Source organism: Liolophura sinensis, chromosome 6 (genome assembly GCF_032854445.1).
Source record: "Liolophura sinensis isolate JHLJ2023 chromosome 6, CUHK_Ljap_v2, whole genome shotgun sequence".
NCBI classification, from domain to species: domain Eukaryota; kingdom Metazoa; phylum Mollusca; class Polyplacophora; order Chitonida; family Chitonidae; genus Liolophura; species Liolophura sinensis.
In genome coordinates, this window is record NC_088300.1 from 13,419,648 (window position 1) to 13,491,736 (window position 72,089).

General features: G+C 39.5%; 5 protein-coding genes across 7 annotated transcripts; all 5 read right to left on the reverse strand.

Moving 5' to 3' along the window:
• Nucleotides 1-1,511: 1,511 nt before the first annotated feature.
• Nucleotides 1,512-4,257, reverse strand: LOC135468309 (uncharacterized). Its single transcript, XM_064746491.1, has 2 exons — nt 3,439-4,257; nt 1,512-1,812 (listed from the first exon to the last, which is right to left on the reverse strand). Exons 1-2 carry the CDS (start codon nt 4,134-4,136, stop codon nt 1,743-1,745), a joined length of 768 nt encoding a protein of 255 aa, XP_064602561.1. The 5' UTR covers nt 4,137-4,257; the 3' UTR covers nt 1,512-1,742.
• On the reverse strand, nt 4,252-24,958 carry LOC135468308 (uncharacterized). Of its 2 annotated transcripts, none has more exons than XM_064746489.1 (7): nt 24,844-24,958; nt 11,643-11,778; nt 10,559-10,706; nt 9,568-9,782; nt 7,753-7,923; nt 6,533-6,903; nt 4,252-5,791 (listed from the first exon to the last, which is right to left on the reverse strand). In XM_064746489.1, exons 2-7 carry the CDS (start codon nt 11,697-11,699, stop codon nt 4,252-4,254), a joined length of 2,502 nt encoding a protein of 833 aa, XP_064602559.1. In that variant the 5' UTR covers nt 11,700-11,778; nt 24,844-24,958. The 2 variants fall into 2 exon arrangements, with proteins under 2 accessions (XP_064602559.1, XP_064602560.1); XM_064746490.1 differs by having other exon boundaries at nt 11,643-11,796; nt 24,844-24,948.
• Nucleotides 24,959-26,749: 1,791 nt separating this feature from the next.
• Nucleotides 26,750-35,247, reverse strand: LOC135468009 (DDB1- and CUL4-associated factor 5-like). Its single transcript, XM_064746007.1, has 9 exons — nt 34,950-35,247; nt 33,930-34,073; nt 32,965-33,001; nt 31,987-32,132; nt 31,275-31,404; nt 30,676-30,904; nt 29,742-29,814; nt 29,136-29,263; nt 26,750-28,611 (listed from the first exon to the last, which is right to left on the reverse strand). Exons 1-9 carry the CDS (start codon nt 35,170-35,172, stop codon nt 27,409-27,411), a joined length of 2,313 nt encoding a protein of 770 aa, XP_064602077.1. The 5' UTR covers nt 35,173-35,247; the 3' UTR covers nt 26,750-27,408.
• Nucleotides 35,248-37,750: 2,503 nt separating this feature from the next.
• On the reverse strand, nt 37,751-46,660 carry LOC135468589 (uncharacterized). The gene is made up of 2 exons (XM_064746927.1): nt 44,566-46,660; nt 37,751-38,678 (listed from the first exon to the last, which is right to left on the reverse strand). Exons 1-2 carry the CDS (start codon nt 45,526-45,528, stop codon nt 38,517-38,519), a joined length of 1,125 nt encoding a protein of 374 aa, XP_064602997.1. The 5' UTR covers nt 45,529-46,660; the 3' UTR covers nt 37,751-38,516.
• Nucleotides 46,661-49,819: 3,159 nt separating this feature from the next.
• On the reverse strand, nt 49,820-52,315 carry LOC135469073 (lysoplasmalogenase TMEM86A-like). Of its 2 annotated transcripts, none has more exons than XM_064747596.1 (2): nt 52,083-52,315; nt 49,820-50,830 (listed from the first exon to the last, which is right to left on the reverse strand). In XM_064747596.1, exons 1-2 carry the CDS (start codon nt 52,132-52,134, stop codon nt 50,136-50,138), a joined length of 747 nt encoding a protein of 248 aa, XP_064603666.1. In that variant the 5' UTR covers nt 52,135-52,315; the 3' UTR covers nt 49,820-50,135. The 2 variants fall into 2 exon arrangements, with proteins under 2 accessions (XP_064603666.1, XP_064603667.1); XM_064747597.1 differs by lacking the exon at nt 52,083-52,315 and adding an exon at nt 51,370-51,603.
• Nucleotides 52,316-72,089: the final 19,774 nt, after the last annotated feature.

Genomic DNA, 72,089 nt, shown 5'->3' on the forward strand with positions numbered 1-72,089 from the left:
CACACATGCATACTTATACAATGTACTTGCACACTCATCATTCCATTTGCACACCTTTAAATATGTTACTTGCACTCTTTCACATCACATTCACACAAACAGCTGAAATTCAATAAATCCAGGTACATGTACAATGTACTGTGTGTGAAATAATATACATGTAGACTAAGATCAAGTTGTAATACTACCGAATGCTGACCTCAAACAATAGAAATCTGGACAGATACTAAATACAAAGTATGTTGTTGTTCCTGGTGTGTGTATAGCCTCCAATCAAAGTGGAAGTTAGTACTGTGCTCTAGCTGCAAACAGAAAGTAAACTCGACTGTTGTCATGTGGACCAATGGAGGGAGGTGATCGGCTTGAGCTTTGTTTCTGCCACAGGCTGACTAATCGGGTGAAGGCTGAGCTGCTTTTACTAAAGCCACTTGGGTTTGGGAAGGCGACTGGACCTGAAGAAAAGTATGAGAGTATTTAGCACAAAGGAATTTAAAATCCATCAATGTATGCCCTAACTTTAAAAAAATGTTAAAAGATTCAGGCAGAACAAATTAGAATCATCTCGCCCTACACACCTGCTCTTATTGAGCAACATGAATTTGTTCATCATTTGATCTTATACCATGTACATTGTTCAGAGAAAGCCTCATTGAAGAAGTAGATGTGCGCAGACAAATACATCAATGGCAGACCCCAAAAATAGCTTTAAGCAAGCATGTCAATAAATATCTACATAAATGAATGCCGATGTAGCTGCATGTAAGAAAAGTTTTGGAACCAAAACGCAGCACCCCTAGCATACATACATATATATATATATATACCAAAACATTTGATCTTAAAATGTATACTGGAGTATGCATACTACTGTAACTACTAAAAATCTAATATAGGACATGTACATTTAATAAAATCTAAATCAGAACTATACATGTATATGTGTAGATGGAGAAAAATGTGGTCAAAACTCAGTGTCATACAGGGGAGATTACTGAGAGGACATTGACCTGAGTTTCAGTAATGTTTATCTCCCCTTCTAATGCAAGGCATGGCATCACTGAAAGCTACTTGTGCATGATAAACTGGACAGAAAGGCATATGTAAATGTAAGTTGAATCCGGCAATAATAGTCGATCGATTTCAGGGCTGCAAAGTATACATTTATCAGTGATGACAGAATATTGACTTCATAGGTTTAACTGAAACAATATGCCCAAGTGCAAAGGGTTAATGCATCAAAACCTTTTCTGTACCTAAAATTCCAATTCCAGGTAAAAGTTCTTGATTTCCCTAACCACTTCATCAAAATAGCAGATGGAATAGAAAAATACATGGCAAAAACTACTGAAACACTGATACATGTGCAATAAGCTTATAAAATAACAATGCAAAGTTCATGCAGAAATTCATCTATAAGCTACTGAAAAGTATATAAAAAAAGCTCAAAGAAAACCCTTGGGAGTTTTAAACTATTTGGTGCTGTCACATGACTGATGTCGACTCATTGAATAATCTACTTTCCACACTGAACATCTGAGAAGCAGGTCAACGACAGACACAGGCACCACCCAATACCTTACAACTCCCAAAGAATGTTTCTAAAAGAATGCCATTATTTACCTTTCCCCGAGTAGGCAGCGAAGGTGCACAGTACAAGAAGGAGAGTAGGAGAGTGCCACCAAGAGGGAAAACAGAAACAAAACAGTATCACAGCACTGAATAAAAGGCAGGACAAGCTGGCCTCACTGAGCTCTAGGGGATGAAGGGTCACGGGGGCTGGAAGTACCAGAGGCCACTTTATAGCGGCGACGCCTGAAATGACAAGAAGCCTCTGTGTTAAAACTCTGGCCAAAACTGGCAGCGTCTGGTTTGCTTTACATGTAGAGGTAATGCGTAGGCCATTTCCTGGCCCAGAACCAAATAACTGAATTAACATCCGCAGTTAAAAAAAAAAAAAAAAATAGATAAGAGCAAATGTACATTTTAATAGTGATTACATGTACATGCATTAATAGTATGCCTGGAATTAAGTGGTGCACCTTGGCTTGGACAAACTACACTTCTGAAATTTGGATATTGGGTACTGATGGGTACATCTACTAGGAATTAGGGATAAAATTTTATAACATAGGCTAGTGCTGAGAAAATGCACAGAATTAAACAAGATACTGTGAGTGTCTCATCATTAAGAAGGCCAATGGAGCAAATGAAAACAGAACGTGCATATCAATGTTAAGTATACATGTTCATGTACACTCTAGAATTCAAGGGTTCTCAGAAGTTTCCAGAATTATGGAACAGGTAAAATGTATGAATTTTTGCCTTTTGTAGTCCCTGCTTGGTATTAATCCACAATTCGGATTATTTCTACACTAGTACATATGAACACATATGTACATAAGCCACCATTATGAGCACAGCAGTAAAAGTGCAAATATTTCCATAACAACATCATGCAGCACGACAAAGCCAATAAAACATTACCAACAAAATGGAAACTAAAAAGGGCTACATGTATACCAAAGATAAATAAAATGTAGAAAGCTGGGCAAAGAAAAACAACAAATGTCTAACAACACAAAATCCTTGTATTTCATTTATGGCTGCCAAAGTAAAATCTTAATATATATGCACATAAAGCATATCTTTTGCCATGATCCTTACAGTGCATGCATCAATCTAAACATCTGCTTTGTATCACTGCCACAAACAGCAAAATTTGCACAGAAACCTTGAACATTGCTGCGGTTACTGAGGTCACGTTGTTGAGGCAGGAAGTGATGTCAGAAAACAAAAAAGCTCTGACCCAACCTTTGTTTCCAATAATACTGTACTTTATACACATGCGTTCTCTTCATTTAACGGGTGTGCAAAGGATGAGACAAAGTCAAAAAAAGTCTACGGGTGTCGCACAGGTTCCTAAGGTCAAGTTTGTCTAGTGGTGGCAGTGGTGTGGAGAGAGTGGCACATGCACTGTCAGGAGTATGCTCTCTTCCACCCACGTCTATTACACCTGTACATACCAGTCCACTAACATCTACACAGTCTCCGAGAAGCCTTTGAAAGTCTACCTTGGTGTGGCAGATTAGGAAACGATTACATACTTAAATTTGGGTAAATTTCAATGAAATGGATTATAATATGTAAAAACAAATTTAAAAAGTTGAACAGAATGTGAAAAGATAATCTATAAACATGAATTAATAGCATGGGATGGGGTGGGGATGGGGTGTGGACTGATAGAAGAGGCAGCTTAAAACATGCATACAGATAACTGTACATGAACATGAGAGAGTGAACTAAAGGCTTTTAATACTTGTAAATGTTTCCCTTACTTTCAACCTCTCATAATACATGTAATTAAATATATATATATATATATATATATATATATATATATATATATATATATGAACACACACAGTGCATCAGACTTACCTGGCAGACACAGTGGCATTTTTGGGGGCCTGTCCTGGGGGTGGTTTTGGTATCCTACCCAGGTCACTGTCAGGGTGAACAGGTGTGCTTCTGCCAGACATATCCTCTAGCTCATTCACACTCATCAGTTCGCCACGCCCAACAGAGCCCGATCTCCTCTTTGCCACAGTGTTCCGCACGGGAGACTGCGAGGCACGGTTTGTGTCCCGTGTCAGTTTCCTCCCCTTTTCTCTCTCGTTACGATTCACCGGAAGTTTAACAGGAGAAATGTGATCTTGGCCAATGCCTTTTTCAAGCGGTCCCTGATTATGCCATTTTTTCTCATCTGTCTTAATTAACAGATCAGATTTTCTAACTTGCTCTAGTTTAACTATATTGTCATGTTCCTTCACCTTATCACTGAATTGTTGGATTTTCACGTATGCCTTTTCACTGTTGTTTATTTTTTCCTCCTTCTTTAACTTACCATCATTGTCTTCCAACAGTTTCTTTTCTGCCTCTAGATTATCTTGAGCAGTTCTTGACCTAGAAACATTGTTCTCTATATGGTTATGTTTTGAAGGGCTTTCATTAGTCTCTAGGGCTGGTTTCCCTCTGCCCTTTTCCTCCCCTGACAATACAGTCTTCTGGGAATCTGTGCTAGGAGAAGGGAAGGATTTACTCTTGTTCGCCTCGGATTGAGATCGTCTCTTTTGCATTGCTGTTTTTAATATCAATGTCTCTTTTCTGAAGAGTACTGCTAATCTGGTATTTGGGCACCCACTGGTTCTATCAGGCCGATCTATACTCCGATCCCGCTTCAGCACTGGGGGTTTACCTGTGGGGGCCTAAGGCCAATTGAAATATAGCACTCACTTTACGCGAGTCTCTCAAGTCTGACCCAGAGTCTTTGCCCTTTGTAGAGCTTAACTTTGACATGATCACAGGGATTTTAGAAGGAGCAGGAGGACTGGAAGCAATTTGTTTGATATCCTTGGCAACTGTTTCCATGGTTTTGGAAAGACTAGAAGACTTAACAGGAGAGTTATGCGTCTCTCTAGCCGGGCACATAATGACCGGCGTGGAATACCGCCTGGAGGAGGGCGTCTTGTCCATCTGTAGAGAAGCTTCGCGGGAATTTTCTCGCGTAAGGATGCCAGATGTCACGTGAGTATCAAACGAATCATTGTCGCGATCCTCATCCATGAAAATCACCGAGTTCCTTAACCCCATTCTTGAGTCAAGCTCTCTCTCCTGATCTGGAGGCGGTACTGAAGTCTTCAGCACACTCTCTATCTGAGCATTGTCTTCATCCCAGCCACCTAGCACACCAGATCTTAGCCTGTCCTTAGCCTTTGTCGGTGTGCGCCCTGACTTACCCTCTGTCAGATTACCATCTAAATGGTCACTATGACTACTATCGCTTTCACCAAATGCAGACACACCCCCTAACTGACTTACATTTGTGTACGGAAATGCCTTAGTTGCATACTCGTCCCCATAAAAGTTTGTAACATTTTCATCTGCATTGGTGTGCGTTTTCTCATCCGCCTGGAGATGAGCCATGCTAAAGTTCAGCGCTCTAGCAGCACCTTTAACTATACTATGCTTTTCATCTACTATATTGCACTCAGAGTTTTCATGAGCTCGCTCCCCAGTGTCTTCGTGCCCAGGAGCTTGTCGCACTTCTCTCCCTTGCTCTACTAAGGGCGAATCGATTTTCCCTGCAACATCCTTGTCCAAGGCCTTGGGTGCCGGATTTTGGCAAGTAGTTTCCCTATTTAACAAATGGGTAGCACCATCAGTTCGGAAGTCAAAACGCTCTCCACGCTCTTTGTTTGTCTGAGAGCTGTTTTTCTTGGGTGAAAGACTGGGAGACTGTAGGTATCCCTTGCTCAGTTGTTCATCAGGGGCCTGGTCTTCCTCCTGTTCAACTCTGGAGGTGCCCACCTTGTTATGGGACTCCTCTTCAGCCGACCGAGGCCTAGGGCTGGTCTCCGGGGTGAGGATGTGACGAAGCTGGTTCTCTAACACCACCAGTTGGGGTACCTGGCTCTTACCAGTCTTCCTTTCCTCCTTCTTCCCAGCCTCCTCCTCCTCCTCCTCCTCCATCTCTCCTCCGTCCACCTCCTTCTGTCCCTTGACCTGCTCCTCTGCTGCGTACTTCCAGCCATCCTTTTCAGCCGGTCCATTCTGCTCCTTCAGTGGTGCTATGTAGTCCTTGTCGCTCTCCTTGAGACGGTTGTCCAGGTCCTTCAGCAGCTTATTGTCTATGATGAGGTCGGGTTTCTTGTCCTCTTCCTCATGGCTCAGGTTTTCATCCATCACCTCTGTGGCCCCATGACCAGGGGTATTCTGCCCACCCACCAGTAACCTGAAGCAACAACAGAAACAGTGTTGTATGCATTTGATATTAAGTCCTGAATTCATAATCAATTCTCACACATGACTTCTTCAATTTTTCACAAATAAATCACTACAATTCTTGCTCTACATGCTAAAAAACAAATTCGCAGCCAAATATTTTAGGCCTGTGTCAGTTATAATAACAACAGGAATGATACAACAGCCAGTAATTACTGTCCTATATCAAAGACTGGTTACTGGTTATTAAAGACTGACCATGGCTATATGACGAACTATAATGACTTTTAATAAGCTTTAAAATACAAGAACCAAGCTACATGTGGAACATGATACTGTTAAAGTCTCAAATACATGTTCATTCATTCATTCATTTAAATACAATGTGCACATAACCAGTCTGAAATTCACCTGACTGAACCAAACTTTTAATAATGTAATTTTAGTACTATGACCAAATGACTGAAATAGTTGAGTATTAAAAGTATTCCAATGCTCCAAAATAGAGTCTTCGTGCCATGTACTTGAGGATGGGAGGATAAAAATACAACCAGAATGACAGGGTCAACTGTTAGCTAGCTAGGTCACTGAGCATACCATATATACTTTTATTTTAAACATTTGTTGCATTTAAATCCAGATAATAAAAATTAAATAATAATCTAAAATTAAATAATAATCTTCAAAATATTACAATACTTCTTGATCTGCATAGTTTTCAGCCCACATGTACATGTATCTGACGACATACCCTGGAATTCCAGACTGCCTTATGCCCACTGGTGGCGTGGTTGTTGTTGTAGTTGTCAAAGACAAATCTCCTCCAGATTTCTCCCAATCAAATGCATCAAAGTCTTTAATACCCTTCCTTCTCATGCACTGTTCAAATAAGTTATGCAGCAGGGCATAGTCTGGTTTGTCAAAGTAGTCCAGTGTCTGGATATGTTCGAGAAATGCCTTGAACTCGGTAGGCATGTGTTTGAGGAGCTGTGTGTGCTCATACTTCTCCTTCATCACTCCCACCTGCTCCTTGTCTTTGATCTTCCTCCAGGGTAACTGACCCACCACAAACTCCACCAGCATGTAGAAAAGCGACCACAAGTCATCGTGACGACCCATTTCCTACAAACACAAACTGTACATGTAACAACACATAATTGTGACAGAAAGATAGACATTCTCTTCTCAACAGAACAGCTCCTCTGCCTATTTTATTGTTAATGGGAATATACATTGGCAGAGCCGTTGAGAGCGTGTGCTACATCAGGATATGCAATGGTTTACAGATTGATAATTCATTGACCAATCAGGTGAAAAGAGGGTGTGCCTTTGTGTAAAAGAGCCAATCAATCCCATAAACTGGTCAGTTTATCATGAGAAGCATTTTACATTACAGGGTATTCCCATAATGAGCTCCATCCCACACTTTATTGATGTTTTGCCATGCTAAAAATATTTCACTCATTGGAAACAATGTGCATTACAGGCATATTGTCTTCCAAGAGGACCTATTCTCTTCAAAACATTAATAATGAAGAAGTCAGCAGGATTTTCCAAATCCACTACTGTAATAAAGTATCTCTTAGCACAGCACTCCTAATGGCATGAACTTTACAGTGCTGCCTCAGTGAAATGCCATGTTTGATTTATTTGATTTGATTGGTGTTTTACGATATACTCAAGAATATTTCACTTATAGGAAAGCGGCCGAAATGCCATGTTGATCACAATGGATCAGTACTTCATGTATCCACTTGTGATGGCCAAGACTATGTCATGATAGCCAATAATGGAATATGCTAGTTTCTTTGAATGTACATGTATATGGACACCTGCTAAATAGGGACAATCTAATCACTAAGCTATTGCAGTGGGGTCTTCAATGACTTGATAAAATGAATGGCACTACCCTTAGGTAGGTAAGGTAATTTTTGTAGTGTGTGGAGACAATTTTATCTATGGGTGGTTTACCTTGTTTTTGTGAGCATTGACTGAGGCATATCTCACAGTCCCTCTGAATCCAGCTGCAGCACGAGGTGGACGAACTTCCCCCGTCGTTGTCGTATACTGTCTGGCCAAGCCAAAGTCCAGCATGTACACCTTCTTGCTGTTACTGGAGAGACGGCCCATAGAGAAATTTGACTGAAAATATAACGTACACTCAATGAGAAATGATACAATACATACATGTACAAATTATACGATTCCACTCATATAATTTAGACACTAATGTATGCCAAAACTTATAGCTTCAATACGGATGTGATACATGAGCAGCGTATAGAAATACACAAAATTTCACTTTATAATGCACACAGAATGTGTGTGTGTGTATGTGAGAAGAGTCCAAGTACAAGTAAACATTCCAGGACTGTACAGTTTTGTTACTTTTTTATGTCCTTTCACATTGGTTGTCTCCACAGGGATGCATAGAAGTCCAATCAGAGATCAGAGATATACATTGTATAATAAAACAGATATAAACCAGCGTGATGCATGTTCAGTTGTTGGTTGTTATATTAAAGGAAAGAAAGGAACTAACAAACATTGTATCAAAAGTAAACATGTACAAAATACAGAGATTAGGCTTATCCTACTCAGAGGTATATCATGACACAGTTATAAACCGTGCATGTTGAGTTGTTATTATAAATATTAGAAGAAAGAAAGGAACTAACAAATATTACATAAAAAATAAACATATACAGGCCTACAGACACATGAGACAAGGCTTATTCTGGTCAGAGGTATATACTGTCAAATGTTTATTAACACTGGAATTTATTTTCATGGATTTACTTCAAAGATGGATTCGCGAAAATTAATCATCGCATAATGAATCAAGGAAATACTGAAATCTTTTTAATTTTACGAGTTACAATATGGCCGAAATTACTCCAGCATGTCAAACAGGTATTGTCAAGAGTTGTCGTAATCATCTTTTGTTTCCTGCAGTGTCGCCAATGCTCGTAATCTGGATCAGAGATTAAAAACGGGGATGGATTATCAATATGAAAGAAGATGACATTTGACTGGCGAACGAGCACATGTAGGCTTACTTTTAATCAACTGGCAAAGTGACCGGTCACCTTTTCAGCAGTTCAATGTAAAACATACAAATTCATCATTATCGGAGCCAGGCATTCATGTAGTCAAGCAACATGATTAGTTTGGGATTGGTTTTGGATTCTTGTTGGTCTTAATCGTCCTCTGCAGCTGGTCAGAAACCGCTAACATTGTGTAGTCCTCAAACAGCTATTGAGTTGTATACAGTTCATCATTTCTGAGAAGCTTACTCATTGGTCAACAGGAGACACACAGCCAATAGGATAGCATGTATCAAAGCAACATTCATTGGAAGCCAGCAGGTGTTGTATCTACTTTCCTTTTTTCGTCCCTGGCATACCTCAGATTGATAAAACTAAATACGAATTGACTCCCACTTTGTTTTACACCCACTAAATTTTATCTTATACCCACTAAACCTTATCACCATCTTTAAAGCCTAATTTTAATTTAATTACAGCTAATATGTGCATGACCATTTCGGTTTGTCACAGATACAGCCGTTGGAGACTGAAGTCGACCACTCATCGCTACATATTCAAGTATATTTTTGCATGTAATTCAGTTTTTATCCAAAATTTGAGAATTTGTAATAGAAAAACACAGAACTAAGTGTTTTTCACCTTAATTTTCAGTTTTTAACTGCAGTTTATCACAGAATACCAGGGTCTTAAATCAACCTGTATGAATCCCTGCTTCATATAACAGATCAGGCCTTACCGGTTTGATATCTCTATGCAGGAAGCCCACTTCATGTATGCTCTCAATGGCCCGGAGGATCTGGGCTCCAAGTCTGAGGGTAGTGCTGATACTAAAACACCCCCGCGACTGACTCCTCCTTAACTCTGCCAGATTTTTCCCCTGCAGGGACATCACCACATAGTTGTACTTATCATTCCTGCCACAGCCAATGAAACGGCAGACATGATCCCGACCTGAAGGCACAATGAAACAGATATAAATGCACATCTCCAGAGACACATGTACATGTGCCATGGTGAACCATGGCTACAGGCCTGCTCAGAAATTAATAGCTTGCTCCACTTGCACACAACAGTATTTCCATACAAAACATTTATCACGAGATCTTTTGTCAGTAGACAACATGAAACCTTTCCCAATCACCATGAGAAGAGAAACCTTTCCAAACCCTCTCTCAAATGTTTAGGTTTCACCCAGTGCCAGATATATACAAGATTATACTAGACCTACCATGATTTCATTTACTTATAGCACAAAAACATAGATCTGTTAAGAGCTAATTCAGTGTTTTTAAACTCTACATTTACTTTCCTAGATTGAAAAAAAATTATTTTGCATTTCAAATTGTATGGTAAATTTCGGAGGATATTACGGAAAGAAAAGTTTTCTGTAGCTTCAACTTTTGGTCTTGTTTGATGCCATGATAGGGCATATCCCTGACGTACAGCCAAAAATAGGTTGTGATGCCATACACTCAAGCGCTCTTGTCATTCCAACGTAACTGCCTTACTCTGCATTACATCAGGCTAATTCATCATGACATACTACAGGCATATTATCACCTTAGGTGACATATGTCATCTGTCACAGTCTACATAAAGTACTTGAAATGCCATCCAAACATAAAGAGATGATGTTTTACACATGAATTCAACAAATCTACAAATAAGTATCAAAGTACCATGTGAGCTGCCTGTGTACAGATGATGAGGCATACACTGCAACTCACCTTGTAGCTTTTTCAGCACAGCTACCTCCATTTTGAGCACCTGTTTTGGTTGTTTAGCAGACTCCAACTTTAAAGCGACATTTTCTTTCGTCACCAGGTCAAAGCCTTCGTAGATTTCTCCAAAACCACCTCCTCCTATCTTCTTGACCTGCAAAACAAGACAGGGCAAGAAAGACTTCCAGCAAATTGTTGATTTTCAATGAGCATTTAATAACTCTTGTCAATCTGCTTAAAAATGAACACTATTTGTTATTTATTTTAATGCCATATTCAAGAATATTTCATTTTGATGTAGATGTATGACTGTTGATGGTGGTCAGGTGTAGGGGTGAAGACGAGACAAAGCCACCAGGAGACGGCCAGGAGACAAGACACAGCCAGGAGATGGCCAGGAGACAAGACACAGCCAGGAGACGAGACACAGCCAGGAGACGAGACACAGCTAGGAAACGAGACACAACCATGAGAAAACCACCATCCTTTGGCAGGTACATGCGACCCAAAGTCTAACATAAGTAAAAACCAAAAAAAAACAATGACCGCTTGTGTTCAATTCCTCCTTTAAATATGGATTTGCAAAAGCAATGTCTTACAAAAACAACTCTCTGAATCATCATTTCAAGAGCTCGCCTCCTCATTAAGCAGACTATTGCACCAGCTATGGTCCAGGGGCACAGGACTCAACAACGACACTAAGTTGTACATAAGTACAGAATACTGTAGACATTCATCCAGTAAGCATATTAAACTGTTCCATGATGTTGGCAGGAAGAACCCTGCAGTGCCTGATATCATAGGAATGACACTGCATCTGGTAACACACTAACTGACTGTCTCGCAGCGTCACAGTGCAAAACCCTGCATACACTCATGTAATTTGTCCTTGCACCAGGTAGCACTCTAATCTGCCTGTCCCACATAGCTGAATCACCATTTCACACATCCAAGTTTTACATCACTTTATATGCACATGTCACATAACATCAAACAATGTGTACTTTTAACATGAAGCACACTCCAGCTGACAGACTATTTCATACTTCTGACCCAGGCATATTGAGCAAAGTTTCATAATAGTACTCACCACCTTCCAGCGATCCTTTACCACCTGGCCCGGCTGTAACAAGTCCTCAGTTGTCATGGTTACGTCACGTGGCCACACCCAAGACACCCAGACAGGCAATCTAGCCCATCGTTAACACACGTATCACCTGTTGCACCTGCACATAGTAAAATGACTAACCGTGAAATTAGATATACAAGTGAATTGAGAAGTCTTGCTATAAACTAAAAATTAATTACATGTAAAACTGTCAACAGGGATGCCACTGTTCTGTTCTGCAGCGGAATCCCACATGATGTATATGTACCTGTGGGACAAAATAAAAAAGGGCATTTTACCCATAATGGATGATCAACGTCTTATCACTGGCTACTGTAAATCTTCAATCTTTTTAACAACTAAACCACTGTTTTAAGTGGGATTTATGCATGTACAATTCTTATGAAAATTACACTAAAAATGATCTGTTGGTGTCACATGAGATGGAAAGTTCTTCAAACTGTGCGAATTACTTCTCTACAACCCATAGTTCTGCCAGACTATTTCAAAATACTGGCTGCAAAGGTGGGTGAAAAGTTGAAGAATTAGAGTAAACACAGGACAAATATGGAACATATCTGGAAACTTTTCAAAAGGTTACTTCGATGAAATCAAAACATATACGTTTATTCTGATTATGCCGGAAGTACAAAATATTCACAAACTGCATCTGCTTTCACAATTCTGTACAATACATACACGTACAAAACTATAGGAGGAGTCTCTACATGCTAAAGTAGACCAAAAACATAGAGCTGAGCCAAAAATACATGTATAGAACATTTAGGAAACACGGTTTAAATTTACCAAAAAATAATCACCATCCATAAAATACTACAGTACTCTAGCATAATACAAATGTACATGTACCCACACTGTCTATATTTTCTTAACAGCATCAACAACTTCTTTGTTCAAGCATCAAAAAATGTTACAAGAAGCCATTCAAAATCATAAAGCATTATTATCTGGGATGCACTTATTCTTTGGCTATTACAGGAAGATCATATTTCTGCAAGTATAAATAATGTACTTTAATTATATTCCATCTGAAGTCTTTTAAAACCTGATCCAGAACTTGGAACTTAACTTGTAAACTGGGTAGAGTAAAAGATATGTTTGTTTGCCTTGCTTTCCTTGTTTTTTTGTTTCGGGTTTTTTTTTTTTTTTTGCCAAAAATGTTGATTCTAAGTTTACATAAAGGGGACAAGCCGCAGACTAGTACATTATGGTGCTTGTCTAAATTCCTAGCAAATACGAGGTGCAAGTTAAAAACCGTACCTAGGCAGATTCCACAGCAAGGCAGGAGCTCACTACCATCCACAGTTTGTGGTGCTTTGGTGACAATATTACAGCAGACGATAAAGCTTATGAGACCATTGGCGCCATCTATACCATTTGTCACATACCTGTACCTCATGTGCTCCACCAGTATCAGCTATGGGAAAGTTCATCAGTTACTTGCCAAAGGTCTAAAACACTGACTTTCATGTCATATAAGCGACAAAATTCTAGATTATGGCAATAAACAATACGCAACATAACAAAGAATATAAACAGAAAGCACACATAAAAACATTGTCAAATATTATAAATGGTACAGAGGCATGTGCATGTACAAACTAGAGATCTGCTGTTTAAGGTATTGAGAACTTTGCAGGTGGAGGGATAGATGACAGATGTAATGTTTACATGTATATGTACAGTGGTTTCAGAAGTGGACACACTTTAGTGAACTAGTTGGCAACGAAGTATCATGCTGTAGACACCAGACATGACACTCCACCGAGGTCACATTATACTGACACCAGGCCAACCAGTTATGTTTCCTTGCTCTAAACTCCCAGTGCTGTATGTCAAGCGTCTTAGGCAGCAGCAAACACCAAACAAGTCTTTTGTACGACCTGACCTGGGTTTGATCTCGAGGTCTCCCAAATCTCTAACCATTAGGTCACCGAAGCGGCACCCATTGATGTTTGCATGCATGTACATGTACATCACTATCAATCATGTGTATACTACAGGCATCATAAGAATTTATTCTGTAAATCCACTCCAACTTATTGTGTTCAAAATCCCTAAATGTGCAAAGAATAGTAAACCAAAGGCAGATGCCAAAGATTTTAAAGCATACGTATACACTGTCATCAATATTAAAATATTCCTAATGGCCCGTTTGTTTTTGCAATCATTTGCCTAAAATTCCATTGCGGATACCACAAGCAATTTATCAATAACAAAGAACAAGCATGGCACAAGTATGAAAAAAAGTCATATTCCAGGCTTGCTCTCAAAAATCCAATTTCTGATCTGACACGGCTATTAAGCCTTTTCCCAGAGCTGACTATTTCTGAAAAAGCATTTTCTCCCCATACAAGTGTACAATGTACACGCTCACAGCCACCATACATTCATGTATATTGTACATACATGACATACATGTACATGTATTCACATCTCTAATGTGCATGCTCACGGAGTCACCATACGTTCATGTATATTGTACATACATGACATACATGTACATGTATTCACATCTCTAATGTGCACGCTCACGGAGTCACCATACGTTCATGTATATTGTACATACATGACACACATGTACATGTATTCACATCTCTAATGTACATGCTCACGGAGTCAACATAGGTTCATGTATATTGTACATACATGACATACATGTACATGTATTCACATCTCTAATGTGCACGCTCACGGAGTCACCATACGTTCATGTATATTGTACATACATGACATACATGTACATGTATTCACATCTCTAATGTGCACGCTCACGGAGTCACCATACGTTCATGTATATTGTACATACATGACATACATGTACATGTATTCACATCTCTAATGTGCACGCTCACGGAGTCACCATACGTTCATGTATATTGTACATACATGACACACATGTACATGTATTCACATCTCTAATGTACATGCTCACGGAGTCACCATACGTTCATGTATATTGTACATACATGACATACATGTACATGTATTCACATCTCTAATGTGCACGCTCACGGAGTCACCATACGTTCATGTATATTGTACATACATGACATACATGTACATGTATTCACATCTCTAATGTGCACGCTCACGGAGTCACCATACGTTCATGTATATTGTACATACATGACATACATGTACATGTATTCACATCTCTAATGTGCACGCTCACGGAGTCACCATACGTTCATGTATATTGTACATACATGACACACATGTACATGTATTCACATCTCTAATGTGCATGCTCACGGAGTCACCATACGTTCATGTATATTGTACATACATGACACACATGTACATGTATTCACATCTCTAATGTGCATGCTCACGGAGTCACCATACCTTCATGTATATTGTACATACATGACATACATGTACATGTATTCACATCTCTAGCAACAAACTAACTTATATCTTATCACCATCAGCCAGCCTTGTATCTTGTCATGTCGGTACATATATGCATGTCTAGTTTTTCTTATCTAATTATACTTACTGTATGTGCATACATACATACAGAGAGAACAAGTCCCGCCGGACTTTAGTACTGCCTTGCAGTCATTTAAACATTTGTTTTGTTTATATTCATAAATGTTTATACTAATATCATCTTTATATACACCTGTATTCTGACTGTTGATGAACAAACAAACAAATATAGCTGTGCTAAAACCCTACAACAGTCCTAGATAAAAAATACCTACAATCTCAAACTTGTATGGACATGTACACATGGCTGTCTCCACTTGCACAAATAAATATACTGCAAAAGTGTATTTTTGAAAAAACAAAACATGCCCTATACTTAAATGTTATACATGTACACCATTAAAATATTTAACCTTATTAATCTTTTTCCACAACCTCACTAACCAAAAGATTTTCGTAAACAAATGTAAATATGTGTGGAAACGCATCCTGGGAAAATGTCACACCATCCCTTCTTGTGACAGTATGCTCTTCATTCCATTTTTAGTGAAAGCAACTGTTTCATCATGACATCACGGATAGAGTGAACAAATATGAAATTAATGTGAGACATTTGATTATGACTGGTCAGATGTGCGTTCTTAATTGATTCACATCAATTGAGAAGTTTAACTCACATGCTGTTTTGACTTAAGCCTTCTCTGACAATTGATAACCATCCACCAGGTACATACATGTAGAAGAATATTATATGCGAAAAACAATCAAACACAGCTTTATTATGGAATGAAAATTTCCACTTTCAAGAAGGAAAAATAACCTCAACCTCACCTGTGGCTCTGTAGGGATGATTCTTTTTTTTTTTCTCTCAAAAGAGAATTTTCATCCCATAATCAAGAAGACTGGATACATATACATCTAACACCCTTAAGATATATACATGCATATTTCTCAATTATTATACACAAATGTACATATGGTAATGAACTGCATGTAGATGTAAAATGTCAGTGTGTGTGGATACAGTTAGTGATGTCACTGAACTATTGTCAATTATAAAATAATGAAAGATTAAAGTACATATACACATGGACATATGTACCTGTAACCTTTATTCCAAAATAAAAGCAAAAACCAGAGATAGCCAGTGTTTGACACAGGCATGCATTTAACGTTAAACTCCAATGAAGACTTGCAATTAGCATTAAATTCCAACAAAGGCACGTAATCAGCACAGCAGTATTACTCAATTCACAGCTATGATCATGCCAAAAGATCTGCGTAAATATGCAATATAACCACCCCTCATTAACCAGCCGTGGTTCACAATGATAGGCAGGTTTCTTCGCTTCACATAAGTGGAAGCATTCCCTTGTTGCTGAAGACTGGAATTTAAATGTCAATACAATACTGGAGGGAAAACATTGCTTACACCTGATCAGCTACAGTGTAGGGCTCAACCACATATGACAGCTGCCAGTGTGGTTGACAGGTGTACTGGGAGAGCAGTTCTCAGACACCAACCGCAAACACCAGAGCCAAGTCTTGACAGTTCCACAACTCAGATAACACCAGCCCTTAATGCCATCTGTGTAGGCGCTTGGACAGTTACTATGGCGACCAGAAAAAAATGGCTAGAGGGGGGACTAGGCAGACATATACCATGTTGTATCATGAAGCTGTTCTGCTAGTCAGGCGAGAATAATCTCTAGACAAGCCTGATGATGTCGTCTGCACAGGAAGTCACACAAGAAGGAAAGGTGGTTTGAGGTTCAGCTACACAGAACATGTATTGGCATCATCTCCCTTGTGCTGTCATGGCTTGAGGCTATGTAAAGACTATAGCAACATGGTGTCATGTCTATTATTTAATAACTTCATTATAAATGGCCAGTTCTCTCTCGAAGGGCTAATGCAATTCACATGTAGAGTAGGTGCATAATTTAAATACAGCCTTCTCACTGGTCAGTTGCCTACAAACTTGAAGATTTCTGATCATCAGGGGCCGGTTTCATGCAGCTCACTTAGTAAGCCTTTAACCACCATGGCAACGTATGTTGTCGCGGTATAAAGAGCAATTAGCTAAGGGCAACTTAACACCAAGTAAGGCTAAGCTTCGTGAAATCTGTCTCAGGAGTGATTTTTGTTGTTTATCCAAGTGCTGAATCCTTGCTGAAAGAAGAAGTTTCCCAGTAGTGCATAATGAAGCTGTCCAATACATTCACAAGCTGCAGGAACCACTCCAGCATGTGCAAGTCACATAGACTAGAATAGTGTAAAATTAGGGCCTTCACCTATCATCAGGTTTCTTAACTGATAACAACTTCTGATTTATTTTTACAGATGTCTTGATGTACATTCTAACATCGTTGTCAAGCATCGTAATCAAGATGTCAGAATGTACCTTAAAATGTTGTTAAAACTAAATCAGAAGTTGTTATCCAAAAAGAAACATTGTGATGTTACTCTGTCAACTTCTATATCCCTCTACCGGCCCTGACAGCTCAGTTGGTAGAGCACCCGCTTCGGGAGCGGTAGACCTAAGGTCTTCCTCACTTGGCATTCAACATTAAGGGGATAGTGCAACGACTGGTTGACCCATATCAGTATAACACCTCAGGTGGGCGGCTTACTTGCCTTTGGTAAGTCATCTTTGTGAAGCAGCACTAGATATTACAGAGCAGTGGAAATCTATCCTGCAACAACGATGCACATTACATGCACTCTAAGGACTTCTTTGTCCTCATATGACTGAAAAATTGTTTAAGTGAACATAAAGTCTGCCACTATATATTATTATCACAGAAAAAAATGTAAAAAAAATTCTATAAACTTTTGAAAGCCGAAAAGATGAAGTTCAGCATTGGGCATGTGGCACTGACACACAATTCACTCCAAGTAGCCATGCTGTAGAAGCCCTTCTGAATTTGGCCAATCAGTAGCACTGAAAGCGTCACATGATACTTGGCTGTCGCGTCAAAAAGCCTCTCTCGATTGTCATTGTGGTTCCTTATAGTGGATAGACAGATATCAATGCAATAAACTGGACTTTGCGATTAGTTTAATTGTTAAACTGATGCAATTTAAACTACACATTTATGAGCAGGGAACTGAGAAGGGCTGCCCGTCTCACAATGCATGCATGTTGGGCAGGATACTGCAGTAACTTGTCAGGGTGAGCTGGCAAGAAAACCGCCTCGGGAGAGTCATTGCTTGAAGATAAATATTGTGACATTGCATTATTTTTACTAAGCAAAGTCAGATTTACTGGGAAAATATCTTGCCAAATCTGAATGAAAAGGCCTGTTACCAATCCCCTGAATTCTCTGAAGTCGATACAGCCAGCAATGGCAAATGCTGACGCGTATGGTGTGACACCCCAATCAAATAAAATCAAATGCTTACACCCATTCAGGACGAGGACGAGCAGGGCCGCTAAAACACAATGCTTGTTTCCACTAACATTGCACTGACAGAGCAACAAACTAAAAGAAACATCGGCCCTTTGGACAATATGGGTTGGGTATCAAGTATTTTGTTTGTATTTTCTTATTGTCACATTGTTTAATACCAGTGGAATGGGAGAGCTGCTAGGTTTTGTGACGTCACTCCAGTTAGCTATAACATGGCAAAATGGCGTTACCAAATGAGTGGTTAGGTACTGACGATTGATTGCTATTTAATCTGTTGATAAGCAGTGGAGAAGTTTTTAAATATTTTTAAAACATTTCTGGAATATTACTTTATTAATTAATGCAGCTTTAGTGGCTGACTTTTTGTTCACTTTAAGAACAATGTTAAACCCCAATCACTCACTCACTCCATATGCCTCTTAAAGAACTAACATGTAGGCTTACATGTAGTTTGTTACAAATCCCAGGAAAAGCAAATATTGCAAATGTGGTGTACTATGTGTACTTGTACAAGCACAAAACACACGGTACCTAACACATGGTACATGGTACATGGAAGTACCATTATTAAATACAACTATTGGTATAGCATTGTCAAGTACTCAATACACGTAGCTGGCTCTGTTATTTGTAACAGTAAACCATCATAAAATAATATCCTGACCCATTAAAGCTATTAAACCTGAAGGTTCACTTGCTAGTGTTCTACTTTTATACAATTCACGTACCATGAGTTCAAATCCTCCGTATCTACGGGGCTCAAAATTAACACTGGACTACTGGTGCAAGTTCACTGGAATTTTGGTCAGGTCATCAGAGTCAGAGTCATACATTAGTCTGACTGGCTTGTGATTTATTTACATGAACATGTACATATGTGCAATTTAGTTTTCAGTTACCATACCTACAGTTATAAACAAACAATAATGTAAAAATATGTCTCCTAACAGATGCTACATATTTAGATGAAAAAAAAAATCATAAGTGAATAAGCAGCTAACGATGAGAGGCCTACTGAATGGGATGCAGATTTTAAATCATGGACAATGACCATCCCTACTGGTCACTGACATTTTGGAGTTAATTCCACCCCCCCCCCCCCCCCCCGGTACATACATGCACAAATAATAACCTAGAGTCTACACACATTTAATAACATGCATAATATATTTGTTTAACTGAACAGTTCATAGACTCCAAGCTACATGTACAATGTACATATAAGTGCCTCATGCCAGGAGGCCCTAATGCAGTGGATGATGTAAGAGGCCATCAAGACTGACATAATACACAGACACATGTCTACATGTAGGTAATGTGGGAAGCAGCAGAATGTAAATGTAGCTATTCTGACACCTCTATAATTCATACTCCCTCCATCAGCGTTATTACATAACCAAACAGCCCATGCCTGGCAACCCTTTTGTTACATATTCCATACCATGCCATATATACACGATGTGGAGCTTACTGCCAGATGATGCATGGAAATGACTGTATTGATATTCTGGTAATATATAATTAGTTCAGGTTTTCAAATTCTGTCAACAACATACAAATGACCAAGTTTATCCGTCACCACTCTTGTAAATAACTGCCGAAAATGCCTAGGCATTTCTCAAAAACGATCTCTGGCTCTATAGCATGTTTATTTAACTTGAGATCTACCTGAAAGTATCCAATATGTAATTAGCCCCAAGGAAATGAAAAAGAATTGACGAAAAAGTGTCAGATTCCAGGTGGCCAAAACAAAATACATATAAAAATGTTAATAGTTAAAACAATGAATGACCTTACCACAGTCTATACATGTTCATGTACACTTACAGATGTTCATGTAGAAAGCAATAACTCAAACTGTCACAGTTGAAGGAAAGCAATCTGGGCAGAGGTAAATGTACATGTTAACCTGTGAACTGTAAAAAGATACAACCAAATCAAGATTATGAAGGGGGGGTTTGTGGAGATCACTTACCTCAAGGCAATATTTATAATGGTCAAACAGTACATACTGTCACATTTAAAGCTGACTCTCCAACTGCTGATCCTTGTGAGTTGTCTCACATGAAGGAAAGTTTATCAAATACACTGTACTTTTCAAAGGCTGATGGATCACTCTAAAATTGGGTTTCCTCCATTAATGAAAGTGATCAGCATCACCTAGAGGTTATGAAACATTGGTTGGAACGGGAGTGGGTTGCAATGTGTAACCAGAAATATATATGAAGACATTTAGAAGGCTATCATATGATGCCTACATGTAAAGCCAACTTTGCAAGACCTCCGATGGGTTACCATACAAAATCATTCAAACCTCTCAATGTCAGCGAACTAATTTCAAATAATGTTTTACAATGCCACACAGTTTTTTAAATATTCTAAGCCTGTGCCAATGTAAGTGTACATGTACACTATATATCACACATTTAGCATTTACTGCCTATTGGTATGTGTACTTGCATGTGTTTTCTGGTCTAGAATAAAAGCTTCTGGAACAGGAACATACACCGTATGTACACATTTGGACACCTCAATGTACAAATACACTGAACATACTGCAGTATATCCTATCCTTAAACTGCAAGATAAATATCCTTAAATTTTTAAATAATTAACATTTTACTGCCTTAGTATATGTTTATGCTTGTGTTTTCTGGTCTAGAATGAAAGCTTCTTGAACAAGAACACGTGTATACTTCAATTTACACATATGAAAAGGAGATGAATATTCATAAATTACATGCCTTTGTGGGACCAATGTGTATTATACTAAAGCACTGGAAATAGGCCACACATATACATGTACGTGTAGATGTGGGTAGAGCTGTCAAAACTAAGCCCCTGAAGCAATCAAAGAAACCAGAGACACTAATGATTTCCACTCTCCCAGTGGTGGCTGATAGACTGACCTCAAGATATACACAGCAGACTGGCATGGAGAAGACAGGAGAAGAGACCACTACTGCACATCACACTGCTTCACTGGACTGTACAAACCGGGTGATCTCTAACAGATCAATTTGTGATGGAGGAGTGGAGGAAATGCCATTCATCTACTCTCTGGGAATCTGACAGGGCCTGGCAAGGGCTTCCCAACACCATACCACACACACACAGAGCTGGCCAGTTATTACACCCTCCAGCAAGTCAACTATAAATCAACATGCACATCAACAATAGATGCAAAAGCTAACCAATGTATGATTAGTCCCTAAGAAATTGAGCCATTTATGTACATCAATCCAAACAGCATTAAAGACATATTATATTTCAGAGCTAACATTTATACCTTGCTCATGACTGATGCAAAATGTACATGGACGATATAGCATCTAGAATCTAAATTTATACACCAAACAGACAAATGGCATATTATGCATGCATCTTACTTGGAGAAGACATGGGTTGGCTTTGTGACTTACACAAATGCCAATGTCTTCCTTATTTAAACATTTATTAATGGTCCACGCCAGTAGCAGGTCACCTCTTGAAATCGTTTGGATTATTATTATTATTATTCAACTCTTAAAATTGCAATATCTCAACAAGTGGTAATGAATTTTATTGATAAGCTAAAAAATTCTTCTTCTCCAAAACAGCTAAACATATCTAGATAAATTTTTTGTTAACAGTTTTTAAGTGGATCACCCTACCTAGGTTGTAAAAAAGCTTTTAGTTTTGTACGTAAGGCCAAAACTGACCATTGAACTTGGCTCAAAACTAAGTCAGTTTTAAAAACGGCTTAAAATCATGAAACAAACACATTATCTGGTGCCCCTTGATGTCAGGATTACAAATGTAAAAATTACTTTGTACTTTGTGTTGCTTTCATGTCACAACGAAAAAACCAAGAAAAATTTGACAAAACCATCCTATGTAAATAACACAGGAGTTTCGTGCTAGACTGCATGAAACCATTGACTGCAGTATACGTGCAGGGTTCAAATCCAGTACATTTCTTTCCACTTTTTTTTTTCCTGTTTTTTCCCCATACTATATAGATGTCAGGCTACCAGAAATGCTAAAAGGCTAGTAGGGTGTACCAGGACAATGCTGTTGGATAACAGCTTTAATTTATTTCAATGTTGCTTTATAATAACATGTAGGTTACTTAAACCCTTTGTTTTAATATTAAAAGTATATCCAATTTGCTTGGTTCAAGGTTTTTGAGTGTGTTTATAAGACACCATGCTCATAAATTTTCAGGGGTCAAAATTAACTAGAGCTGCCAGCAGATTCATGGTTACCAAGCAGTATGCACGAATGGTTTTCAGCTTCTGCTTCATTACAGATCAATTTGCGACATTATAGTGTTTCTGACAGTTGTTCAGCAACTCTAAGGCACTAGTAAATTAACTTACAGGAACACAGAATCGATTCTGATTGGCTGGTGGGAGAGATAGGCAAGTCTAAGCTATGCCTAGCCTATGCTGAATTTTAGGTGTGGTACATTTATTCAAGTGTGACCAAGGCTGCAAGGTTTAACCCACATAACCCTATGTCAACTGTCAGCCAATCAGCATTGATTCTGTATCACTTTAAACTTGACTAGGCAGTTCAAAAGCATGTAAATGAATTTTTTAAGTTATCCGAAGATGCCTGAATGTCTGTTCAGTGAGTGGGTATAAATTTTAAAACTGTTCAAGTCCTCTATGATTTTAATCTATATGTAAATGTATATGTAGGAGACATATTTTTAGATGACTCTTTGTTTATAAACATACTACACTGTAGGAAATTAGTAACTGAATTACATGTCAATACACACAAATCTCCAGTTTTGGTGGATTTAAATTCATTATTACCTTTCTCAGAAGCCCTTCCAGTAATATACTGTTTAAACAGATTATAATCTTTATTATTAGGACCACTAGCTAAATCTGGACACCAATCCTTTAACTTCCATGTACAATGCTTTTACTCCGCAGGTTTTGATAACTAGTATACTAAACTTGAACTAAATGAACTCAGAGACCAAAATAAAGATAGAGTGCGTATCATGCAAATATTAGCTTCCTATATGGAACACTGTGGATTAGTAAAGCATCCCTACCAAGCCAAAGATGAACATTTTCAAAAACATATACTGGTCATTGAAAATACAAGTATAAACATCATTCAAAATGGTTGCTGAAAAGGAGCAGTCTGGTACCTACAAAGTTACAGCAATCAACATGCCTACAAGACTCCAACATATATAATGTCATCAGTAAGAACAATTATTGAAGATGTTAACAACTATATTCCAGTTAGCATTTAACCATTACATGACATCTCAGAAATGTGAGTGTTCTTTTATAATTTAAGGGAGTAAGAGTGTGTAACTGGGCCTACTTTATTTGAGAGGCACTAAGACGGATTCCATCAGTACAGCAAATAATAAACAGCAAATGGTCTGAAACACAGACACTGAGACATCTTCTCAGGAAATAAGGATAGCCAATAGAACTCACTTCTTAGTACACAAAATTGGCTTGGCTGTCATCTCTTGAGGGGTGGGGGTATTTCACTCTGAATTATACACGCATTTCGTAACAACAATTATTGAATACCTTGATGATTTACCTTCACATACGTGCATGTTCACTGATGTAAGACATCACATAACAGGAATGTTGTGGAAACCAAAAGATGCAGCGTCCAAGATCGCGTGCATCTCGTGACTAAGTAATGGGAATGATCTTACTCAGCGAGCTAAATGATCTCCCTCCTTATTTAACATTCTGACATTTACCTTGTGGGTTGAGAACCAAACGAATATCAAAATAGAAAATATGGAGGTAGTACATTCAATGTTGTTGAATTAGGCATGATCATGACTATGCGGAAAAAGCACGCGATAGGTGGGTGACACTCACTACATGATTCGCGTCCTGGAACAGTTATATAATATTAGCCCTTCAGAATTTGCCTTTCTCAATCTCATAACAAACTTTTCAAATATCAAAACGTAGGCAATCAACGATTAGCCTATTGGTACAACACCACACTAGCTAGAGGCCAGCCCAAGCTTGTAACTTACATGTGCTATCACAGCGCACAAAATGAATGAATCCAAACATATAACAGCAGAAAATACATAACATACCACACCTGAAATCTTTCCACAATAGACGCGATCATGAGGTACCCTTTCTTTACAAAATTGTACGCGCTGGATAAGCAAATATACATGTCAGTGTGTATACTGTTAGACAGTACAGCTAGGCTGTCATTCAGAGAATTGACAGATTAAACATGTTTCCGAATCTTGTCATTTATGTTAGGCTTTCTATAATTGAATGGAAGACAAACTATAACTGATTGTCACTTACAAACAATGAACTGCTACATGATCTCTTAATTCCAATCAGCCGGCGCCAGACAGTCTGTATTTCTGACTCACATATCGTTTACATTAAAAATATGCGGCATCTCGCCATTTCTGTCTGGCCTCGTTCTCGGCGCCAATTATCATGGTCCTTTACGGTTGTCGTAATGGGTGATGCTAAAAGAAGCACTTGTATGCAGTATCGGAAAAAAAGAATTTATCACTCGACAAAATGCTGCATCATCTTTAAAAATGCAATGGATTATTGAGCTGACGTCTTCACAGTCTCATAAGCAGTCTTGTTAATTATAAAAGTGGCCCAATGGATAACTTCAACGGATGAACACACCACTTTTTCCTGATTAGCTTACTTGTATATCTAGGACTAATATTTTAATAGCAGTCTGTTATATTAGTCTTTGGTCCCATTTTACATCATGTAAGTATATATATACCTCTATGCTCACATGTAAATATCATGTCACACTACAGATTAGTCAAATAAAACACTCTTGCATATGTCCATAAACATCAGTTTGCGCAATGGCCACAGACCTTATATCTGGGTCTACATTTATAGGCTGATAGTGAACCACTTCGGGGCCTATAATCAGAGCATTCAGCTCAAAATCCGGAGACCTGCATGGGTTCAATCCCGGGTCGAGTCATAGCGGAGCCTAATAAACATGTACTCTACAAATGGCACTTGCTGTAGCTTCGACCCGCTTAGAGCTAGGAAACAGAGTTAGTTGGCCTAGTGTCAATGCAACAGTGGGTGAGGTGCATGTCATCGATGTCTTGTGTCTTAGGCACGACACTTCAGTGGTAGCATCACTTAGGTGGCATAGCCACAAGAAGACCCAGTATATATACACTCACCAAATGATTCGTTGTCGTCATATGACTGAAAAACTGTTAGGTACAATGTTAAGTACGACATAAAAAACTAAGCACACTTCATTACACACAAGCACATATACATAGGCCTACATAAAGTAACTTCTAATAAATTATCGGGACCGGTAGATCCAGGATCAATCCTTGATTGAGTCACACCTAAGACTTTAAAAGAGGAAGTTGTAACTTCCTCGCCTGGCGTTCAGCATGAAGGGGATAGTACAACGACTGGTTGACCCGTATCAGTATAATGGCTCGGGCGGGGCGGCTTACTTGCCTTCGGTAAGTCGTCTCAGTGAAGCAGCACTAGATAAAAGAGCGGTGGAAATCCGTCCTGCAACAAGGAGGCACATTACACGTACATGCACCCTAAGGATTCCTTCGTCGTCATATGACTGAAAAATTTTTGATTACGACGTTAAACCTCAAGCACTCACTCACTCACTCTAATAAATTATATACACATACATGTAGGCCATTGTGGTCATATTGTTTAGGTGAAGAAAGCCTTTCTGCTGTATGTGACCCTTAGTGTAATTCATTTTTCACACCTCAAGATATGAAAAGACATCAAGCCAAAGTGTTCCAAGGCCAATTAGAAAAATGCCGCACCCTTTTTAGCACCCTTTTGACTTTTCTTCAATTTCGGTAGAATCAAAGCACAAAGTAACCTACTGGTAGGGCCTACCCACTCAGTAGGCTATAGTACAATTTGGTCACTTCAAATTTCACTTTGCTCTGTTGGTACATATAGAAATGCTTGCTAAAACCCCAAAGGTCATTGATTCACACACACACCCCCCACACCCACCCACCCACCCACAATCACAAACCAAACAAAGGATCTGTCCTCTGAAGTATTTATCATTTGGTGGAGAAAAAAGAGAAACAAAACAAATTTTTGTATTCACCAGTAGGCCTACCATTTTTTGTGATATTTTGTATTCCGGATTTAAAAAAAAGATAAAACAAGAGCGCCTAAAGCAAGATTGGAATTGATATTTATTGTACCCTCAGCTCTTCACAGGTTTTTCCCCTCAATGAAGACAAGAAGCTGTAACAAGCAACATTCGCCATGGATGGTCAACATCAGTACATCTAAGGTGGTCTTAAGATACATCAACCATCATAAAGTAGAGCTGTCTATATAAATAAGCTTTTTCTTTGCACGATGATCTCATTTAGAAATTTCAACATTGATTTGCCTCATGGCTACATGCATGTTACAGCAATCAGCACAAGTTTCTCTGCATAAGCATGCACATCAATGAATCCATTTAGCTCTTACATCAGGTAAACAAACGAATTCCACTATAACTTGGCATTACATATATTTATTTTGACAAATATCAACGTTATCTAAAATTAGGGTATTACAATTGTGTTGTGAGACTCATGATTATTTTTCTGTACTTTTTTGGGTGTCAGCTGCTGAATTGAAGTATAAAGTCCCTGGGTAACCTGACAACCAACAGTAAAACAGAGAAAATTTGGTTTTTACTGCCTCACTGACAGCTTACAGTGTATGTTGGCTCACATCCCATTATTTGACCTTAAATTTTCGTCTCAAGAACCTCTCATACATACTGACTTGTAAATATTCACAATTTCTTTTACCCATATGTTCATAAATAATCTTGCTCAAGCCTAAACCCAGATAACATTATCCCCACTACCCATCCTCCCCACTGGATTGATGTTGACTACTGCCACTGCTATGTCTGCGATACTGACGGCGACCACAGGAGACTTTGCGGTTTTTCAGTTTCCTAAAGTTTGGCTTTTCTGGGACCTCATGATTGTCACTAACAGTTTGAGTACATGGGAAGTTATGGTCTGCAGAACTGGTGGAGGTTGATGCAGCACAGTTGTTATTGCCATTGACTGTTTCATCCGCAGTTGTATCCCTTGTCACAGATTCTGATACATTATCTCCCCTTGCACTCTGCCCAGCAAAACATTCCTGCCCATTCACTAAGTCGTGAACTTTTCCATTCACAGGTCTGTTCACTGTATGAGACACACTGTTTGCATTCACGTATTCCAGTTTGCCACTGTTTACTGTTACTGTCACCTGACTGACACAACTACCACAGCTTTCATTTTCGACACTGTTTTTTGTACCCTCAGCATCATCTGTTGCCCCCCTATGGCTCCATGACACATCATAATCACATGTATCCTCACCATCATGCTCATGTGTAGCGCTTGTGTCACAGCTCTTACTGTCCGCACTAGAACTCGCTATGTCCTGTGAGGTTGTGGCTCCGTCTGATGCCTCATCACTGTCACTTGTATCACTGTTCAGCACCCTGGTTCTCATCTGTCGCAAACGCCTCACCGCTTTCTTCGCCCTGGCACGGTATGGTGCGTCACTGTCTGTGGACTCCAAATGCCTGGAGTGATTAGCAACAGAGTTGAATGACAGCTGTAAAGTGGTGCTGTCGGAGCTCATCACAGGAGAGGAGGAGGTGGCGGAAGACGAGGGGTGAAAACCACTCTCCAGGCTAGGGACTGTCAAGTTTCTCGGAGACCCCTGAGGTCTTGTGGGCAGAGGGTCACTGTCACTAAAAGTGCTAAGGCTTGACCGGTCACTATCGTCTGATGCCCGACGATACGGAAGCAGTACAAAGTCATCATTCGAATCATCCTCCGAGCTCCAGGGGTCACCCCCAGCTTGAATCAGGGAGTCAAAGAAGGCCATCATATGGGGGTCCTCTTCTACATTACCATTACTGTAGTCATGCATCATGTCATGACGCAGCACGATACTCATAGACTGCTCCTGGCTAAAACGCACTCGCTCAGGGCGTGTCGAGCTGTTTTCGTCTTTCAGATTACCATCTCCTCCAGGCATTGGGAAAGGGCTCCAGATCTGTGAGAACAAACAGAAATCTGTCAGAACACTGATACTTGGATACATCTACTGCTAACACAGGAGGAATTCTTACCACCAGTGTCACAAAAATACACATTATCATTGTAGAAAGCACCATTTGTGTAGTAAGTGACAATGTGTGAAGTGTTCAATATTACTCGTTTACAGGAAGGGGAATACTTACCATCACAGTCACAAAATTACACATCATCATAGCAGAATGTAATATTTGTGTGAAGTGACACTGAGTGAAGTGTTAAACACGATCCACAGATTTATTGGCCCATCACTAAATTCTAACGAGGGAGAGGTTATATTATTTATTTATTTGATTACTTATATGACAGGGACCATGCAGCATTATGGTGGGAGGAAACCGGACAGAGCCCAGGGAAACCCATGACTATCCGCAAGGTTGCTAGCGGAGGAAGCCAGCATGAGCTTGACTTGCACTTACAGCAACTACATTAATAAGAGGCTTCGCCTATCAGGATTCACATGACCTTAATCCTGACCTTTACCTTGACAACTTTCTCCACCCCTGACGACACCAGGAGATGATTGGCATTGCTGTACCGAACCTGGTTGACAATAGACCTGTGGCCCTTCAGTAGCATGTGAGTGCTGTGGACATGGTAGACTGAGGAGGCTGTGATGGAAATGAACAGAATGAGAACAACGATTACATGTAATGATAGACATCATTTTGATTCAGCACATGTGTACTATGGAATGGGATGCTTTCTGGATACATGTTCCCACATAGCAGTGAAGTGCTACCGAATTTCAGGTTATGTAAACAACTGTGTCAAGTATTTGTTTAATATCATCACTGCCATTGGAAATATCAATTAATTATTGCAATTTTAGTGCAGAGGCTTTTGCAGGGTTTCAAATGATCATCTTAAATGCTGAAAATTTTAATTATTTAATAAATAAGGCGGTTGTTTAAATAATAAACAAGGATTAAAAGATTATTCAGTCTATCAGAATTATTATCCAAAAATTGCTCCTACAAGAAATCGTGATCAGGAAAAAGTTTAAACATTTATTCACATGTACATACTGACAACAGCAGTAACTACACACAACTGTCCCTGGCTGATTCCTAAAGTAGACTGGTTTACCTTGAGTGGGTTTGTCCATGTCTGGTACTTCCCACATAAACACATGGAATAAGTCAGAACCTGACAGTACATACTGAAAACAAGAACAAGGCAAAGAAAACTTAACTGTTGTCGTCTTAAAACAGATATGAGATGTCCGGACATAGATTAAGGTTATCAGATACATGTATACACAACAGCTATCTGGAGCTCATAACCACAAAAACTGAGCAAACCCAGAAAAAATTGAACAGTTACTAGGCAGGTGAACAAGGTCTTACACACTACATGTATATCAAGTCACTGTGCTCAGCCATAACACTCAGATTGTAGACATGTTATCCTTCCTACATCCCAAATACTTGAACCTGATATTAAAATACATCACACACTTGTCACACCTTACAGGGTGATGTATATGCATTTGTCACTCTAATGTGAAAGTAGTACAAGTTTTACAGTAAATCACTTATAATTTCATGAAATTTTCACCAAAACCTGATAATTTCAGAACATTTTGTGCTCGAAATGAACATACTATAGGAACCAATATTAAATTCTTTTGTGTGTCTCCCTAAAAACAAAATGACTTTGATCTTTCTGCCTTGATGAACACTATTAACATTTTTAAATTCAACTAAGGTGTCACTTTCCAGGTAAGGTGCTCGATAATTGTTGTCATCATAAATCATCTTACTTCCAGGCATGTACTCATTGACCTTTGTGGATGGTTTGGGTAGGATTCTTCTGATTTGCCTATTTTTTTTCCAAACTGCCCAATTTTTATCTAGACTTGCGCATCAGATTAACTTCAATCTATATGAAAGTTTCACTAATTTGTTATAAATTAAGACAAGACCGGTTTTAAAATTTAAACAAGCCCACATGTAACATTTAACACACTTGCAAGCAACTATCCCCAGTATAAGTTTTCAGCTCTGTCACATGAACCCACCTGGTCTTTGTCTCCTGCAAAACAGCAGCTCTTCATGGTACAGCAGTTGAGGTACTCTGTGCTTGAGCTGCTGAACTTACAGACAGGGGTGGGGCTGTTGATGTTATACAGCATGAGGGGGCGGCGCCTATAGAGAGCAATCAGCTGTGTGCCTAGGTGGTTCAGTCGCACACTCATACAGTCATGTTGCTGCTTCCGGCCCAGGTCACCACCATACTTCATCAGACATCTGCAGTATAACAATCGTGCCATCTTACACGAAGTTTACATGTGGAATCAATCCGTGCAACAATGAAGATATTAAAGCAAGCTTCTGTTTTGAAAGATATTTTCCTTAACTGCCAATTCCCTCCCCCCCACCCCTCCAAATTTTTGGGCACTACTAATGCACTAATCTTATTGTCACATTGAAATTTTACCACTGAAAACATCAGATATTTATAAGTGCCAAAAAATTACACAATTATACATGTGTATGAATAAACTGAAAGCATGGCGTCACAATATGATTATCTGTAGGACTATCCAATACACCTAATTCAAGAACCACATGTCTTAGATCTACTGGCCCTTCTTACTAGAGATGTTAAACATATTACTTTTTGGGTCTCCTGATATCCCACAATCCCACTCCCTCATCGTTATTGGCTGTGAGCAGCAGACGAGGCTCCGCAGGGTTATACATCACAGCATGCATGGAGGAGCGGCAGGCCGCTAGGCAGAAGATGGCTGGAACAAAACACATAAATCCATATCAAGCATGCTCATATTATCAATGAATCATCATGGACAGCCAGATTTTGTTTGGTTCCTGCTTGCACAGTTTTAGAATCATGTGCATGAAAATTCTAAAGAAAAGAATAAATCAGAAATTATGCCACTCACAGAAGATTTGAAACTGTTGTCTGTTTTTGAACCATGTACAATGTATCAGGAAAGTAACTGGATGGTTGATGATTGTCAATTCAGTTTGATGAATAAAGTGCAAAACTCCAGACCACTGTCCATGTCATTATTACAATTAAAAGTCTGAAATTTGGCATCATACATCTACATGTAATCTCCACCCATTATTCAAAACCCTGTTTGAACTTTAGACAATTAATGTCCAACTAGTTTTGTATCTGGTATTAGGGGTGAATCATTTTTATTACTGTTTTGAACAAGTGGTACATCTCCCATTCAGCCATCCATGCGCTGTTAATGTGTACAATATCAATGAATCCCTTGCCAGCAATTATCCCAATAAATGCAAAATATTCAGGGAAACCCTAATTGATAGATAGCAAATAAGTGACATCCCAGACGCACCATCATCGCTCTTAGCCTCCTCCCTAATATCACATATCCTCACTTTGCCATCATCAGCCGCACTGGCAAACACGTTATCATTGTTAGGGTCCACACTTAAACCATACACCACGTCATCATGTGGAAACACATCCACAGTAGCCCCGCTGAAACAAAAGGGTGGAAGTCAGAGTAATTTTCTTCACATATTTAATCATTACCTATTTTGTGAGAATTCATAACGTTTCCACAGACATGTAATACTAATGATTATATCCCCGACCGAAGCATCGTTTTTAATTAAATTTTGGAAAAAAACATTGGTTGGGTGGGCCAATTCCAGGGCTTCACATAAAGTATAATTTTATCAGTCAACATAGAATAATGTCCTCAGAACACTAGCAAAGTTTTTAGAGATACCTATTGCTGACACTTCTGATTCTGAGTGACTAACAAATCATCATATGCTTTGGGGCTCAAATGCTTTAAGAACTTAAGACAGAGGCTAGAGAAAAGTCATCCGGAGGGGGAGACAAGGAGAGTATTGCTACAGGAAAATGATATGGACTCAGGAGGAGACTACATCAGCAGTGCTACAGGAAAATGAGGTGAACCTCGGCTGTGACTACAGGAGCACAGCTACAAGAAGACAAGCTGGATTTAGGAAGAGACTATAAGAACAATGCTACAAGATACTGAGCTTGGCTTAAGAAGAGGCCATGCAGAAGTACATCCTACATTTCTACAGGAAATGAGCTGGGCTTATCAGAAGAGTACATGGGCACTGATACAAGGTCAAAAGTTTAACTTTTATTGTAATTGTAACCACGAAAATTGCCACAAAGGAAGTACATTTATAATGGGAATGCAGATACAAAGAAAAGTATTAGTGATTTGAAACAGGGTTGAAAAAGAAAGGCCTGACGACTGTCTTCTAGTTTCAGAACCACAAAGTAGATGATGTGTACATCATATTACTTTAAGGAAAAGCTTTCTTACGTTTCAAAATCATGAACCACCACCTGCTCATCATTACCTACAATAAAAGAAGACTTACATTGATTATATTTTCAATTTTCAAAATTTTTCTGAATTCATATATATACTGCCTGCAAATTACTTTCGGTAAGATAAATGTAAATTTATGTAACAGTACATGTAAACAGGTATGTGACTGAGTTGCTTATAACAATTCAAGTAATCCACATTAATATACCACAAATCTGCACTGATTATTTCATACAAACATGCAATTAGTCTGAAGCAGGTGTCCTGAAACAGGCCTTATGTCTGAACATGCGTACATAAACACAAGAGGCCACTTTCATAACTTATCGCTTCCCACAAAAAATGTCTTCATTCTTAAATTAACTAAAATGAGAGTAAACACAGCAGAGACAAAACAGAGAGGAGTTTGTTTCATTAGAGTAAGAGTGTCTTTGTGGAATTATTTTTTGACCACATAGAATATGTAGAGCATCATAGTTGTTGCAAGTTTGTTAGCAGGGTGCTGCACCCTGTCTCTAAAATGTGCACCCTGTCCCTAAAATGTGCACCCTGTCTCTAAAATGTGCACCTGTCCCTAAAATGTGCACCCTCCCTAAAATGTGCACCCTGTCTCCAACCTGTCCCTATAATGTGCACCCTGTCCCTAAAATGTGCACCCTGTCCTTAAAATGTGCACCTGTCCTTAAAATGTGCAGCTGTCCCTAAAATGTGCACCCTGTCTCTAACCTGTCTCTAAATTGTGCAACCTGTCCCTAAAATGTGCACCCTGTCTCTAATCTGTCTCTAAAATGTGCACCGTCCCAAAAATGTGCACCCTGTTTTCAAAATGTGCACCTTGTTCCTTTTTAGAGGAACCTTTGCCCCTTCATTTTTCATTTCTACATGGAGCTAGGGGTCTGCTTTTACAGACATGAGATGTACACCTCAGTGCGAGGTATAGAAGAGGTGTATCTCACCGCCTGAGAATATCTTGGTGTTGTTGTGATCAAAGCTGAGACAGAAGATGTTACTGTTGTGCTGGCCCTTCATGGCTTTGGGATGGTCAATTCCTGACAAAGCCTCCTGTACCTTCCACACCAGAACACGCCTGTCATCACCCCCTGCAGATAAAAATATATTTAACCATATGTAAATTTCAGGAGGTTGGCTGAGATCTAACATTCCCATTATTTATCACTTAACCCCATCATTTCTTTCAACTGATTAGTGACACATATCTAGCTTTGCATGATTTCTTCAGCAAATAGAACCTATACTTGTCAAAGTTACTGCTGAAAGTTCATACATAATGCCTTAATTGATGTTACCTTGAACTTTTTTCCTATCTTATAAGACTTAAGTCAAACATACACAAGCAATTTCTTAATCTCTCCCACCCAATAATTTTCATTCTAAAACTTTAAAAACTTTTGATGAGATTAGACCACAGCAGTTATGAAAGCTTATGGACAGAGAATATGATAAACCTCCACACCTGGCTAGGTATTTATTTGTTTTATTTGATTGTTGTTTAGTGCCACTGAAGTTTTCACTTATATAATATAAGATGGCTGTCAGACATGGCTTGCTTGCCATGTTTGTGAAAAGCAAATGATCATCCAAATAGTTATCTATGCTCATATGTTGACTGTTTATTGTCAACAAGGCCCCTAAAACACTTACAGTGCGAGAACCCACACAGGTTTTATGCAAGGCCACGATTGCACTCTTAGCTAGTCTCCCTCTCCACTCCTTGCTCTGGTTCTAGACAAACCTCCTTATGGAAGACCAAAGCGTTTGAGACCAGCCAATCCGAATTCGAACTTGTGATCTCAGTGGTAAGAGCAAATGGTCTGAAGTACAGCAGTTAATAATATTCTCATCCAATAATGCCTCCCCCCCGCCCTCCCATCCGTCCAACCTCTTTCAATGAAGTATGGTATCATACTACAATAAGTCACCAGTAAGGCATTTGGTTATGTCGTTGTTGTTATTACCAGAGACAATCCACTCAGCATTTCCGTGCGAGAATTCTATAGCATTCACACAGCCAAAGTGCCCGATCAAATCACGACGATACAGACTCTTCGCCTGGGCCAGCCGCCCTTTCACTAAATCTCTCCGCCAGTCTCCACCGATGTTAAACTCTCTCTTCTTTAGATAATTTACAACACTGGTTTGATAACGAAGCCCTGTAGCGGGGTCCCTAAAACTCGCCATTGAGTCAAGGTTTTACATGCTTTCACCGGCTAAAAACATCAAATTTCTTTCGTTCACGTTCACAGAGCTGTCATTACGGTGTCTAGCAATGGCGTCAGACATGTTTCCGGTACAGGTGCACTCGTCACTTGCAACTTGTTCAGAAAGTTGAGTGTCGGTATAGTATTGCCTTGGTGCATGTGAAAACATCTGTGCATTTTCACGTTCCATCTTAATTATGTGACTGAATGATATTTCTACATTACCATAATACGGAAGTGAAAAGAAAAGATCTTCAAGCTGCACGAAGGCCTAAACCTGGCTACATGTTGATCCATTTACCTATCTGCCCCTATCTGTCAACACAATGGATCATACAGTGCATTTCAGTTGTTATCGCCGTTTCATATGACAATTACTCCTTGTATTTATCCGTCATCCGCATAGACCACTATTAATTTATTACTGCATTGAGATAGAGCAAGCTCTGTGGAGCTTTAACACGCGTTATAAAAGCCCTATATTGGTAAAGAAAAAATTAAATCAACCAAAAAATAAATAAATAAATAAATGAATAAATAAATAAAGATACTGTTATAGGTTACATCTATATTTATTTTTTTATTTATTTATTTGATTTTATTTATTTTATTTATTCATTTGATTGTTTTATATCAAATAAAATAATTTTATTATTACTATGGTGGTGGTCAGTCGTATGGGTGGGAAAAACCCAGAGGGCCAAGCGGAAACCATCTACCTTTGTCAAATTACTGACAAATTTTCCCACATATTTGACGTACAGATATGCACAATATGTGTATTCGTAAGACCTCTTCAGTTAGAGCGTCCGCCTCGAAGTTAGGAGATCTGGAACAAATCCGGGTCGTGTCATACCACACACTTTGAAAATGGGAGACCTATTTGTCTCTGTCTCGCTTGCATGGCGTGATCAGCACTCAGGGAAGCTGTTAAGTAGCCTATCGTAGGCCTATGCGTCGTAGGCCTAAAACCCCAAGCTTATCATTGTTTTATGAAACAGAACACATGCATACACGCATGAGAAGCAAAATGAGAATAAACGCGGATATGATGTCATTTGTGAGAGGAATAGAAGTCTTCGAAGTGGTCTCTCCGGCCGTAAATGAGGTCTGCAGCAACCTGCGGATGGTCGTGGGGTTTCCCCCGGGCTCTACCCGATTTCCTCCCACCATAATGCTGGCTGCCGTCGTATAAGTGAAATATTCTTGAGTACGGCATAAAACACCAATCAAATAAATAAATAAATAAATAAATCTTCGAAGTGGTTTTTGTTTTGAGTGTCGCTCTCAGCAATATTTCCGTCACGAGGGTCACCTTGTATAGGTCCGAACCGGATAGTCATATACAACGTTGCCTCACTAAAACGCCATGCCAAAGACACCATGCAGACATCAATCCCCATCCCATGCATGCAGTTATATTATACTGGCACACGGTGGACCTTTACAGGCACCAATACCTCATCTGGTGGGGCGAAAATGAAAGCGTGCACCTGTGACCAATGAAGTGTCTATAGGTTCTGGTGTAAGGTCATGGTATCGTTAAACTTTAGCTGCTTTAATTTGTGATCTTCTCGATAAGATTTTACAAACGATTTTGGTGGTAGGCTACATGTATGTACTCATATAGGACCTGTATTTTATTTATATATTTAGTTATTTATTTATTTCATTGGTGTTTTACGTCATACTCAAGAAGATTTCACGTATATGATGGCGGCCAGAATACTGCATCGTGCTTGGAAGCAAAGCAAACAGAAGACGAGGGAAATCCACTGCATTCCGCATGTTGTTGTCAGACCTGCCCAGGTACGAAGAATTTAACCTGCACCCTGTAAACTAAATTCCTTATGGATGCAGTGCATCCATATTTAAACAGATAACTATGTACGATGTTGAACGTCCGACATCTCAACGAGGAAAGTCGTACATATATATGCACGCTATATTATTGAAAGACAAGTGGTCTGAATTCAACGAACGTCATACCCAACGCAAAGGTCACTCGATCGGTGTCTAGCGGTTATATACGTGTATGGTTATCATGACCACAGAAAATGTGGATGAACGAACAGATTTCCAGTCATCAGGAACTCACTGAAAATATTTGCGTACTCATTGAATTTGATTGTTGTTCAACCACCATCTTCAAAACTGCTACAAGCAACAACACCACACAACGCCCCGAGAACAATTTAGGAACAGAGGAACAAGAAAATTCCGTCCGAGATGGGACTGAACCCAATCAATTCTCGGGTGACCCAGCGATTGAAAGACTATCACATTTACAATTCATCCTACTGCAAAGCCCACTCCATCTTCCCAGTCACGTTAATATGTAGTACATGTTTTCTTTTTGCAATGCTTTGCTTGGCCTTTTATTTGAAAAAAAAGTTTTCAAATAGAGAAAAAAGCAAACTTTATTACATTTGTAACAAACTGTAAATATAAAAATATAGTCTATATACTGATGCCTTAATTCAATCATTAAAAATCCACCTATGCTACATATATATTATTGTTCAATATCGTAAAAGTAATTGAGCCTATGTATGTTATGATAATGACAAATGTAAAAGGTTGAAATAACTAAATCTATGTGTCACACGTAAAATGACTACTGATGCTGGCATGTTGTGCGATAAAATAGTGGCATCATGGCACATATGTATACGTGTGTTCAAGATAGGCTCTATGATATAAGATTGTTCATATAAAGCACAATATTATGCCGTACAAGCTTCTTTACTACACATACACCCTATAAACGCACGGACACATTTATAATCACAATTATACGCAAAGAAATCAATGCAAAACAATGATGACAAGATGCTCCACCTTTTCACTAATCTGGAATTAGTCTTCACCACTAATATGGTGGTATGTTCATATGTGTACATTATGTGACGATATTACGTACCTAACGTCTTGTTGCTATATATGGTTACACACTGAGAATCTATCATAAGCGCATGTGACCTTAGCTTGGGGTTTTAAACAGGTAAATTTACTGGTTACATTGTGAATAAACATTTAGTAGTCTAACACTCGTGCGTTTGTATTAACTTCTCATTTGTGGATCATTTCTCAGGTTTGTAAAAAAAAATACGGTATTCATTTAAATACCGTTCTCTGCACATGTCATGTACAGGGATACCCTTTATTTCCATTATGACACGGAGATGTCTGACTGTGGGACAGACCAATCGTCCGACCACAGGAACATTTAATGCGTATATAGTTACATAAGTACAAATATGGTAATGTATGGTGGTTGTATTTATCGTCTAAAACACACCCATATATGAGAAGGGAATGGTGTTATCTATAGTCGTAGAACTTGGGTCTTCCTTGGTGCCTGGAACCTCCGTACATGGCGACAGTCATGGGGATGCCATGATGATATGATGACGCATAGGCGATAAAACTCCTCTTCAGCCATTTCCAGGAGACCCGCGCTGCCTTCTTTGTCTTCTTCCAAACCTACAACACAGGTAAACACAGGTAATTTGTCTCAGTGAATCAGATTCAGGCACAAATTCGTGAATGGTAGGAGTGCGGATGCGTTCAGAAATCACTCATGTTCCAAAACCGTTTGTAATATGTCAGCTTTTATCAGGAGACGGTAACTTCAGCTTTTCAAACAATCCATACCCAGGTGACCATTTTGTCAGACGAATGTCCACCTTTCTGTTAGAATCCACCCCTCTGTCAGACAAAGGACAACCCAGCCCACCTTTCTGTCAGACACAGGACAACCCAATCCACCTGTCCGTCAAACAGATGGCAACCCATCCCATTTCTGTGACAGACGGAGGACAACCCAATCCACCTGTCCGTCAAACAGAAACCCATCCCATTTCTGTGACAGACAGAGGACAACCCAATCCACCTGTCTGTCAAATAGAAGACAACCCATCCCATTTCTGTGTCAGACAGAGGACAACCCAATCCACCTCTCTGCACACATAGAACAACCCAGCCCACCTCTCTGTCAGGCATAGGACAACCCAATTAAACTTCTCCGTCAAACAGAGGACAACCCATCCCATTTCTGTGATAGACAGAGGACAACCCAATCCACCTCTCTGCAGACATAGAAAAACCCAGCCCACCTCTCTGTCAGGCACAGGACAACCCATTCCATTTCTGTGTTAGGCACAGGACAACCCAATCCACCTCTCTGTCAGGCACAAGACAACCCAATCCACCTCTTCTGTCAGACACAGGGACAACCCAATCCACCTCTCTGTCAGGTACAGGACAACCCAATCCACCTCTCTATCAGACACAGGACAACCCAATCCACCTCTCTGTCAGACACAGGACAACCCATCCCATTTCTTTGTAAGACACAGGATAACCCAATCCATTTCTCTGTCAGACACATTACAACCCAATCCACCTCTCTGTCAGACAGAGGTCAACCCAACCCATTTCTCTGTCAGACACAGGACAACCAAACCTATTTCTCTGTCTGACACATTACAACCCAATCCACCTCTTTGTCAGACAGAGGTCAACCCAACCCATTTCTCTGTCAGACACAGGACAACCCGATCCACCTCTCTGTCAGACATAGGACACCCGATCCACCCTCTCTGTCAGGTGCAGGACAACCCAATCCACCTCTCTATCAGACACAGGACAACCCAATCCACCTCTCTGTCAGACACAGGACAACCCATCCCATTTCTTTGTCAGACACAGGATAACCCAATCCACCTCTCTATCAGACACAGGACAACCCAATCCGCCTCTCTGTCAGACACAGGACAACCCAATCCACCTCTCTGTCAGACACAGGACAAGCCAATCCACCTCTCTGTCAGACACAGGACAACCCAATCCACCGGATTGCACGTGGGAATTAGAATAATATAGGGAGGAAACTCGACAACAACCTTGACTGAATGTGAGAAAAAGAACAAATCCACCACATATAAACTGCATGCGATATCCAGAACAACCACACCACATTAACCAGACTGAATGTGAGAAAAAGAACAAATCCCATCACAACCAGAATGCATGTGAGAATCAGAACAAACCCATCACAACCAGAACGCATGTGAGAATCAGAACAAACCCATCACAACCAGAATGCATGCGAGAATCAGAACAAACCCACCACAACCAGAACGCATGTGAGAATCAGAACAAATCCCATCACAACCAGAACGCATGTGAGAATCAGAACAAACCCATCACAACCAGAACGCATGTGAGAATCAGAACAAACCCATCACAACCAAACTACGCGTGATAATCAGAACATATCCATCACAACCTGAGTGTGAGTGAGAATCAGAACAAACCCACCACAACCGGACTGCGCGTAAGAATCAGAACAAACCCACCACAACCAGAACGCTTATGAGAGATTCAGAACAAATTCACCACAACCAGGCTGCATGTGAGAATCAGAACAAACCCACCACAACCGGGCTGCATGTGAGAATCAGAACAAACCCATCACAACCGGGCTGCATGTGAGAATCAGAACAAACCCATCACAACCGGGCTGCATGTGAGAATCAGAACAAACCCATCACAACCAGAATGCATATAAGAATCAGAATAAACCCACCATAACCAGAATGCTTGTAAAAATCAGAACAAACCCATCACAACCGGACTGAATGTGAGAATAAGAACAAACCCACCACAACCGAACTGAATGTGAGAATCAGAACAAATCCACCATAACCAGAATGCATGTGAGAATCAGAACAAACCCACGACCACATGAGTGCGCGTGAGAATCAGAACTAACCCACCACAACCGGACCGTGAGGCCCAGAACAAACCTACCATAACCGAACTGTGAGGCCCAGAACAAAACCGACCTGCAGGTAATATCCAGAAAAACACATAGCGACCGGAATGGATATGAAAATAACAAACTACATTATTCCCACTAATCTGTGACAAGGCATTGCAAGCCCCTTCGATCAGTGACAGCCTCCACAAATTCCGTGTCAAACGTAGGGATAGAACCCCCACATCGCGTGCCTCTTGATTCGAGGTTGCGCGCCTTACTCACCTCAACCCACATCACACTACCCCGCTTCTACCTCACTCCATGTTCAATGCCAGAACCAAACAAAATAACAACATCCAGACTACAAAGGCCATCATCAATGTGAAAAGCAGAACAAACCTAAAATACCATCTACTTGAAAACCGGATCAAATAAAAGCTACTGCACATCACTATTAAAATGAAAATGAACTTAGCTCATCGTCAGATGTAACAAGCAATGCAAGTCTAGCACACTGCTGTTCGAAATCCTGACCAACTTACAACACTTCCATGTTATTTAGACCATCGATTCCTGTTACATGTATTAATAAACGTAAGAATTATTTCTAAGGCGAGAGGCGCGGATCAACAGAAATGCATGTGTGAAGAAAGTCTTAATCCCATAAGCGGCTGTGTGAATTTGAGCGGAGGGTGTGGGGATACTATCAATACCAGCTTAATAATGACATAAAAACCATTACTGTTGGAACTTCCAGAACGAAATAATATTCTTATATAAAAAAGCAGTGGCCGCCCGAACGGTCATAAATACCACCAAAGACAACTTTCGTTCCACAGTCCCGTAAAACATATATGGGATAAAATTTTACCTAAAACAGGCGACTGTTACAGTATCATAACATAACCATACCCACATCTTCCCCATAATCGCGACCTTTTCCAGCTAAATTATATAACAAATATCTAAGAGATAAAAAAAAAATGACGTACAAGCTTAGCCGCTGACATATTGTTCCTAATCTAAACTTGAATTCAAATACGACGGAAGTGATTACATCATCATGTGCGCAACGCTTTACGACACAGGGAGGTCTAACATGTTTACAATAGTGGGGTCCTTGTCATATCCCTTGAATTATCCAGTGAAAAAACAAAGTGTTTAGGTCAGTGTGTTAATAGATGTAATACTACTTTAAAGTTGCCTGTGCGAGACCTGATATGTTACTGCACGACTACGCTGTTGACGACAGTTTTACTGCACAATAAGGTGCAGTAAACTGTAAGTAGATCAAGATGACCAGTAGCTTAAAATAAAGATAACCCGGGGAATTTCATGTGTAGTGTAGAATCTAAAAAAAACTGTAGATATTCGACAGGGCTTGATTTAAGGTTCGTACAATGGAAAACTTCTCCTTACTCTTAACTTAGGTTTAAATTATACATTATTTTACCTACCACAAGTGAATATACATGTATCTTTTACATGCAACACGGGGTGCCACGTGAAGACCGGTAATTAATAAAAAAAATTAACGAGCTTATAATTAATTAAATTCCCAGGCAGCTTAACCCACAAAAACAGGAAATGTAGTTTCTACATGTCCTGTGACAATTCCATATACATTATATATAATGTTAGGACTTTTCGTTAGTTTAAAACCTGTGAAGTAATAGACACAAATATCATTTACTGCAATCTGTTCTCCAATCATTTCATTCAGGCCTTATTGGATTCTTATGTGCCACATGTGTCTGACATCACCATGAGTGACAGATACACGACACATCACGCCACAGCATATGCCTAGGACTAACAACCTGTTATTTTTCCATTATTCACATGTCAAAGTTTTGTATTTTGGGGCACTCTCTAAATCTGAAGGTAAGAACTCCCAGTTGTGATTGAAAGACTTCATTAGTAGAAATCCTGATTGAAAGACTTCATTATTAGAAATCTTCATTGTATGGTGGAGGAATTTATTACCGCGAGGGGCCAGGGAGTACTAATTTGACAGCAGTTCATGGTGCAAAGTTTTACCGTGTTTTAATGTACCAAAGGTCAATAAGTACCTTCTAAAACACACCTATAATAAACTAGGCCAAAAGAATCCCAAAATTAAAGATAAAAATTGCAAGAAATGCCTTTTTCCCGAACCATTCCAGGGGTGATAATTCTCATGGTGTCGACTTGATCGAATTTGGTGTGTTTGCGTTGTGGAAACATGTCGGACATGAACAGGTACTGTTTTCTCAATAACGCGACATGAAAACTCGGAAAAATCCTCACTGAAGTTACATGTACATGTATTTTGCTGCCACGCACATTCTGAAAGATACACGATTGTCAGCATTGTGCAGTTCTTCCCATTACACGCTACAATTTGATTCCTGTGCTCTTCAGCGTTAATCTACGCTTCAAGCACATGGGGGTGCAAAATGTACTATTCCACTGTTTTAACTCTGCTATATCAGATGATGCGATGCAAGTCCAGCTTGCTTTTCGGCTCGCTGTACAGGTGGAAATTCCATATTTATTTTCTCTATGACAGTGATATTCGCAGTGAATATGTGGACTCGACGATAAAGATCTTTTCTGCTCCCACAGAACTGGAATGGTACCTTTCCAAGAGATTGGCGCAATCAAAAAAGGGCAGGCGCTGAACATTGGTGTCACAGACTCAACAACTTTTCCACGACACACACAAGCCGCGCCAAAAAAAAATAACTATTTAAAACTTATTTGACAATTACCGTAACTCATACCGTGACTGGACGATAAAAATCAGTACAAACGTGTATTTTGCCTCGCAACAGACACCACTCGCAACACAAGACGGATACCCAAATACCATTATAGAACCATGTTTTTCAATAATTTATTCATCCAAGCCGTCCTTGTCGTTCAGCTTTCTCCAGGTGTTTTTACACAATCTACAATTCTTCTCATTAACCCAAATATATCAACAACCAAGAGCATAAGCTCACAAACGTTAAATGAATAACAAATTATACCGTACAAGTTTACCATTTAAACATGCATACAAAAATAGTGATATACAAATGAACACAGAATGAGAGATATTTCTGCAGTTACGTGTTTTGTAAGCGTTTTGTAAGGCCTATTGTTCAGACACTGTAAATGTTTTATAACAGAACTGTGATACACGCAAACTGTATATGACGCATATGACTGTATATTATAGTATAATTCAGTATATGTAACTCCTGAACTACAAATTTAAATACGCCAATACACTTACAAACAATTCAACACAAAGGCCGGAGATTTGTTGTAAAAACTATATGTATAAAAATACTATATGAATAAAAACCTTAAAAATATTGACTGTGTTGAGGTCATCAACTGTTCATCATGATAAGGGTTACCACATGAGGATGTCTTTTGGCAGTTTTATGTTGAAATAAGACATATAAAGAAAATATATGCAATTATAGCATGCCGTGAAATGAGTTGTATTTGGAAAACATGAAAATTTAATACAACTGACTTTGGTACCACTTCCTGAACTGATTATTTTCTGGCATGGCTAGATTTGGATGAAATGCATGTTATTCGTGAGAAAACGTTACTCGCCCTGTGTACCTTTTTCGATCGCTTTCTGTGTTTCTTTTTCTCTTGCACTGGAAAGGAGCTATGCCATTCTGACGGTGTGCTCTCCAGAGTGTCAGTGATATGAACGATTTCATCTGGGTCTTCTCCCAGTTTGGAATAGCTTCTCTGGCGGATCACGCTTATTGCACTCGGTATCTCTTGTTGGATTGTCAAGCTGATTTGTCTATGAAAAGGCTTTCGCGACACACTGTCCTGAACATCACAACTCTGAGACCCGAGTCCGTTTTCAACTCCAGTACTTCGCTTTACCCATACGTCGTGGCTAGTGGAAATCACAGGTGGTTCGTCAACGATGTCCCCAAATACTCGGTCGTATGAATCCCTCATCTCGGCCAATGCTTTATCGTAAGAGTCACGGCGTGACCGCCGAAAAGAAATGGGCTCATCACACGGTTCTGACGAGGGCTGGCAAGATGTGTCTTTCACATGAGAAAGATCGTTAGCCAAGTCACCAGTCCGAGGAAAGTTGTCCAGAGTGTCATTAGAATGTTCTTGGCCGATTTCAACTCGGTCATTGTGGATTTTGTTCAGTTCATTTTGGGTTGGTTGAGTTTGACTCTCATTTAATTCCAGTTGTACTTGACCAGGTTTACTCTCTGTAGGTTGATCATCTTTGGCTTTAGTCTCAATAAGTTCATTGCGGTTGTTTTCTCGCCACAAATCATCACCTTTCCCTTGCCAGTCTATTACAGGCTCATCATTTTCCGATTCTCTTAGAAGGTCGATGTATTTTCTCCGTGCTACAATGCCGGCATCCACCTCATCAAATCCATCCGAGCTTACGCCGTCTTCGTCTTGGTTTTCACTTTTATTTTCTTCAACATTGTCACCCTCTAAGTCCCGGTAGTTATTTCTGTTGAAAATGTTGGTAACAAAACTGAGGTTTGGCAAAGCCCCAGACGAGTTTCGAAACTTCTGCCACAGGGTAGACATGACTCGTTCGTTGCTTGCTTTCAAAGTTGTCAAGTAGACAAACCAACACGATCAGCCTAGTGCGCCTGTGTGCAAGATTGTCAAATGTAATCCACTGTCATCGTTCACCTCAAAACATTTCCACCAGAACAGTTAGTAACTTACTACAAAGATTCACGGTCGGATCTGTAAGCTCAAGTCCTACCTCCTATTGGCCTTCCCACACGTCCGTTCAACAGGTCAGTAGGGCCTACGAACCAGTGTACTACTGAGCATGGGTAAGTCATGTGAAGAAATTCGGTCACGGCATGCCTGCATACGTTGCATCGGTGACAAGTGACGGTGTAGTATAGTTGCTGTAGTTTGACTATAACTCGTAGTTCAAAATCCAGACCGTCACTAGTGTGATGATTCTGCAATAGTATGGAAGGGTTTAGCCTACAGACTGCAGACCGGCTCGCCACCACCCCGCTGCTCTGTTCCTCGTATTAAGCTCTACTGAGACATACGAACTCTCTTACCTGTAGCCAGGGTTGACTTGAGGTGTACATGGTCCGCTACACAACACTACACACCACCCAGCTACCAGGTAAACCGGCTTTTGTCGCCATGTGACCCACTTTACCAAATAAATACTTAGATAAACTGGTCTGCACTCAAAGCGCAGGCGCGCCGGAGTAATGCACCTCCCCACTCCCCGACCCCTCCGGCTTTGTTTGACATCACCCAAGCCGATTATGTCGCCCACAGCAAAATGTTATTACAATCATCCACATTGTACACAGTGTCATTTGTTTCCCGTTTAAGTGAAGTTTAGCTCAGTCTGCCATCAAACTGTACAGCCGAATAATTAAAATTTAATTATACAGGAAATGCAGTGTAAAAATATTTTTGTGATTTAATTTTAGATCAAATTAAAACTTAAAACTGTACCATGCGCGGTCCATACAGAACGGTTTTGAATAAGTTTTTCTGATTAACTGTTTCAGGTTATTTTTATAATCGTAGTGCCTTTTTCTTATTTTTGTCGTTATAATACAAAACTGAATCCATTACACATAAAATAACGCATTATTGTTTAAGGAATAGATTTAAATTCTTAATAAGGAAATGTATAATGGACAGACATAAAGCATTAAGCGGGAAGGAAAATGTAAAAACATACTCCTACAAATGCCACGTTAAACTTTAACCCTATTTTTCAACCTATTTTCAGTGAAATCGCGGCCCGTAATGATACATGTAATGATATCAATGTTAGGCCAATTGAGTCCAATTGAGGGAGGGGTAATTCCCATTGACAGGCCAGTTACCCTCCTGCTCAGTAGGAGATGACAGGTCAGGTGTGGGGTAGCTGTCGGTGTCACCGGTCACACTGGCCAAACACGTGGGGGCCAGCGCGGTATCATCGCCCCAAAACGGCAGGAAGTAACAGTGACAAAGTTAAAATGACAGATGTGCCAGTGGCAGAACAATTCGGATTATCTGTCTCTTGGTTAGTGAAAAGTGGAATATAAATACACATTTATACTGATTCATGTATATTTGTCTTTGTTTGTTGTTCAGTTTTGTAATAATCTTGTTGACAGCAATATTTAGGAATGAACATGTACTGTATTCAAGTGAGTCGAAAACAACGTACACGTACAGAAACATTTATAATGCTTGATCCCAAGCTCAGTGATAAATATACTCACACCCTACACCACACCCACTTTGCCACACTATTTTTAGACACCTTGTGAATGGGTTACGTAAAACCAGTTCCGGACGTTTTCTCTAAGTGATTATAAGTATGATCTCAGGGCATGCTGTGAACTAAATGACCCACAATTCTAACAGCCATTGTGGCCGCCCCGATACATTTTCGGTCATCTTGAATGCGACCAAGAAGAATGCAAGAAAACAAACACGGACAATGGACATTGTTATCACGTGTATTGACAGACCGGACATTCGAGATCAGTGCGAGAGGTTTTGCCTGTAATGGATTGAACACCCAAAATCCTTGAAAACATGTGATTGGAACATGTCATCAATCCTTGATTGGAATTATACGACTTTGCGTAGAAATATGGAAGGAATTAGTTGCTGTTCATGTAGCTTCACTGAAGGGAGGTTATAACATAGAGACGAGGTTCTGTAATTTAAATAAATTTAAGGAAACCTGAGCTTGAATCTGTGTCAAAAGTTATGCACATTTCGCTAATCTATTACCATCATCAGTCGTGTTACCTGAATGATTGAATATTCACCTACAGTTTTAAACATTTAGACGGTAGACTGAAAATTATATTTTTTATTACGGTTTGTCGAGGAAGGAGACTGGGCACTGCTCCGAAGAAACCACATTTCGCTAAATAATTCAATATCCCTAATTATAAAGTTACAACCAATGCAGTGAAAGCTGCATTTGAATACGCACTGGTTGGTTTTCTTGAGTGTATTGCGTAAGGCAACTGTGCAAAAGTAGGTCTCCGTGGTTAATCTTTCGAAGTGTTCCTTACATACAAAATCTCTTCACCGCATACGAATCCCGGTTGGAATATATTTGGGCCTGCATTACTTTGTCCTGAGGAAAGGGCTGGTTGATGCTGATTCCTGTTTATTTGGCTGATGCCTTAAGCCCCGTCCAAACTATCTAACATCACTCAACTTTTGTTGACTCAACAAGAGTCAACCTTAATTTGAGTGTACAAGTTGAGACGTGTTGAGTAGTCTGTTCCCAACTGTAGTCTGTTGTGTAGCGGACCATTGCGGGTTCCCAACTTCGTTCAACAACGCTCAACACTACCCAACACGGTTTAATCGGAAATGTGCATGTGTATTTTTTGTCAACAAGTTGAGTGAAGCTGAGTGAAAGTAGCCAATCAGTGGGCGTGTAGAAATAACGTGGCCATCGTGAAGCACATTACCTGAGCAAAATGGCGACAAAAGAGAGAAACTGGTGTCATGATGAGACGTCTTCTACGCCGAACAGCCATGGCAATAAGCGCAGACGACAAACTCACGACACAATTCTTCCAGCTGCTCGCCATTTAGTCTCATGCATTGGAGAGAAAATATGGAGATTTCCCTCCAATTTATCGAAAAAAACCCCCCAAAACAGCTCAACACCGTTCAATTCACGTCAACAGTGTTGGACAAAGTTGACCTATCCAATTTGTAGTGTGGACGGGACGCTCAGCTTACCTCAACAGCGTTCAACTTGCTGTTGACTCTTGTTGAGTAAGTGATGTTCAGTGATGTTGGATAGTCTGAACGGGGCTTTACGCTAGGATTGTAGTCAGGTAGACCTGTCGTGACAATAAACACGAACAAGTAGAGAAATTTTCAGTAAGATGTTCAACAAAAATAAATGTTTATGGCTGCATTGACGATTGCGCGCTGATCCGCTGATTGTTATTTGACGGAGGGCATGCAGGAAAACTTAGCAGACATCGAATTAAGGCATAAATATAAAACTGGCAGACCATCTGTTTGGGAATGACTGTAAAAGAAAGGAGTTTATCACGTTTATGATATCGACTTGTTGTAATACCAGCCCTATCATAATCCTGTATGCAGCCTTTGTGGTATTGTTTCAAAAGACAAGTGTGCCAGTCTCACATTTGCATTAATGTTCATTTCAATGGTATCTCATATAATTGCATTATTGCACATGTTGTGTGATTATGTCACTTCCAGATATGTCGCGTTGTCCTTGTTACCATGCAGGAAGTGGGACATTTCCCATAATGTATACGCATAATTTGGGACAATTATTGCTACGATAACAATTAGATGTCTACATAATATAACGTTAATGTGAACCTGCGTAATAGCTACACATTTTCTACTCAAGTTTTCAGCGCATGTGTACTAAGCTTGTTATTATCAGCATTACCTCATACAATATTCAAGTATTGAATGTTTAAAGACGTATTGAACTGTAGCGATTTCTCAGCTGGAAACACCAAGTGCGCGCTCATCAGTTGTATAGCACTTGCAAAATGTCTAACCCATGAATTATTATAATTGCTAAGTGTCAGATATTGCTTGTGTATAAAGGTCTGTCGTAATCCATATGTTGAGTTACCACGGGCAACACAGAATCTCGAGCCTTAAATCAGATCCCCTAAAACATCTAGCACGATGTTTGAGGTACGGTCACGTGGTGTTGCAATATCACTGTAGCAGACGATATGCTCTATCTCTAGTTTTCACATGGTGAAAGGAGGAGACAACCCGTGTAAAATCAAAAGTAAATACATGCAATTCTAAAGCTTGGTGCATAATAAAAAATGTTATACAAAACCTTTAAGTAGGTTACACAAGAATTCATTGGGTATGTCCATAATTAATTATTGGCGTTATTCGCTAACACATCTAAAAATGTTGTCAAATAACAGGGCTGCACATAATACGAAATTTGCTTGGGTTATCAAATCTTCCAGGAAGATATACCTCGACAGCAGACTTCCTATCCGAAGCTTTAGAGCAATGAAGAAAATTAAAACAGCTTTAATATGTCATGGCGCATCTCAGACGTTTCCATCGTGTTCGTGGCTTGATTTCAAAGCTTTATGAAAGTGTCATTCCAAGAGGTCTGACAATGATACGTGGACACCATGACTCATATATGTCTCTCACGTGGCGCTCACTGCAATTCCATACTGAGCTAGGTAGTAAGTAGACATAATCAGGCCTTCAGCATAGGGAATTGGCGTAACCCACTTGTCTATGCCGATAATACTGTCTGATATCAGAAATGAGACGGTCCCTAAGCAACCAGCTAGGCTTTTGCCGGATCGGTAGTATTCAAAGCACACAGTTGCTCTCCATGACACAGCAAACAGCAATACGCTGTAGAAGATGACTAGATATGGCATTATAATCCCAGGGACGGTTTGTAATATGTACGCGCTCGTACCCACCGCTGCCACAATGTACATTGGAAGACTGTGGGACTGAGCGCCCTTCACAGGCTGTGAGGCCTGAGACCAGAAGGCACAAAGATAACACACATGGGCCACAGAGAACCACAGCAGCCCAGGAATAAATAAAGTTTCCCGCCAAATTAAGCATAGGTCACCCAAGCTGGATATCAGCAGTCCAAACACAATCCGTTGTTGACCAACAGAAAGGTCTGAGAAGGCCTTGTTTGGAGGAAGTACGTAAACAGCCAATGACCAGATCGGTAACATCTTCAGCAGGCCTGCCTCAAGTGTATGTGGTGGGTACTGGACGAAAGGCTTGCAGACAGCAAAGTACACCATGGTCATTACTACAAAAGTGAGAGTCTTTGAACTGTGTAGTACTCTGTCCATGGCTGAAATGAAGTCTGAAAAAGAAGCAAAATATATGAAGGAGTAAAGAGAGGAGCCATGCATAGAACCGCAAAAAAAAATAACAATTACTTAGGTGGAACAAGAAATTTTCTTCAAAATATTTTTCAACCCTGTTTGACTTTAATGCATTTCGAACGATTTATCGGATGCCGAGATAATTTCCTCCAAATACCCGTGTTACAACTTCATAATTAACAGATGATGAATAGCTTACATTACATACACACAAGGGATCATGATTACAAACCAGTAGTATACGGGTATAGTACACATGTAGCTTAAAGCTACAATACCGTGCTAGAGAATTTTAGTACTAGATCAAACTGCATGGGTTAAGCACTCGTCTAATATACCTGGAGAACTGAAATTACCATTGGATTCTTTCACCATTTTGTGAGCACTTCTTGTGTTATTACGACTCAAGCGCAGTGACATTTTTTCTCCACAACCTACACACACATGTACATGCATGTACGTAGACGCGAAAATGTATGACCTGATATGGATAAAGATAACTGCAATATTTGGTTACCTGAGATTGTACTTGCTGAAACTGCGGATATATGGTAGACGTAATACTACCAAGGCCTGACTTCTATCTCCGTTCAGATCATACTTCTGGGCAATACCCCCAGTATTACGTATACACTAACATGCCCCGCCGGTTATGCCTCAGCGACTCTGATATCTGCACGCGTTCAGTGTGAATCCCATTGTTATCGGAATGCAAAGCCGGGACATCTGTGTGTGACTGAATTAACACACTGGTCTGATTGCCGTAATTGCCTTCTAGCCGTAATATTATCGGGGCTCTGAAGCTTTGTCCAGGACAGCTCCCAGCACTATCGCGCGGATACTTCATCGGGTTTTGATGATGTCATGCATGGTGTCAATACACCGTACAGCCCCTAAGCTATCAAGCTGGCTGTCTTGCTTCTTTCACATTCGATCTATCAACACCATAGTGTGCTTAACATTGCACTGGCTTAAAGATGCAGAAACCTTCACCTTCAAAACAGTTCAGCTTGCGTATTCAAGCTATGTGCAAAATTTGGAAATGCCCGTAGTATTTTAATTGTCAAGTGATCATAATGACATGTTATGTTATGTTATGCTGCCCATAGATTATAAGCTTCGCCGCTACAGTACAGATGATGTAAGGTAATTGCTTATTCGCTTCCGCTTCCGGTACAATGTCTAAATTATTAGTAACATCCTCAAGATACACCGTAGTCAATAACTTACATCGTTCCGGCATTCCATTTCCAAGATTCCGTGTGTCTGTGTTGAGTGCCATGATCCAGTACGTTAAAAGGGTTAGTCCTGGCTGCAAACTCCACTGAATATTGAGTAAATAGTTGACGTCAGCGTGCAATGACCGAGTGTCGTGAGCCTTCCATGTTCGCCTCGGTCCTGTGCCAGACTGTAACCTTCAGCCATTATAGCACGCCTGCGGACATTGTAGAATTATGTTGCTGTGGAAAAATAGTCCCCCCCCCCCCACCCTCCTGAAATAGTTAACCCACTTCGTCGTATTTACCGGCATTAAATGGATATCAATGATTTATGTACTTTGTACGCGTTAGGACGATAAAGCCTACATCTGGTCACATATATACCGGACATGCACGCCTTTGTCGTCAAGTAGAGTCAACGATAGTATGTTCTGATACGTACTTTGTAAAAGCGCGGCGGACAGGGGCTTTCACCAAACCTCTGTTAACACCACCCCATGTTTTTATGCACACAAAATACCCACTGTCAAATATTACTGAACACTATACCAAATCATAAGTACTGTGCATATCTCAAAACCTGAAAAACGAACAGCTTTCCATAATCTCGAATTTACATGATTAGAGGCCTATAGATGATTATTATAGCATATACTTTTCATTTTCACATCCTGCACATCCGGAAACTGAAAGTTTAGCTTCATCTATTATTGATTAGATATTGAATCTATCCTCCTTTTATCTAAATTAATTCTAATGAATTGGGCATGCTGAAATCATTTTATCAGTTGTTTACATATGTGCATATATATTCACAGCTTAAATATGGATTTTCTGATGTCATTCGTTATCTCTGATAGCGCTCATGATATGTTGTCAGTAACAACTACTATCTAGGCTGTGCCCGTGTAACATGTATGATACAGGGATTATTAGTCTGGTTATTATGTCACCAGCAGCCATACTAATATACATATAGCATCAGAGGTCACATATACCCTAGGGATAAGAGGCACAGGCGTATATTCAGCCATGATTTCAGTCTTATTTTGTTTATCATAAGCCTCAAGTGAGTGACTACATTCCTTGCGTTTATTTGATAATGAAGTCATTCAGTTTATCAGCAAAACGTATGTTTGCAGATGTGTCCTCTACCCAGTGTTCACTTGCAGCCGTGTGAACGGATGACCATTGACACACAACGATTTCTCGTTAATCATTTGCCCACTTTGCATGTCAGTGTGAACAACAGCACTTACAGGATGTGTTTGCTCACTGCTGGCCAAACGTTTCTTCACCAAATGGCAATCCCTTTATATAGAATTTGCAAATGTTGCCTCCTGCATCGATAAATATAATAAATCAACAATCAATAAACATTTATTGATTTAATTCGTTAATGTCCAAAGAAAATCGTCCTGATTTAAAACCGCAATTGGACGATACAGTGGATTCGAACACACTATGCCCCATTGAAAGAGAGCCTGTCGGTCGCCCTCAGACCACAATCAATACTGGAGTAAATCAATATATATATATATATATATCGTAATAATCGTAAAAATTAATCTGACAGGAAGAATAAAACGTCCCCGTTTAATTTCTTTTAATTTTTCCGAATCGTGTAAACATAGTGGAAACCACAAACCTGATTGATTAAACTGTTAAGAACAAATGAAGAAGTGTGCCCGTTGGGTTGTTTGGTTGGTTGGTTGGTTAAGGTTATTGGCCCGGTTTCTTTCCACCATAATGCTGGCCGCCGTCGTATAAATGAAACTTCTCGAGTATGGCGTAAAACACCAATAAAATAAAATAAATAAATAAGTAAACAAAAAAGGTTATTGGTGTCTCCACTCAACTGAATGATGTGCGCCACAAACAGTTGAAGGACTTGAATGAAACAGTGTATGCAAAATGAGGTCACGTTTTGGGCAATGAAATATAACGACCACTTGTCTTCCACAGATACAGAATGTATATCTGTAGGTCACATGTGTAAACGTTGGTCAGTAACTTGCCAAAAGGCCATTGTTTTACCACGACCACTACGAATAACCCCACTCTTAAAAATGACCGGGGGCCTCCGTAGCCTTAAACAATGAACCAGGAGCCTCTCACTAATCCGATCGCTGAGAAATCCCATCCAATTTATGATGGTTTCCTCTCCCGTCGTGGTATAAGGAAGGCCTCCCAGCAATCTGTGAATGGTCGTGGTTTTCTCCCGGTCTCTGTACGGTTTCCTCTAAACATAACGTTGGCCACCGTTGTGTAAGTGAAATATTTTTGAGTACGGCGTAAAACACCATGTTTTCCACTCTGCGATGCTTGGAAATGTTTCCAATTTTGATATATCAAGTCCTGTTTCTGAAAATGTGATGCGTGAAAATGTTGCCACATTTTGGTATATTAAGCCATGTTTCTAACAATGCGATGCTTGAAAAGTGGTTGAAACGGGTAATTCTGACTGATATAAAATGCCCAGTAGGAGAGAATATTTCAGGAACAGTTTATTCAGCGTGCATGACGTGACAGTGTTCGTTAATCAGTTCGGCAGCTGGTTATCAGTTCTGTAAAATGTAGAAATACAGTATATCAAAACAGTGATACAGAATTAAATCAAATGCACATCGCACGCGCCTATACTATATAAGTAGTTAAATCAAATAATAGTCAGTTAGACTAAGACAACTGTGTACGTAAATAAACAACGAAATTTCTCCATCATATTACATTAAATAACAGACAAACACACAAATACTGTCATAATCTTGCAGATCTTGTGAAGGTATGTATCATGAAGATCGTCCACTACAACAACCATTCAAACTTTCTAGTATATAATTGAAAGTGGACACAGACCCCCATTACAACTTCTGTTTTCAATAGGGACGATCTGGGTCGAGGTCGCGAAAAGGGAAATAACTCAAACAAAAATGTAGCCAAATTTTGGTATATTAAGCCATGTTACTGACACTGCGATGCTTGAAAATGTTTCCACATTTTGGTATAATATAAACTTAACAAGCGAAATTTATGTTATCTGTAGCAAGCAGCCGTATGATCTCACTACAGTATGGCTTTATGCTTGAAATTTGTATTAACGGCTGTAGGGCAATATCAGGACTGGTGTATAACGTTATAAGCTTATCATTGAAGCCGAGTTGAAGTGCAACTCATAAAATGTTCGTCTCTCTCTTTCTCAAAGCCCCTCATTCCCCACTCCTCTCTCTCCCCCCTCCCTCTCTCCCCCCCCCTCTCTCTCTCCCTCTCTCTGTGTGTCTGTCTGTCTGACCTTTTTTTTCTTCAAATTTTTAACATTATAAATGGTGCATGTATGCGTCTGATACTTACTTATTAGCAATTTGAGATAATCCAGATATACAGAAAATATTATTTGCTTAGCGAAAATGGAAACAATTCTATTTTTCCATCAGGTTGTCTATACTGGTCTACGTTGCCTTAGGTATCAGTGCCAGGTTTAAATTTATTTCAGATTTTCTGATACGTTTCGAAGCACTGTGCAGTTCCTAAATCTGAAAGCCCAAAACCATATTACCCTGTTAAATGCTAATTGTGTATGATCCGCCATATTGTGGTATTTTGATAGATACATACAATATGACGCTGTTTCATAATTCTGAATTGACATTATAGCGTCATATCGTCATACCTTTTATTCCTGGTCGAAAATTATCTACCTCTCAACAATAACAGCATATTTGATATCGCCCCAAGCCATCATAAATTTGGTACCGTAATGGGGTAAAACGAAGTAGGCAAGGCACCGATCCCTATAAGCCTATTCTTCCGATATAGCGATGTTTCGAAACAGCAAAATCTGCAACTTGAGCCTGACCCCCACCCTGTTTCTGCCACCCACAATACGGCAGTAAGTATCAGTTTGCTTTGTGTCCAGAAACCGGCACGACAACGGTAAGTGGAATAACACCTAAGGTACCTAAGGCTATTTCAACAATGCTTAATATCCGAAAATATCTCTGCCCATACCTTTCCTCAGGTGATAAATTTATAATAGCCTTTGGTGTTTGGCATCACCCCAGTGCCGGTACCAAATTCATTGTGTTCTGAACGACAGCCTGGGCACATGATGTCGTTGAGAGGTAGGTGGTTTTTGAACAGGAATAATTAGACATGCTGATATAGGACTACAGTAGCGTTTTTGCACTTTTGCACAGTGCGTTTTTCTGGTAAGCATATTTAATCCCTTAAACATATGGGCATACAGGAAGATCTTGTTTGATTCGTAGGTGACGTCACAAAAGAAAAACTGTTGCACTGTGTAAATCGAGAGAAATCCACTACTTAGCGCAACAAGTATAGCGTGAGACTGTGAGGGTGCTAAATATGTAAATCAGGGGAAATAACCCCCCTTACATTCCGTTCAAAAGACAATTTATCGCCCTTTAACCGTGACTGATTAATTGGTAGTCTTCAGTTTCACAAAGCGGCCTACGACATGTTTTATCGTACATTAGTCGTACGGTATTTTGCACGTCACTGTTTCCATTGTCCTATAGGTGCAATTATCTGTGTGAAACTGAGCCCAGTGCTGAACAGCTTTTTAAGAAATGTTAATGCAATGTATATAGGCCTACACATTGATTCGCATGCCAAAAAAGTTTCACATAATTTCTATTTTGGTTGGATCTGCATTGCACGATGACTGGCAGTTGTTTTCGATAGAAATTATCCCATTTTACAACTTCATTCTAAATGAAAAAATATCTATATGTAAGCATACAAGTAGCTTGGATTTGAAATCATCTTCTGCATACATATGGGTATTTGCAAACAAGTATATGAGAAAATGTGAAGAGTCGGAATTTTGTAAACATGTCTCTTAGGGGTGGTAGAATAACAATGTAATGCTATGTTATATGCTGTTACAATTTAATTTTATGCAAATTAAGATTACTGGTGCCAGGCTGAAATGCATCCATTTGGGATGCCAGCATATCACATAATATGTCTGAGAGAAGTTTGACTTCGGTTGCCAAAGTGGCACCAGAATAGCCCGGTGTTTTGCGGATGTTACTTTATGATGTCATGTTAAGCTGTTAAGTGTCTGTGCATTTAGCGAAATTTGTGAATATACTAAACATTTCATTGAAATACATCGCCAGTCGCAGACACATTTAAAAGTGAGGAAAACCTCTCCACCCATTGCAATCTTAGTCCATAATTTTACTGTTAAGGTAGGAAACGTTGGTGTTACCTTGTGCTATTTTTAAAGCTTAACAAATATTTTCAAAGCTTTGAAACTCGTTTGTAATGCTTCGTAAATGATTATTAAAGCTTTAAGAATGATTTTTAATTTTTTGAACGTTCTTTAAAGGTTTGAAATTATAAATAAAAATGACATACATCTGTGTCTGTAAAATAAGCCTGCTCCCCCAGAAAGCAGGAACCGAGATCACCACTGTTACAGAGGACTAGATCGAGTATAATGTATTTCAAAGCTTGAGAATATTAAAACATTACGGAGGAGCTCCTTATCGTGTTACTAAACCCTAAAACACAGAATGAGTGCCGCAGAAGTCCACTTGTACAGAAGGGGAGGTAACTTTATAAAATCGTTGTGCAATTAAGCCTTTCTAAACACTAGTCTGTATTTTTTGTAATACTCACATCAGAAGTAACGCTTTTTGAAGGCTTTGAAAGTAGATGTCTTTATAAATCTTTGCAAATCATTTTACGGCTTTGAAATTCATTTTAAAGCTATAAAAATAACGACTATTTTAAAAGCTTTAAAAATGATTTTTTTAAGGCTTCAAAATTTATTTTCAAAATTTTAGAAATGATGTTTTATTTATTTATTTATTTATTTATTTGATTGGTGTTTTACGCCGTACTCAAGAATATTTCACTTATACAACGGCGGCCAGCATTATAGTGGGAGGAAACCGGGCAGAGCCCGGGAAAAACCCACGACCATCCGCAGGCTGCTGGCAGATCTTCCCACGTACGGCCGGAGAGGAAGCCAGCATGAGCTGGAAAAAATGATGTTAAAAGATTTGAAAATATCTTAAAGCTTTAAAAGCCTGTAATAAATAACACAGCGGCACACATTGGGAGTCCAAGGGAAAAAAACATACAGAAGACAGCGCCAAGTTACGATGTAAGAGTCATTTCGATCAAAGCTTTTTTTTTTTTTCAAAAATTTTTGCTAGTAGTAATTGTCTTGCAGAGACACATACTAACTGTGTAGGCCTATGATATATAAACAGCACCCTAACAGAGCCCCTGAGCTTTCGGTACGTTCTTCAACACGGTCCTATTTTATTTTATTTTTTAACTTCACCGCGGTCACGTAAATGAAATACAAATAATTTTATAAATGCTTTCGTAGGCGTAAAAACCTTAAAATATTATGTAGCTATTAAGTGTAGAACGCTGCACTTGATTAATGGGAGAGTAGACGTGAAAGAAAACATCAAGCTGAATATACACCTATCTAACTCTGTACCAAGGGCGTGCAGAAAGTAAGTATGTTGCAAACACATTAGATTGTCTAAATCTAGATTCATACACTTAAGATGCCTGGTGGTTTTGCCTTTTCTGAGTTTCCTGTATTTAACTTGTTAATTTGCATTGTGCGTGGAAGCGTGAAATAGGTGAAAAAGGAGATACGTTATTAATGATGTGACTAGGTGCTGATTAAACTGATTTTAAAGTGTATAAGTTTATTTGAATGAATGTTAATTGAAGGAAACGGTCCAAAATATTCCACCCTTCTTTTATTTACCCAAAGTTTAGAATCTTACGTTCAACCCGTTGTGGAAAGTCTAGATGAAAAATACAGGATGCACACAGCTCTGCGGCAAATCGTTGAAAAACGGGGTTTAGCCTTAGGAAGTTGTCTCCCTTGAATGTTTGTGAAGTACATTTTTAGGCAGTGGTAAGATTCCAACCCTTTGTGTAGTTAGTCGTGGCCTATTTATGAATATTGACGAAACACGCCATCACTAGAAATATATTTATAGGGTATGGAGTTAGGTTAAGGGCTAGATGTGTTACCTTGATATTCATGAATAGGTCACGCCTGCCTGGAGAAAGGGTCGGAATCTTACCGTTGCCACATTTTTATTACAGATCTTTCTTCAAACTTGTAAATTCAACAATGTATTATGGCAGAATATATGTTGTGCAACTGTACAGCGTTAATTTATTGTATGGACAGAGTATAATCAGTGTAATTTTTTTTATTATTATTAACTTATTCTTAAAACAATTACAATCTTCATGGAGAAAATCTCCCCAAAATCCCACTTACATCGTCTGGGGTTTAAGTAGAACCATTTCTGACGTGATATGATTTGAATCATACTGTCATATACCCCTCTTGACGTATAAGAGTATATATACTCTTGACCAACAAATGCGCAGGGTCTGACCCAGTTTCCGGTGGCTCGGATGCGACTTTAGGTCAGGAACGAGGAGCAGTGGTTTCCCCGGGCTTTAAAAATGCCCGTCGTAATATAAGTGGAACATTGCTGAATACGATGTGAAATCACCAAACAAGTGTTCAAGTCCAGGTCATGCTGGCTATCGGCCATACTTGGGAAGGTCTCCCAGCAACGTGAGGGTGGTTGTCAGTTACGCGGATAATGAAACGTTTGCCAGTCCGGTGATTAATCATAATTTATCGTAATCGTAATTTCACGCTAGTTCCCAATTGTAGCAGACCTGTTCTGATGAAACCATCATTCAAAAGACCTTCCAATGAGGCAGACCAAATGCATTTTGACAAAATGTAAATCATTTATACACGTACATGTAGATATACATATACTGATGTACTAAGGGAGTATTTCGCATTGTGACTTAGGTACTGAGTTGAGGGCTTGAATCATATTTCATGGGTTTTCCTTTGTTATGCACTAGTTAATTGTTACTAGAGCATAAACTTCACCTGTTAAAGATGCTTCCATTAAACTTTGAACTGTGCCCGGTCTCCAGATTGACCTTTTCACTGACACACATCGAATTCGTGCTTCATTACCTTACCACTGATACTCAGGCAGGTTATCACACTTATTTAAATATGATAGCAGTAAGATCTCAGACCAGTCCCAGTTCGTTGCTCGGTGGCGCTAACTAAATGTTTTCTCCAGGTTTAACTGATGACTGAGTGAACGGTGCTTTGGGAGTGCACGTAACGTTCTTGGCAATACCTAACTCTTGAAAAATGATCAAAGGTCAAGTGCGGCTAATGTCTCGACGTTTTCGGCTGCAGTACCGTAGAGATTTTGGTATATCGGTCAAAACTGACTCCACGCGGAGTTTTTACTTTCCCATTAAAAGAGTCGAAAGACAACATTCATGGCGTTAAGCCCTAATCGTATATTTATTGCATCTGAAAAGAAACAATGATGTGACCGTAGTAAGAACGTAAAGGACATTACATGAGGAAGACACCTGACGTCCAGTTATAGACTATCATAATATATTGCCATCGAGACGACTTGTCCCTCTGATTTCCTGTAAATGTTTAATTCCAAGCGGGAACCCATGGGTACCACTTATTATTCGGCTCCCTGCTTAACCTTGCACTTCCCGTAAAGGAGGCTTAGCCTAAGAATCTACTAATTTATTTAACGCTTTGTTGTTTAATGCTATACCCAAACAATTTTTTAATTATACGATTCCTTTTTATTCAGTTTTACGAATGGAGAAACTGGGGTGCTTATACTAACGAGCTTACCCACGTGCTTGAAGTGATCCTCAACGAACGTAAGACTTGACAAACGTCACCAGACCAGAAACAACAAGAGTCATGGATTGTAAAAGTTGCTTTCTGAGGTTGAACCCACGCCACGCTCATCACCTAAGCACGTCTAAGTGCGAAAGCGGTCTCCCAGGGCAGACGATTAAAGCTCTTGCTGTCTGCGACTACCAGGGTCCGACTCCACTAAACCAAGCATTTCTGAATAAACAAAGCTTAGTCTTCGGTAACTAAAGTAGAAATTTTGACACATTTGTCAAAAGGTAACATTGATGACATGATCAAAATGACCCAAAGTAAGCTCTAAAATCGTATGTCAAATTTTAACTTAAGTCAGAGATGGCAACGTCCCTTGTTGATCGTTTTGGACAGCTTTAAGTGTGATTACTCCGGGCCTTCCGGTTTCCTCTTCCCCTTAATTTGACCGCTAGTGAAAAAAATCTTGATAACAAGGTTGAACACCAATGAAATAAAAAAATAAATAAATAACCCTTGTCTTCGGAGCCGGGGTTTGTTGTTCTATGCAGGGTACCGGTTATCCAAGTAGTATGAATCTCCTCGGTTTAGCCATTAACTTTATTCCGATCGTGAGATCAATTCCCGCTCGCGCTGGTTCAGATGTAACAGAGGATTTGTTTGCCACTTGGATAGGTAGGTAGTTACCTCAAGCACTTTGGAGACTTTCCATGATAAATGTACGAAGGTCTAAGATTATAGAAATAGAATGACCTTAAAACTAAAATTTTAAAAGAAAGCGTCATATAAGATTGCTGAGAAAAGTATGTAGAGAGATTATGTTAAAGCGTTTGTTCAGAAATTATGTTGAAAGTTATTGAGGAAGGTTATTGTGACATGCGACTCAGAACATGTGTTTGTTTGAATGCCCTCGGATACATCTCATAAGTTATTATTACTTTTTATTAATTCAAATCACGGTCCAACAAAACTTAAAATCTGCAGGAACTAAAATAAATTGGTTGTAACTCAATAACTGATTGCTTGGATTCACAAAATACAAGTCGTATAAGTCCTGAAAACGGTATTACTAAGCTACACTTTTAAATGATTCAAAGTAGTTTGGAGACCCTATATCAGATATGTTCCACGAGACAACACTACATCACACCATTGGTGTATTAGTTCTGTCGGCTCAAAAAGAAAACTCAAATTATTTAATATGCTAAACATGAAAATCATTTGCGCGTACACAAGCCGTATAAGTTTTGAATTTGTGTTTTTTGTTTTATTTTTCTTTCTTGATTGTACACTGGTTTGGTTACATACAAAGACTGTGTCGCTGACATTGCTGACAGGAGACACGGATTGCGATATGAATATGAAAATCGGTTGAAGGCTATATATAACAATATTTAGTTCAAGGAACTGAAGAGCTCAGGGTCGTTAAATACGGTCTTCTTGCTTAAAAATCTTGAACAATCATGAATACGATCAATAAAATCTATAAAAATTACGATTTTGAGAGTTTCCTTTTCCTGTTAGGGGCTTATGCGAATGTGTAACCTCTGAGAGAATTGAAGGAATGATTTTTTCAGACAAGAGTCTCAATGGAGGCAGCACTATAACACCGTGGTGTGTTTATTAAAGGAAAAGTATTTCCTTCATGTGTTATATTCGTGTTATATTATTTTATCTGTTGCCTTAATCACACGTGTACCCCATGCCACCAATAATAAGTCAAGAGGTGCAACCCTATATATAAACAAGAACCAAATGTAGAGTTGATTTCCTATACTCTCGGGCAGTCGTGTTGTTCTGATTTTGAAACTTCCGTATTGTACATGTATATAGACCAAACTGAATGTTTCCTGAAATGAGTATTTGCCCCCTACACGTTGAATTTACCCAGCATATTAGACAATTGCGTGCCATTCACACAACGGCTACGGCCAAAACTTTCCAGGCAAAGACTTTAATCTTGTTTATACCACACTTGGGGCATGCTTTTCTTTGAAATTGTTAACGTCATCTGTAAATTTGCATGAAATTTGTGTGTACAAACATATGCATGCATATCAATTGTTGTTATGTCCATGGTTACTTTGAATATACGAAGCATCCAACCAGAGGACCATATACATGCATGTAGCTGACTCAAATGTTTCAGATGTTGTTCCTATTCTCCGCACAGTATGAAGTTTTAAAAGTTGACGATTTTTATAGCGATGTTGTTGAGGCTTTCAGTAAAACATTGCTTAGATGTCGAAGTCCAGGTCTATATGTATTATATAGATGCTGCGCCCAATGGTATCATGGCATTTGTGACAAGGTCTTTTATGGTTAAATTGTGAAGGAAAAATGGAGAGCTTAAATGTGTGAACGTAGTTATGCCAAATTCCATGAACATGTGAAGCTGTCACCGCATCCCAGGGATATAGATCTATCGTAACGGACATTGCTGTTTCACGATCCAAAAGACCCTTCAGTAGATATACTGAATAAATCAATGTAACAGATTAGGCTAAACCAAATTTTAGCATTAAACATTGAGGATTACTACTTCAATAAGTCTTCGGTAAACCACGGAAATGCGATTAAACAATTAAGAAATCGCCTATACAGTCTGAAGGATCATTACGTTTTCCTTTTAATCAGCATTCGGTTTCCCATGGAAAAATTGTCCACAAAGCATTCAGTATACAAAGCACCCTTCGTTTCAAGCAAACACACGTGTACATCTATACCACTAGCTCTTCTGGATAGAATGAAGGAAACAGCTGAAACTCCCTTTGAAAGATATGGCTAGAAATTATGTATCATTAGCAAAGAAAACGATGTTATAGTATATAGTTTCTTTCCTTGTCAGAGAGAGTAGTGGATATATTGTCCACTTGTTGACCAAGCTCGGGTGTCTGTTTCAAGTGATCTTAGAACATATTACTAGTCTTGCAGCTTATAATCGGATTTATCTCTCAACTTCAAACCAAGAAATAGAAGCGTGTATACAGACGTGAAATGATCGCAGTTGTGCCATGTGTGTCGTCATAACAAATTACCTGGTGATATCTACTTTCTTTGCACGATATACCTTTGTGCGACAGTCGTAATCTATAGAAACGTTCGGTGGTGGCCGATATAATTGACAGATAATTATCATGGTCTTCTCACAAGTATAACTGTTGCCGATATAGCCTCGTCATTATTTCACTCTAGATCGATAACGACAACCCTACCATTAGCGTGTGAGAAACAATGGGCTGGAAAAGTGTATCGTTTTGTACCGCTTTCTCGCACACCTTCTGCCGCCACAAGTATCCACAAGCTTTTGTTGCATCTCGGAAACCAAACATTCGGTTAAGGGAAAAGCTTCTCTAGCATTATCTGTTAATCTTTCCTGGGCTGGATACCTGCGTGTCATCTCCGCTTTGTGGGTACACTCACATCGACCACAAAGGGCGTAATGGGCGACGCAAATACGCTGTATGTTCATCCAATGATTGTCCATCAAAACAATACCCACGACATATTCAAGAGACCGACAAAAAAAACAAAAAGCATTTCAAAAGTTTTCACTCATAATAATATACATTTGGTCTTTGTTGTTACCACTGCTCTAAACGACCGCACTTCGTGCGTGCCAGTTTACTGCATTAATATTACAGCTTGGCCGGCGAACCAGGAAATAACGCTCTCCTATCCAGGTAACTGTTATATACATGTTAATTTAAGAAACAATGAGTTAATATGCAAGAATATTTTCATTTTGCACACAGTATATCTATACAGTATCTTTAATTCCTGTTTGTATAAAAGTCACGTAAATCCGTGTGTACCGTGTGCATGGTATTTGTGCTAAAAAGTGCTGTATTGTGTTTTGTCACTTAAGCCGTTATAAAATGTTTGCACATAATGCTAATGTGCCATATGTTGTGCATGCAAACTACGTAAAACTATTTTCTTGCATCGCTGACTCCAGAGTTACAGAGTCAAGATGAATTTCAAGCTGCATAGTCCTTTCTGCTGTTCAATTATGTGTCCGCAGAACAAAAAGGTTGAGCAAGAATCTGTTATCTTGTAACCCTGCTCACTTGGTTCTAGGTAAGAGTTTGCCGGGTCTAAAATGGTCCGCATAGAGTGATCTATTTTATGGAGGTTTGTGCCGATATCTTAGCCTCAGGTGACTCGAGGTTAAATGAAAATCCTGCTGGCTTGCCTCCCCCCTCCCCCGCCACCTAAACAGGGAGTAAATTATATTGCTGATTTCTCGTTGAAGCGCCCCTACTTGACAAGGACACCACAACTTTTAGCCAGCTCGAAATTGTCGTAAAGCAAATAGTTATTGACCCTTGTATCTGGTGGCCGCTAATGACTCGGTGGTTTCCGCTGCCGTGTAAAACACGACCAAATTAGTTGTCGTCTGCTCTTTGAATCTGGTCAGGATCTTGCTCAACGAGACGAGAAGTGGCGAGAGCCGCGATTGGAGGAACACTTGGACAACGTCTTCTGCTGGAGGTAGGAGGTGAAAAAAGGCTCATCTCCGGTCGTGAGCCAGGAGTCCTACAGCTATTATTGATTGTCGTGAAGAGGTGGCCGAGGGCTAGCTGAAGAGACGGTATCGTTCGTAACAAGATTGGTATCATGTTCACAGTTCACTTGATGATCCACGCAGCGTAAAATGCTCATCTCGACAAGACGTGCATCGATTTGTCTCTGGCTACCTGACAACCTTCTTGGCTTAGTTAACCTTCCCTACAAACACGACCCGTCTCTGGGCGATTCTCTGAAAGTGCGAAAAACACCACTTGAGAACTGAGACTTCCCTTAGCTTTGGCGCTAACGAAAAGTAAGTTGCCTGCTCAAGATATTGCCCTTCCTTATTTCCAGCAAAAAGGCCACTGTTAAAAACTTTCTGAAGCTCTTCAGCAAAGTTTAGTCCATGTCCTGAGGCCTTGTCTGACCATCGTTAAATTGAATCTGAGGCTCCATGATTGCGACAATAGGATAGACAAAGCTTAAGTGAGCCCTGTTTAATACAGCCATGGAGACGATGCATAGAGGGCACTATGGCGTGCCCCTTGTGTACGTGTTCTTCCTGAGTCATGTAGTTTAACTGGCAATCCAAAGGCGACAAACATATGGTAATATTTATTTGTTACAATGCATGTTCAAAATTAAGATCCCAACTGACTTCAGCTCTCGACTGGCGATATTAGAAATGGTGAACACCTAATCGGAGTCGATGGCTACTTACAATTTGAAGAGGTGCCGCTATACCTACTCCCTGCAGGTATCAGGTAATGACGTTTCATAAAATCGTCTTGTTATATACACAAAGTCGTTGTAATTCTCAAGAATTTGTCACTTATATGTTGACAGCAAGTTCCATGAATGCACAAAACTGGAGTGTCAGGGATAAACAAGGGACCTTTTGCCGAGTTACTTACGAAAATTTCGACGAGTGGCGTCCAGAAAAACGCGAACGCGGCAAATATGCTTTGTGTGACGGCCGTAACGTGTGTAAATTAAGGATAAACAAGACACTTAAAAGAAAGTGGCATGTCAGTCAAATGAAACATTTACAGTTAACTTTAACCCGCGTTTGAGTGAGTGAGTGCTTGGGGTTTAACGTCGTACTGAACAATTTTTCAGTCATATGACGACGAAGGAGTCCTTAGAGTGTATGCAATGTTCCTCCTTGTTGCCAAACGGATTTCCACCGCTCTTTTATCTAGTGCTGCTATTATATTGATACCGGTCAACAAGTCGTTGCACTATCCCCTTCATGCTGAACGCCAAGCGAGGAAGTTACATCTTCCTCTTATAAAGTCTTAGGTGTGACTCGACCCAAGATTGATCCTGGATCTATCGCTCCCGATGCGGACGCTCTACCAACTGTGATATCGGGGCCGGTCATCCGGATTTGAGTCAGCGGATCTGGAAACAAACCTCCGGCCACATTGATCAGGACCGAACAATTAATGTTTTGGCAAGCCAGGGTCCATATTTCTTTGAATTAGATTCCGTAACGTTGCCCAAAATATACAGGGAAACTTATTTACTTTGTTCATTCAATTATGTTGTTTATTTATTTTGTTTATTCATATATTTTGTTTTTTAATTTATTTGATTATTTCTTTGTTTTTTTTATTTTTTTCAGTCGTGTTTTTACGTTTTATTCAAGAATCTTTTACTATCAACCTCTTGACTCCCACAGCCAAACCAGCGGCAGATGGATTCGAACTCACTTATCAAGTTTTTGTTGTCTTCAACCAATTAGTCGATTCGGCTGGGGAGGTTACTGCCATATAGCGTATACTCTTCCTTGACGATTCTATTCCGCTAAATTATTCAAAAACTATCCCTCTACCTTTTATACAAAAAGCTGCTATATGCAAATATTCGTCAGAAGTCACCAAAAAATAGTTGAATATGACAAACTATATTTAGACACTACGTCTAAATACAGTTTGTCAAAATGAAACTATTTCTACAGTGATAACGTTGGTTATGACAGGATACTCTTTTCTAATGGGGGAACAAAAAAGACAAAGTTTTAGTTAAAAGAAAACTCTTAAAAAATGTTGAATCTCAAGCCAACCCAAATTTTTTATCTTCTCTCTTGATCGTATTCGATCGTGATATTTTGGCAAGCAAAAAATTGTGCACAAAACACGATAAAATACAAATTCTTCGGAGCCGCTATTTTCGCTTGAAACACATGGACAATATTAACATTATTTTGTAACTCAGTCCAAACACTCCCTGGTCATGGGCAAGCATAATTATTTAGACTTACAGCTTGCCTGGCCTGTGGCAAAGCAGCCATAATAATCTTGACACAAGCTGGACATCAAAATTTGAATCCTACTTCCCCAAGAGCTGCACATGGGAGGGGTACCTAACAACGAAATGGGGTCGTCACTCACAGTCTCATCGCTATACATGGCACCTTCTACCCAGTCGCCAAGAACTTCAAATGTTCAGCAATAATCTCATACCTGCCTAAAGTAAAGACAATCTCCGTTATTTTCATACCAAGCATACACCTGTCCACCAAAGATGGTAACTGGCTGACAGCGAGGAAAGACTTTACATTCTAAAATGCACAAAATTACAGGGGTGATACAGCCTTGGCTTTGAGCTCATCAATTAACTGTCTGGAGGCAATGATGTACAACCTTCAAAAGGCTTGATCATTCAGCTCGCTCTACGTAACCAAACGTCAGCTACAAGAGGGTGCTGTATAAATTTTATGCACTGCAAAATCAGTGACATAAGAGTACTTCCCGGAATTCTGCTTTCTCACTGGTGAATGTACAACAGTTTTGTTTATAAGTTCACAGGGTGCAGTGTTTGCTTGTTTTTCTATATTTCTTAACAAAAAAAAATCCCCAGCAAAAAAATGTTGAATTTTGTTTTTCAAGCATAACTTGTTTTCTTTTCTTTTCAGCAAGTCCAAGCAGATTGAAAGAAACTGAACTGACTTGGACAGACCAACTAAGAGTGATCCACAGGCGAGCTATAAGGAGACCAGACATTTTTCAGTTGTTTTGATGTGGCAATAGGTATACTGTAACAGCCTTAGGTGTGATATTTGTTGTGTTTACTGTTTCGGAAATGAGGTAAAGTATGTTAACCTATATTGCATGTCTCCATACAACTGCAACATGATCGGTCCTACATTCTGGCTGTTCCATATACTTTAGCCCTCGAGGACTTACAGACATCATGACTTTCTCAATGTAATTTACTCTGTGAGATTACGCGCTTCATGTTCATAATTTCCATTATAAGGCTGAGGTATTGCTCTCTGCTCTTTACACAACAATAGTGTGTTCATCACAGACACGCACGGACTGGAGCCCTCTACCTCTGACCGGATCTCTGTCCTGGGGACTAGTCCTTTCTGGGATATCATTCCGCGCCTCTAATCGAATTTGTTTCGGAGAGGCGAGTTTTCATCACACCGCTGCTCTGTCTCTAACACGATTATCTATCGTTTACTCCTGAACACCTTCCAGCCAAAGAAAATGTGCGTTTTAACCTCTATAATGGAACAGAAACGAGTTAGAATCCCATGGTTGTTGGGGGAAGTGATTCCAGCGACATTAGGCTGGGCCGAATGGAAATTATCTCGGCGTGTACTGGCACTCAAGTGGGGGCAGACGCTGGCTTGTTTGCCGAAAACAAAACCGTTTTAAATATCACAGGGAGAAGCTCTGACCACAAGGCCAATGAGTGATAGCGTGAATACAAGTATATATAGGCAACACCTACCAAGGGAGCATGTAGCAATTGTTACTGTATTATATCAATTTGTGATTTGTATCCTGAGCACATATACATGTAGCTCTACAGTGTAAAGTAACAATACCACCACAAACATGGAGTATATGCTACTCTAGAATTAAATGCATGGCCCAAAATTTTACAAAAATTTATATCAAACCAAATTCTAAATCGCTTGTTGTCTTCAATGTCGCACAAGAACAGTGAAAAGTTTTCACAAAACAACTTATTTTATGCGAGCAAATTCCTTTCGATTCCTAACAATTCTGTATATTTATGGTCTACTTCAAAGTTAGTGTCGGGAGTATACTTTTACCAGACAGCTCCCATGTGGTGTAATGTACAAGGGTAGCCTGGGTGTGGGGAAACAGCTCCGGGCAGGCTAAGTTCTAACGCGATGGCGAGAATGATTTGTTTGCGCTGCCACAAGCCAAACTGATCAAAACTCGGCGAATGGGTGACACTCTGGCTTCCGGCCAGCCAAAATGTCATCATCTCTCTAATTATCTTCCCCAACTTGGATGAACTTTCTCTTACTATATGCCCCCAGGTTTCCCTCCCCGGCTGACGTTTAATCAGCCCGTCTATTATTGTAATATCATTTGTTTTCATGTCTCGAGCTGTCGTTGACCCCTATGACAAGAGAAGCTAAGACAAGAAAAAGACACCAAGTGGTTCGACGCAACGATGCACGAAAGACGAGGCAGGGCCTGCGTCTTTCCAATGATGGCACTGGCAAATACTCGGGAAAAAAACCTCCCAATCTAATTTGCAGGTTTTCTTCGAGACTGCGGCTCGGACGCTCTACCTCGTCTTATTGAGCAATTCAATCAGCCTGTGTCAGTTGTTTGCCTAGCGTCAAGGCCTGTCAGGGCCGCACAATGCCAGAGGCCTCCAAGAGCTTTTCACCAGAAACTGGAAGGCAATGGACAAACAAGGAAACTACAATAACGGATCGGAACCTGTCAACGAAGCCATTGTAAAGCTACAGCCTTTACGTGAACGGGCCACTTCCTTTACACTGTCGATCTTGTTTTTTTCATTAAACCCTAATTTGCAACAAATCATGGCAATCCGATAACAGATGATTTTTCTCTGTTGTAAACTTATATTAATACTGACAAACGTTCCGAGGGCCAATTTGCTAAAGCGGATATTGTTTGAATATTACGTTAGTCTATCGTTTTCAGCCATGTACTTTATTTTTCTTTCACCATTTTTTGTATTCTAAAGTGGTCATATTTACATATAAATGTAAACAGATTGCAAATTTTAGAGCATGACCAAACTTATAGGTAAATCTTATATTCTGAGTGTCATACTTTCTATGCAGATGTACCTTGAATTGATATACTTGTGGACACAGAATAAATTATTGAGTTGCGAATTATTTTTAAGTTCCCCGATGGTTTTTCGATGGCTGTAAATCATCAATTAACACAGCTCAATCAGCAAATGTGAGGTATATATTTTAGGTACAAATATGCAATATGAAGACTTTTGGTTGATTTGGTAGGTGAAGCGCGCATATTCTGTATACAAACATTTCTGCTTTTCTGTATTGTGCTAATAATTCACTTATTTATTTGAGTGTTCTTTGACACGTCAAGGATTGTTCAATTATAAAATAGCGATCATTTATTTAAATGGAGGAAGCCGGGGTAAAATATGACTATGTCATGTATGCATTGGCAAATTACTCATGCCCGAACTTTTCCACATACCATGTGTGCAAACCATATTCGTGGAAGACAAGTGGTATTATCAACGTTATACATGTACTACGCTAACATCCACGTTACCGTCGTAGTTCGTCACCACAAACAATGATCCAGACAGGGATAATTTACAAATTCTCTGTCCAAGTTTTGAATCCTAATAATATATGTGTAGCGAGCACGTTTAATCCTTATTCTGTGCACGGCAGGCTCCCATCTTTCGGGAATGGGTAAGTTTTGTATTGTGTATAAGCAGTAAAATTTAGTATTTAACTTTTTAGCATGAATTATAAACCTGGCCTGTAATGCATGGTACTTTGCAAATCAATGTATAATTTTAATAATTTCTCTGTGTTGTGAACATGAAAGCAACAGAACTGACATGTCTGATTAACAATATTCATATATTTGATGTTATTTCAAAAAGCTTAGCGGTCAGTGTTCTAGGTGGACGGAAACGGAACGCTCGAGGAAAAACACCGATCTATGGCAAGCTACTGACGATCTTTTGGTCGACATATAATGTACAAATATGGACACCATATTTGTGGAAAACAAGTGTTCTTCAAAGACTGCACACACTGTCATATGAAAGTCGTAGACTGCTTATTGTCACCAAGTTCCCACGTGCACACAGTGAGAGCGATGGGTTTTGAACCTGCACCTTGTGTGTCCCAGCGAGGGAAGTGCGATCTAGTTGTCACTATATAGGCGACGACTAGCTCAGCTGATGAACATAAATGTATATCTTCAAGGTAGTTAAGATGCAATGATATCTCACATACTTACCTAGTGGGCAAGTGTTGATAGGCCTCAAGTTAAAGGCTTTTGAATTGGAAATCATGATAGATTTGATGGGTGTTTTACGCCGTACTCAAGAATATTTCACTTACACGACGGCGGCCAACATTATGGTGGGAGGAAACCGGGCAGACATCGTGGGAAACCTATGAAAATCCACAGGCTGCTGCCAGATCTTCCCAGAAATCACAAATACGATGTTTTGCATTGCTGTTAGGCGTCCTCTTTGCATGTCAGCTTCATTTTTTCATTTTATTTTTAACAATAAACATTTCTGATTCCTAATTTTGACCAGTGAATCAATCGCTTCTTGTCTCTCAAATTCCTTTCGATAAATTTCCATGTATTTCGAAAGTCAGCATGGAATTTTCACCATAAAAAGGCTACTTTTGATAAACAGCGATGGTAAATTGTATTGCTACGTTTGACTCTGAATCACTGTGGTAGACTTACTGATTTGATTTCGATCCCATTTTCCCTGGCAAGGCCACTGTTCTACATAAAA

Excerpts from the sequence above, each read along its gene's own strand:
- LOC135468309 (XM_064746491.1), bottom strand. The coding sequence starts at position 4,136 with ATGCAAAAGAGACGATCTCAATCCGAGGCGAACAAGAGTAAATCCTTC. Across the intron at positions 1,813-3,438 it reads AATGCCACTGTGTCTGCCAG|GCGTCGCCGCTATAAAGTGG; the intron begins GTAAGTCTGATG and ends TTGTCATTTCAG.
- LOC135468308 (XM_064746489.1), bottom strand. The coding sequence starts at position 11,699 with ATGACAACTGAGGACTTGTTACAGCCGGGCCAGGTGGTAAAGGATCGC. Across the intron at positions 10,707-11,642 it reads TAAAGGATCGCTGGAAGGTG|GTCAAGAAGATAGGAGGAGG; the intron begins GTGAGTACTATT and ends CTTGTTTTGCAG. Across the intron at positions 7,924-9,567 it reads TGCATAGAGATATCAAACCG|TCAAATTTCTCTATGGGCCG; the intron begins GTAAGGCCTGAT and ends TTATATTTTCAG.
- LOC135468009 (XM_064746007.1), bottom strand. The coding sequence starts at position 35,172 with ATGGCGAGTTTTAGGGACCCCGCTACAGGGCTTCGTTATCAAACCAGT. Across the intron at positions 32,133-32,964 it reads GTGGTTCATGATTTTGAAAC|CGGGGCTACTGTGGATGTGT; the intron begins GTAAGAAAGCTT and ends CTTTTGTTTCAG. Across the intron at positions 28,612-29,135 it reads GGGTGGAGAAAGTTGTCAAG|ATCTGGAGCCCTTTCCCAAT; the intron begins GTAAAGGTCAGG and ends TTGTTCTCACAG.
- LOC135468589 (XM_064746927.1), bottom strand. The coding sequence starts at position 45,528 with ATGTCTACCCTGTGGCAGAAGTTTCGAAACTCGTCTGGGGCTTTGCCA. Across the intron at positions 38,679-44,565 it reads ACAGAAAGCGATCGAAAAAG|GTTTGGAAGAAGACAAAGAA; the intron begins GTACACAGGGCG and ends CCTGTGTTGTAG.
- LOC135469073 (XM_064747596.1), bottom strand. The coding sequence starts at position 52,134 with ATGGCACTCAACACAGACACACGGAATCTTGGAAATGGAATGCCGGAA. Across the intron at positions 50,831-52,082 it reads AAATGGAATGCCGGAACGAT|ACTTCATTTCAGCCATGGAC; the intron begins GTAAGTTATTGA and ends CTTCTTTTTCAG.